Source organism: Myotis myotis, unplaced genomic scaffold, assembly GCF_014108235.1.
Source record: "Myotis myotis isolate mMyoMyo1 unplaced genomic scaffold, mMyoMyo1.p scaffold_m19_p_5, whole genome shotgun sequence".
Lineage (NCBI taxonomy): Eukaryota > Metazoa > Chordata > Mammalia > Chiroptera > Vespertilionidae > Myotis > Myotis myotis.
This window is the reverse complement of record NW_023416357.1, coordinates 58,411,145-58,483,233: the sequence shown is the minus strand read 5'-3', so window position 1 is coordinate 58,483,233 and position 72,089 is coordinate 58,411,145. Positions and strand designations below refer to the sequence as shown.

At 38.2% G+C, this 72,089-nt stretch overlaps 1 non-coding gene and 1 pseudogene across 1 annotated transcript; one reads left to right on the top strand and one right to left on the bottom strand.

Moving 5' to 3' along the window:
• The first annotated feature begins 29,382 nt into the window (after positions 1–29,382).
• On the top strand, positions 29,383–29,573 carry LOC118657252. The gene has a single exon (XR_004967959.1). It is a non-coding gene; the product is annotated as a U2 spliceosomal RNA (small nuclear RNA).
• Positions 29,574–33,477: 3,904 nt separating this feature from the next.
• On the bottom strand, positions 33,478–35,616 carry LOC118656039 (annotated as a pseudogene).
• Positions 35,617–72,089: the final 36,473 nt, after the last annotated feature.

The window sequence follows — 72,089 nt, the reverse complement described above, 5'->3', positions numbered from 1 at the left end:
TCTCTGAGCTAGAGGCCCAGTACATGAAAATTCATGCACTGGAGGGGGTGTCCCTCAGCCCGGCCTACCCCTCTCACAGTCCGGGAGCCCTCAGGGGTGGGAGGTGACCCGGCGATCAGGGAAAGGCAATGCCCCATCACACCTCTGCTGCTGCCACTGCCGACAGTGCAATCCTCAGCTGGCTCTTGTTACCTGAGCCTCGAGTGGCCCTTGGTGGCTGGGCAGCTGCCATCTGAGGCTTGCCTGTGCCTCAGGCTGGCCCTGGGGGGCTGGGGGGCTGAGGGGACTAGGGTCGCTGGAGGCAGGTGCACAGAGCGGCCAGGCCTGGGGGCGGGCCTTACTGCATGCCTGCCTCCCCAATGGGGCTGAGGGGACTGGGCACTGCCATCTTGTGGCTGTGGGCGCCGCCATATTTGAAGGTATGTCAGTCAATTAGCATTTCCCCTCCTTATTGGCTATAGGCGCTGCCATGTTTGAGGGCATGGCAGTCAATTAGCATATTCACTTCTTATTGGCTGTGAGCACTGCCACCTTTGAGGGCAGGGCAGTCAATTAGCATATCCCCTCCTTATTGGCTGTGGGCACTGCCATCTTTGCGATGGCATGAGGGTCAATTAGCATATTCCCTCTTTATTAGATAGGATTGTATAAACAATAAACATGAATTGATATATACTTTATACCAGAAAAATATTGTATTTTAACCATGATGCTATTAAAATAATTTGCTAATTTTTATTTATTATATTTGTTAATTGATTACTTGTTTAATCAAATATTCATATTTTTTATTATTTCATCACTTAATATATGTAAAGCAATACTTTCCTACTGAACCTCATCTTATATGTTGTATTCAAATTGATCTCTTTCTCATCTTAACTAATGCCTATACTTCTATGCCTTTATGTTTTACTTCTAACATTTCCTAGGATGAGTTTTAGGTTCTCATACATCTTTTGATTATATTCAAACTTTACACATAATTCAAGTTCCATGCTCTCCAAACAAGACTTATTTCATTGTTACTTATGGCATAACTTTATGTTCTACATCACTCAGCTACCTAAATATTCTCAAAAGTATTGTTGGCAATGGAAAGGTCTCTGTCTTTTTTCTGGAGCTACATTTATGCTTTCCTTTTGCTGATTCCCTGAGCCCTTTCTCAGTATCTTTCTTAAACTCTTTTCTATTTTTCTACATCACAGAAACTAGTCATTTTTTTTTCTACATTAGCTAACTACTCTCTCAGTTGATGTGTTGTCTTGCCTGAGAGAGGCAACAGTCTTTCCTAAAGACACAGCCATTCATATACCTCAAATACTTATGAAGCTCCAAAGTCACATGCTTGGGTTCTTACGTTTTTAGAGTTTATGCTAATATTTATAGGAAAATGAACAAGAAAAAAAGCTACATTTATTGTAGACTCTGAATATGTTAAAGATTTATTATAAGATCTAACGGAAATCCTCACAGTTGCAATCACAGTGTAGCATATATATTCCCATCCCTAAATCCTCCTGAAGCTCCAAGCTAAAAATAAAGCTGAATTTATCATCTTTAAACCAAAGTGAGCTGCCCGTCACAAAGTCACAAAGATTTAAATATTTATGTATTATATATATCCTATCTAATAAAAGGCAAAGATGCTAATTGACCATACCTTCGCTACACCCATCAGCCAACCAGAGCAATGCAAATTAACTGCCAACAAAGATGGTGGCTAATTTGCATACTGCAGGCAGGGCTGGCCAGCGCAAGCCGCCATCCAGGCCCCTGTGTGTGGCTCTGGGCAGCGGGGCTTAGGCGGTGCAATAGCGCCACCTAAGCCCCTACCCCAGCTGGGACCCCCGTGTGCCGCCTAAGCCCTGCCCCCAGCCAGGACCCCTGTGTGCTGCCTAAGCCCCGCGCCACCTAAGCCCCTCCTCCAGCCGGGACTCCCGTGGGCTGCCTAAGCCCCGCCGCCAGCCGGGACCCCATGGCGATCTGAGAGCAGGAAAGTGCAGCCTTCAGGCAGCACCCAGGAGGGCCTTCCCCTGGGTCACTGTGATGATCACAGAGCAGGAAAGTGCAGCGGGCAGTCAGCCCCCAGGTGGGCCTGCTCCTGGGTCTCCGCATCAATCCTGCAATCCATGAGCAGGAAAGCTTGGCCTGCAGGCAGCACTCCACCCTGGCCACAGCTCAAGGGAGAGAACAACATGCATTGGAGGCCAGGAGCCTGAGAGATCAACACAGAGGGGTGCCTGCTCCAAGTCTCCATGGTGTGGCTGGGGGCAGGCCCCCAGCAGAGACACACACACACACACACACACACACACACACACACACACACACGGGACGCCTGCTCTGAGCCTCTGCTGCCAGACTGTGGCCGTCAGTAGGATATCCACTGAGGGCTCCAGGACTGTGAGAGGGGCAGGCTGGGCTGAGGGAACCCCACCCCCCAGTGCATGAATTCCATGCACTGGGCCTCTAGTGTGTGTGTGTGTGTGTGTGTGTGTGTGTGTGTATACACACACATATATAGTATATAACTAATTGATCATAAAGCCTTTTATATTCTTTCGTAGTGTAATCTTTTGTCTAAAATGTCCTTTTTATCTACATCTAAACCACTGTGGGGCAGGACCTATCACTTCTATCCTAATCACAAAAGTGGTTTCTTCATTCATCCAAATGAATGAATGCATTCAGATTTAACCATAATAAAACATTACTTTTCTGTTACACACACACACACACACACACACACACACACACACACAGATACACCATCAATGCAACCCAATACTTTTATAGGAAAGTTTGTGATACTTTGCTTACTATTCAAGATCATTTTCACTCATTCTCATAATTTTCAAATTTTCTTTTCTTTGCCCTAATCTTTACTCTCCAATTATTACAATCAGTAAGGTCTATTTTTAGTTTTTAGTTTTTTATATGCAAAGTTCATTTTTACCTCTTACTACTTGCTCACGATGTGCCTCCAATCTGCAAGGATTCCTCTGATCTCCACTGATATATACAGGCAGTCCTTGGGTTATGTGGGACTCTACATATAGCGTTTCTTGGTTACATCACCATCTCATCTCCCATTTATTTAAAAAGAAGTTCTGTCATTTCGACGTATATACATATGTGCTTTAGGTTTTTTATTATTAATTTACCACAAGTAAAGGTCAGGAGTTGTTATCTTTCTTTTAAATTTTTTTACTGTTTCACTTCATTACTGTTGTGCATGTGCTCCATGTGAATGATGTACGTGCTTATGTAGGTGGGTTCCAACTTAGAGCGAAAATCGTGTTATGTCACACCACTGTAGGAAGGGATCTTCCACATAACCCAAGGACCTACTGTTTCCTACTCATTGCTCAGGACACAATTTACTTTCACCATCATCACACCTCACCCATGGCTTTCACCATGTTTTCTCTCTGCTATTTTATGTAACTTAATTTTTACAGGGGGATATTTAGTTGTAATTGTATGGATCTGTGTATAATCCCCCTTCACTAGACTGTATCTTCCTTTAAAGAAAGAATAGTATCTTCATTTTGTGCTCTCATGTATTTTTCTATTATATTTTCATTGACTTCCTAGCTATATCTGATCAAAAGCTATATTAACATCAGAAAATTGGTCTTGAATAACTGACCTTGGGAAAGATATTGACAAGTATTCTGAATAACTAAACTGTTTCAGGATTTTCCTTATTTGCTAAATATAAATATTGTTAAAGGAATCAAATATATGTTTGAATCAAATGTCAGCATTCAGTTAATGATAATAATTATCAGTCATTACTCTCACATGGTTAATAATTAATAACTAGCATTAAAATTATACTATGCATTAAAATATAAAATTTATATGTGTTTTAGATGAGATTTTAAAGTAATTTATTAAAATTACTCTTGATAGAAATATTTTGTATTATCAAGTGAGTAAAAATATCTCCTTGCAGTATTGATATATATACAGGGTGGGGCAAAAGTAGGTTTACAGGTATGAATATGTGAAACATAGAGTTTGTTTTTGTATTATTCTCTTTTTTTAAAATTAAATCTTTATTGTTCAGATTATTACAGTTGTTCCTCTTCCCCCCCCCATAGCTCTCCTCCACCCAGTTCCCACCCCACCCTCTGCCCTTACCCCTCCCACTGTCCTCATCCATAGGTGTACAATTTTTGTCCAGTCTCTTCCTGCACCCCCACACCCTTTTCCCCCAAGAATTGTCAGTCCACTCCCTTTCCATGCCCCTGGTTCTATTATATTCACCAGTTTACTTTGTTCATCAGATTTTTTATTCACTTGATTTTTAGATACACTTGTTGATAGATACCTATTTGCTGTTCATAATTTTTATCTTTACCTTTTTCTTCTTCCTATTCTTAAACAATACCTTTCAGCATTTTATATAATGCTGGTTTGATGATGATGAACTCCTTTAGCTTTTTCTTATCTGTGAAGCTCTTTATCTGACCTTCAATTCTGAATGATAGCTTTGCTGGATAAAATAATCTTGGTTGTAGGTTCTTGCTATACATCACTTTGAATATTTCTTGCCAGTCTCTTCTGGCCTGCATAGTTTCTGTTGAGAAATCAGCTGACAGTTGTATGGGTATTCCCTTGTAGGTAACTGGGTTTCTTTCTCTTGCTGCTTTTAAGATTCTCTCTTTGTCTTTTGCTCTTGGCATTTTAATTATGGTGTGTCTTGGTGTGGTCCTCTTTGGATTCCTTTTGTTTGGAGTTCTCCGTTCTTCCTGGAGTTGTAAGTCTATTTCTTTCACCAGGTAGGGGAAGTTTTCTGTCATTATTTCTTCAAATAGGTTTTCAATATCTTGCCCTCTCTCTTCTTCTGGCACCCCTATAATTCGGATGTTGGTACACTTGAAGTTGTCCCAGAGGCTCCTTACACTATCTTCATATTTTTGGATTGTTTTTTCTTTTTGCTTTTCCGGTTGGGTATTTTTTGTTTCTTCGTATTGCAAATCTTTGACTTGATACTTGCAATCCTCTTGTCTGCTGTTGGATCTCTGTATATTATTCTTTATTTCAGTCAGTGTAAGCTTAATTTCTAGTTGGTCTTTTTTCATATCCTCCAGGGTCTCACTAAATTTATCGGTGGTTTCCAGAAAATTCTTGAAAAACCTTAAAAGTGTGGTTTTGAACTCTATATCCAGTCATTTGCTTTCCTCCATTTCTGTCATTTATGACCGGTTTCTTTGTCTCCACATTTTTTATGCTTCCCTGTGTTGATAGAGTGTCTTTCTGTGCTAGGTGTCCTATAGGGCCCACTGGCTCAGCCTCCCCAATTGCCTGAGGAGGACAGTCTTGGTGCACCCCTTTGTAGGCTTTGTGCACAGTCTTGTTGTAGTTAAGCCTTGATTGTTGTTGTTACACTTGGAGGAATTGACCTCCAGGCCAATTGGCTGTGAGAATCAGCTGTGTCTAAAGTGGGATAACTTCTGTGCTGAAGACACCCTTCTGGGGCAAGACTTGCTTCAGTGGGGCTTTGGTGCTCACTGAGTCTGCCCCCTGAGTGTGTCCCTTATGGATCTGAGGATTTGTAATCTGGATGGTCCCACTCTGACCACTGGGTACACTGGCTCTTGGATCTAAGGAGGTGCTAATTTAGCCTCTACCTGAGGCTACCCATCAGGAGCTACAAAGAGATCTGCAGATTCCCCTTCCTTGTTTGGGGTTTGGAGGTGCCCAGATGAGGCTAGCTGTGAAGCAATGCAAGCTGCTGTGAGGCCTTGGGCGTTCTCTTGGCAGTTCTGGGTCTGTCTGGCCCAGCTGCAATTTGTTAGGTAATTTTCAGATTGCAAAGGGCCAGGGCATTCATATGCAAAAGCCTCTGCCACAGCCTGGGTGGGGCGGGGTCTCAGGGGATCAACAGGGCGGAGCAAGCAGCTATGGCTAATCCTCAGCCCTGCCATAAGGGGCCATGTGTCTCAGTGTCCTGGTAATTGTTGCAAGCACTTCTGAGGGAAAGCAGCCCTCGAGTTCCAAGTTCTGCCTGCTTCCAGACAGTCCAGTTTCTCCCCGTATGAGTCCTGGGTCCCCAGAGACTTCCCAGAACTGGAGCTCAGAGCAGTCGGGAGCTTGTGACTCCCTCCCGATTCAAAAAGACAGCCGCTTCCTCAGGGGGCGCACTCGAACCTCCGTTCCTGTGCACTTTACTTCTGCAGCTCCTCTGAGTCTCAGTGTGCTTTTCTCTTTCCTTCTTGTTGTAGAATTTCCACTCAGCCAGTCTTCCTGTAGTTCTGGATGATGTCCGTTTTGTCTTTTCATTGTATTTTTGATGTTGTTGTGGGAGGCAGCAATTTCCGGTGTTTACCTATGCCTCCAACTTGGTTTTCCATTTGTATTATTCTTTTTAAATTAATTATTGTATTACTTTCCATTCGCACAGCAGTATTTGTTCTACTAAAAGTCATCACATTTTTATTCATCATTACATATTTTTAAATAGCTACAGCTAGCTTTCTACATATACACCTACTCTCATGGAATTCTCTAGGATATTAATCAGGTTGGACAAATAATGAGCATCGAGTGGCTTTTATTCGTTACTCTGCACATAAGAAACCAGATGAGAACATCAGAATTTTTCAATGTAGTCTTGATGACCTTGAATGTGTGCATACAATTTTTATTAAGAATTAAGAATGATAAATTAAGTCTTAGAATGACTTCTTGGTGTGCACTTTGTAGTCTTTTTCTAACCACATGACCAGAGGTGACTTGACCTAGCATTTCTAGATAGGTCTGCCTCTAACACCCATTATCATCTAGCCCTTTTATCAATGCTCACCTCTGGGGATTCTTTTTAAGTTTCTGAATGTAAGTGTCTTAGTGGTGCCACATGGTTGTTTCCTTGAACTGTGTGAAAAGCAGTAATCATACAATATTCATGACGATCCCAACAATGAGAGCTACAAATAGGGGTAAATTTCCATAGATGCAATGTATCTATTTTATGTCCACTTGGTAACAGGTTCCTGAAGCTTAGCCTACTTACAAAAGCTTTTCTTTGTCATTGTCCTAATGCTCAACACACCTTTTTTCAGACAGCAGAAATAGACCAGTGAGTGTGTTATGCAATGGTATGACCTCCTGATTTTAGAATGGATAGTATATGACTAATAAATAACTCCCCCATCCCTGCTATCTAAGTGCAAAGTCCTTCAAGGGTACCACCATTTAATTGGAAGCCATCTATTGTGAGTATTCTCCAGACACCTGAATCTTATGGCTATTATTGTTCAAAAGAAAATGCTTTCTAAAATGTTAGCTCATTTATTTGGGTCAAAATTAAATGTTTTAGCAGTAATGGTCCAGAGGGTAAATGGTGGTTTAGGTTTTATCGGATCACATTTTCAAGGTCAAAATTTTGAAGAATTTTATCATTTGAAATTAAGATTGTTATATTTATTTTGAAATGCTTGCAGAATAAAGGAAGTTTCCTGGTAGTGTTTTTAGGCATTATTTAATCTGCTGATTTGAGAGTAGACATTCCAAGAACTGAAATGTTATTTCTGAGAGGTGGGGAGTTGAATTTTGAAATTTTGTCGAAGATAATGACAGAGACTTTTTACTTAATAAACATAATAACGTTCATTTAAAGAAAGATCCTACTTTTTGTGCTATTAAAGCAATAAAGAAAACATGTAAGAAATCTCAGTAGTAAAATTTCCCTCTTTATTTGACTTTTAGGATTCATTGAGATTCATAAAATGAACTCTTTACAAGTAGCTCTTGATAATAAGAGATACATTTGGTTTTTGTAAATTTTCATTTCACCATGTTTGAGGTAAATTATCATTTTATCTATTCAAAGACATTTTGTCATTCATTACTTTACCCTTTACCTTTCTCTATGATATGTAAAGTATTATAAGCTCACTGTAAATCAGCTCCCATAAACAGTAAGGAATTTATTTAGAGTGACATTTTATTAAATGTGCTCTTTACTTGATGATTCAATCAACGCAATCTTAATGGCTATATAAAGTGGAGTGCATGCGATTCAAACATCTATGTGTGAAGATGAATAGACCAAGTTTATTATATTAGTTAAGATCTGGCCTCAGAGAGCCCAGGTCTGAGTTTGACATTGTAACCTCTTGAGTCACAGTTCTAGCACATCACTTAATCTCTTAGAATTTTGGAATTCTTATCTATTAAATAGTTGCTATAAACAATTAAATAAGATTATGCCTGAAAAATTCTAAGCAATATATAAAGTGACTGTTTCAAAGTTTCTGTAGGTTTATTGGGTAAAATATTTGTGGTGCTGCAATCCATCTCTCAGGATTTGTGATGTGCAGGGAATTGTTTTCATTTTATCCATTTCCATTATTTTTAACTTCTACAAGGAGTAAGTGCTCAATAAGTATTTACTGAATGAATAAATTAGTAAATCAACTAAAATATACTCTCAAAGTATAAAATCAATATAAGAAAACATATAAATTGGAGGACAATATTGAATGTTTTGACACATGAGACAAACTTAAAAATGGAGGCTTTTGCCTAAGCACAATCATTCAATTAGGAAAAAAAATATAGATCCATAGACTTAATCAAAAGAGATGAACTTCTAAGGTATGTTTGCTTTATAATCTGACAGAAGTAGAGATCAGAAAGATGCATATTTTCTGCCACACATTTCTTTAACCTTAACAGTATAACTAATTAATATCAAACAGTAGTTTTATTTACTTCCTAGAGCAGGGGTCCTCAAACTTTTTAAACAGGGGGCCAGTTCACTGTCCCTCAGACCGTTGGAGGGCCGGACTATAGTTTAATAAAAAACTATGAACAAATTCCTGTGCACACTGCACATATCTTATTTTGAAGTAAAAAACAAAACAGGAACAAGTACAGTATTTGTATTTGCATGTGGCCCGTGGGCTGTAGTTTGAGGACCCCTGTCCTAGAATATGAGACTAAGTTTGCTCCTAAGCCAGCATCATAGAAGCAGCTCTAGGTTACCTTGTAAACCTGCAATCAATTCTGACTTGACCACAGCACCTACTTTTCCCCAGAAATCCCAATTCTTTAAGGACTTGATTACAAGTGAAATAATAGTAAGGATGATAGTACATTTACAGGAGAACAAATATATCAAGAATAAAGATGGTCTAATGATAACAAGAAGAGAATTATAGGGAAAATAGGGCAGTACAAAAGAGGATTTTTTTTTCAAGCGCATACAAAATACATGTAAAACAGAAGGATGCATATATTGTCTTTAAAGTCTTCGTATGAGCTGCATCTTCTGTCTGATGTTATTTTCCTTGGATATGATTCTTATTTTGGGAACTATATCCAGATCTCACTGGAAATTGTCATTTATCTATATAAAGCTGTATGTCAACTTCTACTCTTAGGACTTGCACTAACTACCTGTATTATCTTTATTCTAGGACCATGATCCATTCCACCCCTTCTTTTTAAAAAATCTTTATTGTTGAAAGTGTGAACATTTCACCCCTTCTTAACAAACAGTTCTGTAGTCCTAATTGTTCTTTTCTCCCAGAAGTAGGTTCAATCCAAATTTGGATTTGTAATCTGGAATATCTGATCTCAGAATAATGAAGTTAGCATTACTCCCATGGTCAGACTCATACCCTTGATAGATCTCATTAAAATAGTTGGTCTTGTGTCTGTAATCCAGAATAAGTTATATAGGAGAAAACATATTTTAAAAGGTTTAAAAATGAATACCTAGGTGTTAGTAAAGACTCTTTAGAATTTTACAGCTAATTGGACATGGGGACTGAAGTACCTGAACGTGTCAAATGTGATGTTTGGGATCATTGTGAACTAATTTGAAGGAAGGCACTATTAGAAGTAGAAAAAGCAGAAAACCCATATTCCTCTGAAATTATCAAATGTGATTTACATACATTTGTCACAAACAAGGATAACCAAGCAGGACCTACTATGTCTGAAGTCCTGTAGAAATGGGGAGAGCCAAATGTAGACCACTCTATCTTTAAGGGGAGATTTACCTGTTGCTGCAAACCTTGCCGTAGAAAGAAGAGGACCTTCACTCTGTTCCCAGGGTGCATTATTGAAATGATGACTCTTCCCCCCTCTGCATCCCTTCACTTGCTTCTTCCTATAAGATAAGCTAAAATTTTTCATGGGAGAAATGGATAAAAGACAGATATCCATTAGGCCATGGTAATCAATGACTCTAGGGTACCTTTCACATTTCTATTCATAAAATATTTGTAGATTTTTTTGATGTTTTTAAAAAGAATTTTTATTGATATTTAGAGAGAGAGGAAAGCAGAGGGAGAGAGAGAAACATCCATGTGATAGTGAAACAGTGATTTGGCTGCCTCCTGCATGCACCCTACTAGGGATTGGCAGTCTTTCGCTTCATAGGATGATGCTCAACCAACTGAGCCACACTGGCCAGAACTGGTGACAATTTTTAAACAAGTTTCAGTGGCATGTTTTAAGCAAGAGAACAATTTTTCTATTATGACCAATTTGTTTCAGGCAGATGTGTATGATTAGGTGGGTTTGATATGTTTTTTTTATTTTATCCCTTTTAACATTTAGTTTGTACTATTTCATCATTTTTTGAGATTTTTTTTTTTTTTTACTAATAAGCTGTAAGTTTGAATGTAGAGTCTGTTTTACTTTCCACTGTTCTCTGAAACCTTGATGCAGCACCAATTTTAATATGGTAGGAGTAAGAAGTATCGGACACATAAGTAGGTGCATTTGAATTTATATTAGTTGAGTAGAGAAAGCAGTGCATCATATTAGCTAAGGCCAGATCATTTTCTTAGTTCAGGTTCATTTGCTCTCTCGTTATTTCCTTTTTCTGAAGGGCCCTTTGCAAAAGGATAAGAGGAGTTGGCAAACCCCATCAGTCAAAAGACAAGCTTCATTGTCAAAAGGAAAGCTCTGCTTACTCACAGGAGCAAGCTATGTGAACCAGCAGTAGTAAACTCATCACCAACTCTGTAAGCTAGAAATACCTCTGTTCATTAACACATAAGGGAACTAGGGTCAGTGGCACAGGCATTTCCACAATTATATACTTCCTTATTCTGGAAGCTTTTCCAGTAAAGCCCATGATTTCTTATATTTGTTTATAGGAAATAAAATTCATTTGGTGACTAAATGCTCAATATATGGGATCACTCACATAGCGACTGGCAAATATTTTTTTTTTGTATTGGAAATAAATGACATGTATTCCATGCATAAAAAAAGTTTGTAATTACAGAAACTATGGGTGCTATACTCTATTCTATACACACATTCTGTTCAGACCAAATTGTCCATAGAGCAGTGCAGTGGGGCTGTGCTCTTTTCATCCTGACAAGTAGCAATTTGGTGCCATTGGAACTTCTTATTAAACAGTGGCGGGTTAGGAAGTCCAGGGCTAATAAAATTCTCCTAAATGATTGGCTGAGGCATTTGTGTTAGCTTAATTGTACATTTGCCCTTTGACTAAAATTAGAGATTAAGTTTCCTCCCTGGGAACTGCATCTTAAGTTAGTGAGAAGTTCAACTACACATCCTAATTAGATATTTTAATTTATTTATTTCATATGCCGTGAGGTTTTTACCTTGAAAACACACAGTTCCATTATGTTCTTTTTTAGAAAAGAGTTTCCCTTTATACTTTATGTGAGCTGTCTCTGTCTTATAGTAATATTAGCTCACCAATTGTGATTGTACAGTATAGCGGAGGTAGGCTAGCAATTGAGTTGTGGGCATCCTGCATAGCACATTTCACTTTCCCTTTTTTATCCTGTCAGCTTTAGCACAGCATGGCTTTGTTCTAATAAAGACAGCTTTCTGAGGATCTCAGTGCTGGACAGACGGCTCATCAATAACATGGCTCAATGCTTGATCCAGCTCTGTGTAATATTTTACATTTCTCAGCCTCACCTGAAAACATCTTTAATTATAGTATTGTTTTTTCAAATGACATCCTAGAATATAAATACCTGTTACCATAGAAGCTAAGAATATGATGCAACAACATTAAAAGAACCTAACTCAAAAATTTCAAAATAAAAATGCTCATGACATTTAAAACCACATAGAATATCATGTCTATATATATATATATATATATAATAGAATACTGGTTATTGCAGTTATTTGTGGGAACAGTACTCCTTTTTTCCCGTTGCAAGTATTTTATCTATGTTGTTCTTGTTGTTCTGGATCCTCTGTAACCTGTTCTCGGAAGAAGAATGAAAGCCATAATCTGCACTGAGTTATGATCTGCATGTTTACTAGCTTTTAAAATCCTTTGGCTGGTGCTTGCTTTCATGACTAAATAGTGAGTCACCTGTACATGTAACTAAGAAAATGATGCAATCTATTGAAAGTATGCTTCTTGAATAATGCTTAGGTAGAAAAAGGGGATTATTACCGTTCTCAGAAAATATATATTTTTTAATTTTCAACCTGTAAAACAGGGAGATGAGAAAACTAAGCTCTAAGATTACATCTGAAACAAAAATTCTGTGAATCCATGGTAAGTTATTTCCCTAAATTGAGAATATCACACTAAGGTTTCCTTCTAGGAAACAGGAAGGCACCAGACTGCAATAATAAAGGAAGGAAAAAGAAAATCTACAGTTTCTGCTTTATTATTAATTAAAACGAACACCTTTTTAAAAATTTAAATTAGACATTTTCTTAAATGCATGTATGTAGCATATGCCTCTTTTACTCGCCTATCCCTTTCTCTGGCAGTTTCTCCTCTGTGAGCTGGCAACGTGAAATGCCTCAGTGCCGACAAACCCTCTAAGCCTGTTCCCCAAATGTAGGGCTTATCTTCCAACCAGGTTATGGAATCATTTCCTCTTTGTATTATAATCATTTATATGGAAGTATTTTTTTTATCTCTTAGAGTTTTAATAACTTGAGTTTATGACTGATATTCCAGACTCTAAAATAGGATGCATTTTATGGTCTTCAGGCATTGTCATTATACAGCAAGATGAATAGCAATATCAAATACTTGTCATACATTAAAGTCAAACATAATCAAAAGTAATTGATACACTCAGAATTCATCAGAACTGAAGTTAGCACAACAGTGGAAGTGAAAATTGCATTCCTTCAAATTCTTATTTGTGATTTTAGGATGTCTATTTTTCCTGAGTTTCCCATCCAGTTTTATATTAAGTGCGTTTGCAATATATTGCTAATGTATCAATGAAGGTCTCAAGAATTTACAACTGGTAAAGTATTCATGTAATATATATAATAACAATCTTATACAATTTTATACAGTTTAATAGTTTCTAAGATTGCCATTAAGCCTTTCTCTCAGACATTATAGTCCTTTGCTGGATGTTGTCCAATGTCTGAAAGTGGCTCTTTCATATACTTTGTATAGCTTTCTCATTTCTACTTTAATGTTGGAGGGTAAATCTAGTCTGTTACTTCATCATTGTCATAGGGAGAGATGGAATTCGTTATTGTTAAAACATTTTTAAATTCTTTTAAATTTAATATGTGATGATTATTCTTTCATGTGAATGCATGTTTATTTATTTAATCACATTTAATACATAACTATTTGCCTGCATCTGAGTACTAAGATTTAATAATGAATTCAATATTGGTTGCTCTCTAGATTAGTTATGATTTTACAGAATTTTTAAGGATTCCACATGATATCACCTATTGAGAATAGATTAATAAGTGTCATGCTTTTGTGGGCATGTAACTATTTTCTGCTTATTTAAAAATTTTGTAGAACAATTTGGTGAAAACCATTTCAGCCTATTTCCATTTCTTAGCATTCTTGGATAGCCCATTGCTAAAAAACAGTTTATTAAAAAATTAGCTAAAGAGTGGATTAATAAAATAAATGAGTTTGTCAAGGAATGTTTAAAGTCTTAATGTATCTTATGTCACTAGCATCAATTTAGAGCATGAGAATAATGGGAAGTATTATGAAATATATTTTCTATTCTAATTCAGTTTACTTGACTAAGTATGTAACACACAGCTGTTAAAGGACAATTTACTACCATTTCCTGACACCATTACTTACGTAGTCTTTCTTTCTCCTGCCTGTAACTTGTGATGTCAGAAAGTAGGACAGAGCCAAGAAAAAAATATTATAAGGAGAGATTATTCGAAGAGCAATTAAAAGAAGGAGACCTAAGTTTACTCCCATCCTATTTTTTATGGCACCTCTTAATTACTTCCATATGCAAGTAATACTTTTTAAAAAGATCTGAACTTCTTGCTTGGAGTGTTTACTTCTGTTTCAGCTTTTGAGATGTGAGATGATATCACATTTAAAATTTGCTGTATATCAATTTTTAGGCATTTCTAAAAGCATTTCACATAAGTCCTCAGAGGCTAATATTGGAGAGATGAGCACATGATATAAATGAAGAAAATATTTCTCACATGTGCTATTTTATGTCCAACATGTTTAAACAGTTTTTCCAGTTTCTTATAGTGAATCAGTAGTAAGACCAAAGTAAAATCTGATAATATGGTCTCCAATGTTTCTATGGCTCAAAATAATTAGATACTACAAACTTTGTGTAAGTTTTAAAAGGGAAAGGATTACCAATAAATGAAGATAATAAACTGTAGTTTTCTAAGTATTTGATTAGAGCTTCCCTGCTTTTTAAAATGTAGAGAGCATAGTATTGATTTGAACATTACAGCTCAAGTTTCTTCTGTCAAAATACACCCATGCAAATGAACAACTTCAGAAAGATGTTTCATGCAAAACTGTTTTCCATTTACTTTAAGAAACTCAACTGAATTCATGAGGAAAGATAAGAGTTTTGACAAATGTAGTTGATAAAAGGTTCTGAGACACAGAAAGATCATCTCAGAATAAAATGCAGAGAACATATCCAAGAAACACTATCACTACACGGAGTCTAAGATTCAAGGCTATTAACTTAATTGGAACAAAAAGTCATGTATTCAAATGCAGTAATAATACTAAGGATGATTCTAAATAAATTCATTCTTGAAGTTATTTATGGTTGCAAAACAAAGTGACCTCAAACAGTTACTTAAAACAGGAACTGTCACTTACTTTGCTCATGAATCTGGAAATTGCCTAGGCTCAACTGGGCAATTCTCATTGGTTAACTCATACAGTTGCAGTCACATGTGCCTTTGGTCCTCTAGAGGGCTTCTTTTGTCACATGTCTTGCACTAGCTGAGTCAAACATCTGAGCACCAAAACAGCTGGAATTATTGGGTATCTCTCTTTCTCTCTCTCTTTCTCTATGTGGTGACTTCCTGTGGTCTATTGATACAATGGGCATATAGTCACTGGTCATCTTGTATTATAACTGAGGCTCCCAGAGGTACATGTTATATTCTAACATACCCTCAAAAGTTACTCAGAATCATTTCCACAACATATGATTTGAGTAGGCAGTCATTAAAACTCATTCAAATTCAGGGGAATGGACATGGTCTAAATGTCTTTATGGGAAAGGGTCAAGGGATTTATGGATAGGCTTTAAATTCACTGATTTCATATTGAGATTGTCTGGTGTCATGGTGATAGAAAATAAACCCTAAATAAATGCATTGTATCAGTATGTTTTCTGATAGTCACAAAATAATAGTATTTTGATAAATAAAAATAACAATGCACAGAAAAATATGTAAATAATCGTCTATATATATAAAAGTGTCCCCTCTGGAGTTTGGGAGACTGGGAGTTGGACTGCTGTCTATGATGGGCACTGACCACTAAGGGGGTGGCATGGAATGAAGGAAGTCCCTGGCCAGCAGCCGGCAGCTGGGGAAGGAAGGCCCAGATCAGCCCTGATCACTGGCCAGGCCTAGGGACACTACCCATGCATGAATTTCATGTACCGGGCCTCTAGTAGGATATAATTATGTATATCTATTTTTCTTATGAAATGTTAAATATGGGATGGTGATGAAAACATTATTTTCCTATTCATTGACTTTTTTGTAGTTTAGATTTCAACCTCATCCAAATGTTTATTTTGAGCTAATTTTAGATTTATAGAACTTTATAAAAAAAAATACAGAGAATCCCTATAAACCCTTTATCCAAATATCCCCTAATATTAACATCTCACATAAACACAAGATCATTATCTAAACAAAGAAATTAATCCTGGTAACATACTATTAGCTAAAGTAAAGAATTTATTCAAATGTTACCAGTTTTTCCTCTCATTTCATTTTCTGTTCTAAATAAATCTATGCATGACTCCACAGTATATTTAGTTGTCATGCCTCCTTTGTCTTTCCCATCTATGAAATAGTTTTCCTTATCTTTCATGACCTGGCCCCTTCTGAAAAATTTGGGTCAGTTATTTTATAGACTACTTTGTTTTTCCGCCCTTTTTTTATTATCAGATATAATTATAAATTAAAAGTGTGCCCTGTCAGCCCATCATATCTTAATTTTAGATGTGTGTTACTGGTAATGTTAACTTGAACATTCCATTTAGGCAGAGTTAGCAATGATTCTCCCTTGATACTATTTCCCCTTCATAATTACTTTATAAATATTTGGGGGAAGGTATTTGAGGCTATGCAAATATTCTTATTCTGCTTAAACTCCTACCCACTAATTTTAGCATTCTCCAATAGACAGTGCTTGTAGAAATTACTAAAGTGGGATTTTCATAGTGATTTTCTATTTATGTCAATTATTCTATAATAGATAATTGTTTCTTTCCCCTCATTATTTATATTCCAATATTTATTTGTATTAAGATTCTCAAGATTTCTTTTTCAAAAATATTTTTATTTTAGTTCTTTGCTTTCTAACATGATTTTGAAAATACTATTATTGAAATCTCCAAAAAAGCCTGATTGAGTTTTGATTGAGATTTCATTTAATCCATGGATTATTTGGGGAAGAATTAACTGTCATTTTTACAGTATTGAGTCTTTCAATCTATGATCATAGTTATTTCTTCATGTATTCAAATCTTCAATTTCTTCCACCAGAGGGTTTTGGGTTTTTTTTGTTTGTTTAGTTTTCATTTACAGATTCTGCACATTTTTTTAGATTTATAATATTCAGGTTTGTGCAGTTTCAGACAAAAAAATCTGCTATAATTGATATATATTTTACCTAGATGTTATATGGTTTTTTGTTTCTCTGCCTCTATGATATTTATCTAACATTTCCAGCAGTTTGAACATGATATGCCAATTATTTTTTAATTACAGTGGTTTACACTGATTGTTTTCTGGGATTTATGGATTTGCGGTTTGATGTTTGTCATTAATTCTTGAAAAATCTCTTCCATTGTTTTTATCATCTTTTCTAACCATGAGATGCAATAAAATGTCTCCAGTGCCCTAAAGACGGGGATATATTTTGCCCACCTCTGCTACAGAGTAAGGTCTTTGTTCCATAGTGGATATAGAGGTGAAGGCTCCAGGAGAAGTTTCCTGCACATCTTAAATAACTGCTCCCTCCTCCATTGCACTGCAAGGAAAACTTTCTTAGGGATCATTCTGACCTTTTCTGTGAGAAACTAGTAAGATTTATTGATACGTGCCTTTTACAGTGTGGGAAGTACTCCAGTATGTGTGACCTCCAAAGGCATCACCATATTCCATGAGTCCAAATGCAGCCTTCGACAATTTGTCGGTTGGTTATTCATGCCAAACTCCTGTTGCATGAAAGTACCCATTTGCATTTACATCAAGTAAGCCAGTGCTCACTTCTCTCACCTGCAGTTTGCTATCTCTTACTAGATTTTGGAACTCTTGCTCTGTGATCTTAGCTCTATAACAGGTTAAAAACAGCCGTAATTTGTTTTGTTTGTTGTTGGTTTCATTGTAAATGCCAGAGTGAAGAACCTCAAGCTCTCTACCCACACGAGATGAAGACAAGGCTCATTTATTTACTTTTGCCTGGTTTATATTTTTAACAATAGTGTCTATTGCATTTATTTACATAAAATAACATATAATACAACATTGTTAATTATAATTACCATGGTGTACATCAGATCTGCAGAATGATTCATTTTCTGGAAGTTTGTACTCTTTGACCAACACCTCCCCATTTCCTTTACCGCCTCCCACTCCTCAGCCCCTAGTAATCACCATTATTCTCTTTCACTATGAGTTCCACTTTTTAGATTCCACATATACTTGTTATCATGTAACATTTGTGTCTTCTGTCCTATAAGTCTATTGTTTGTTAGTTCAATTTTCAGTACTTTTGAGCAATGCCCACCACTTTTCTAGTCTGACTTTTGAATTATACAAAGCAGAGACAAACACCTTGTGTAGGTCCTTCAGGTATCCACCCAGACAGATCAAAACAGACTTTTACAGTAACCTGTGAATAAGGTCAGTTCTGCTCTGTCTGGAACTGGAGACCAAGGTCATACCCTGGGAACATGGGTTGCTGCCACTTCAATTCTGCTGCTGCACTAAGAAGGTGGTATGGTATAGAGACTCTTTATGGTATAGAGATTCTGAGGGTTGAATGGCCAGAGGAGTGAAAATCTACATGATCTTAATATGATCTGGGTAGCTTTGAGAAGAAACAAGGCTTTAGCAGAGCCTTGAAGGTCAATAGCATAGACAGATGATAGAGAGTGGGATGGATTATAATTTAAGACCCTGTGTTGTTGGCAATATCCATAGAACTCTATGGAAATAATGAACAGATTGGGCTGCCTAAAGCAGGATATTTATTTATGGAAAAAGATAATAAAATAAGTAAATCTAATGCATATATAACCTGTGTTTCAGCAACACAGATTTCATAACCCCCAGGCTTTTACAGCTACCTCATTTCGCCTATATCTCCTAAGCAGGAGGATAAAATAACATCCATTGGGGTTAAGGAAATCTGTAAGGTTACAGACTTTGGAATTTAGGTGATTTAATGATGCTATGCTTCTATGATTTCCCCTTTTCTGTCTAACTAGTGCTGCTATCATCTTCAATCTTATAATTTGTATGTTATTTGCCTTTAAATTCCTCATTTTGCCTTGCTGTATAAAAAAGAACTTAAAATGCCGTTTACTCATAAATATTCAAAATTTCAGAAGAAAAGAAAGATGGTATTTTTATAGTATAAACAAGTCAAATTATGAATTTTAGAAATAATAATTTTATAGTGTTCCACAGATGTTATAAAGTCACTTTTCATAAGACATTCACTGTGAGAAAGTACATATAGAACTAGAAAATAATACCAAAAAAGAATCATAGCTTGCAAATATAAAGACTGAAATGTTCAGTAACTTATAATCTGAATATTGGAAATGAAGGCGAAAAAATGTTCAAATCTTGCACAATTGCTCCATATTTTATGTATATGTTTCCTCAACAAACATTTAGCTAGTGCAAAGTTTAATTTTATGTCAATATTGGGCCTAGTATTGCGTTCTAGTTGACAGTAACATTTTAACAGATTAAAGTCAAGGAAAGAAATGGCTTTTGGGTAGAAATGCATATTACCAAAATGGTAACTATCTTTCTACTTGACTTATTTAAAAATCTTATTTTTGCTATCTATATTAGTTTTCTAGGGCTGCTACAACAAAATATTACTGCAGACTGGTTGGCATAAACAACAGAATTTTATTTCTCACAATTTTGGATGCTAGATGTCTTAGATCAAGCTGTCAACCATGTTGATTTCTTCTGCGACCACTATTTCCAGCTTGTAGATGGGGTCTTCTCCCTGTATATGTACATGGTCTTCCCTTTGAACATCTCTATGTCCGAATTTACTTTTCTTATGAGAACACCAGTCAGTCATATTAGATTAAGGCCCACTTTAATCATCTCATTTTAACTGTATCATCCCTTTGAGACTATCTCAAAATAGAGTCACATTGTGAGATACTACAAGTAAAGACTCTAAAACAAAATTGTGGGGGAGGAGGCAGGGAACATAATTCAGGCCATAACATAACCTTTCTGTCAAACATATACTTTTAATTTATTTTAGTAAGAATTGTAAAAATATGATTCATGATACATAATTTATTTCAAATTTATGTAATTATTTTGGTTGAGTTCAGGGTTAGCCTTATCCTACTGATAAGACAGAAATAGTTCAGGATGTATATGATGTTTAGCTTCTAGACCAGCCGTGGGCAAACTACGGCCCGCGGGCCGGATCCAGCCCGTTTGAAATGAATAAAACTAAAAAAAAAAAAAAAAGACCGTACCCTTTTATGTAATGATGTTTACTTTGAATTTATATTAGTTCACATAAACACTCCATCCATGCTTTTGTTCTGGCCCTCCGGTCCAGTTTAAGAACCCATTGTGGCCCTCGAGTCAAAAAGTTTGCCCACCCCTGATCTAGACCCACTTACTCACAATAACAATCACCTACATAATAACAATTTTTAAATATTTTCATGATTTGTTATATCATTACCATTTTGAATTACAACAAATACCTTTGCAGCCTCTCTTCTAAAAGTATGAAAATCTTGAAACACTACATTATATTAAGATCTTGGTTTATAAATATGCTAGTGCTACTATATTTTTCAGCAGTTTATTCTTGTTTTTCAGTATGAGTTCAGAACATTAATACAAATGTTTAGATGAATAATTTATAAAACCAGTCACTATTATGAGCTATATATATAAATATATATATATACCCCTAATACGCAAATAGACTGAACGGCGGAACAACCAAACAACCAGTTGCTATGACATGCGCTGACCACCAGGGGGTGTGCACAAAACATGGAAGTAAACGCCAGCAGGCGGCAGAGCATGGAACATGGTGGAATTAGGCCATGGTGGGTTGGTGGAGCAGGTGAGTGGGGGTGCCAGACCAAGGCAGGGCTTTGGTCACTGTCATCGGGGCGAGCCTCTGGTGGTTACTGAAAATTCTTTGCTCCCATGTGCCCCAGTCTCGCCTGGTGTTTGCACCCGCTGCTGGTGCTAGCCCCACTCACACCCGTGCCTGCACCCAGCACCAGCCCCGATCGCTTGGTGCTGTCACCAGGTGCAACTGGTAGCTGCCGACCCCAATCACCCCTGAGGACTTCTCCACCTCCCTCTACCCACCTGCTCCCGAGGGGAGATCGGGGCAGAAGCTGCTGCTTGCATCAACTGATGACGCTGGCCCCACACGTACGTGCTGCTGGCACCGGCCCCAATAGCTCCCTGCCATCAGCAGGTGCGAGCGGGACTGGAGCTGTCAGTGCATGAGAGCTGCAGTGGCAGGAACAGGGCTGCTGGCAGATGGGGGACCTGAGGCTGCGGCAGGAGGGACCAGGCAGGGGTGCGGAAGATGGGCCAAGACCTGTCTCTGTGCCCACCACAGCCTCCTGGCCCACAGTTACTTTCAAGGTGCACAAATTCGTGCACTGGGCCCCTAGTACTTATAGAAAAGACTTTGGGAGAAAATGTCACTGCACTTCACTGACTTCTGTTGAAAGAGTATGAAGAACATGGGTAATTTTGAGTTATGGTAGCTTATTAATATAATGCAACTCAATGGTTTATTCATTCAGCAGTGAAAGAAATTTGAATTCATCTCTTGAGTAGCCTCCACTATCTTGGCATTACTATTCCCCATAAACAGATATTTTTAAATTGCTTAGAATCCTATCTAATAATAGATAAACATGGTAATTAACTGTACCTCTGACATGCTTCCCATTGGCTAATCAGGGAGATATGCAAATTAACTGCCAACCAAGATGGCAGCCGGCAGCCAGGCAGCTGAAGCAAACAGGAGGCTTGCTTGCTCCAGTGATGGAGGAAGCCAAGGTTCCCTGCCTGCCACCGCCCAGCTCTGAGCTGCACTTAAAGCAACTATGTTGCAATTATAGAAGCTAAACAATCCCCAGAAAACTGATTTCAGCCAGCCAGGCCTCAGAGCTAGAGTTGCAACAGTGTTTCAATTATAGAAGCTAAACAAAGCCCAGATACCTGCTTTCAGCAGCCGAGGTCTCAGAGCTGGAGCCGAGCCTCAGAGCTAAAGCCAGCTCTCAGCTCCAGTGACAGCCATAGAAGGTAAATAAATCCCAGAATAAAAAAAACAAGAAAAAAAGGAGAGGTTGGGAGCTTCAGTCATCCGCCAGCCTGAAAACGGCCCTCAGCCCCTCACCCAGACTGGCCAGGCACCCCAGTGGGGACCCCAACCCTGAAGGGGGTGTGACCAGCTGCAAACAGCCATCATCCCCTCATCCAGGCTGGCCAGGCACCCAAGCAGGACCCCCACCCTGATCCGGGACACCCTTCAGGGCAAACCAGCCGGTCCCCACCCGTGTACCAGGCCTCTATCCTATATAGTAAAAGGGTAATATGCAAACTGACCCTAACAGCAGAAGGACTGGGAAAGACTGGTCGCTATGACACACACTGACCACAAGGGGGCAGACGCTCAATGCAGGAGCTGCCCTCTGGTGGTCAGGGCGCTCTCACATGGGAGGAGCTCTGCTCAGCCACAAGCCAGGCTGATGGCTGCCAGTACAGCAGTGGTGGTGGGAGCCTCTCCTGCCTCCTCAGCAGTGCTAAGGATGTCCGACTGCGGCTTAGGTCTGCTCCCCGCTGGCAAGTGGACATCCCCTGAGGGCTGCTGGGCTGCCAGAGGGATGTCTGATTGCCATCTTAGGCCCAATCCCCTGGGGAGTGGGCCTAAGCCAGCAGGTGATCATCCCTCGAGAGGTCCCAGACTGCGAAAGGGCACAGGCCTGGCTGAGGGGCCTTCCCTCCCCCCGAGTGCACAAATTTTTGTGCACCGGGCCTCTAGTGTATATATAATTATTTAACATCATTGGCTAATTAACTATGTAAATTTGCCAGGACTGGTATTAATTCTCTTTTTTCTTAATAACTATTTAAGGTTAGGGTAATAAAATATTACTAATTTGTTTATTTTCAAAATGTCCTCTAGAGATAAAGAAATAAAACTTATTTTTTTTAAATATGTAGTATTTCTGTTTTGAAGAGTTAGGGAAGCAAAAACTAGTAAACATCAAATTAATATATGTTAAATCCTGAAATCTAATATTGGGTCCCTGGTAGTATTTTTGAGGAGCCAGCTAAAAAAGTAGCAACTTCTGTTCTTTAATGACTTTTGGTCATGTGAGGATAAACAAACACTTGTTTAAGCCATTGTCAATCAGGTTCTCTGTTTTAGACAGTGGAATATTTTCCTAACAAATGGAACATCTTCTTCTGCACGTTAGCAAGAACAAAGTTTAAAAAAGGAGCACAATATATTTTTCTTACATGGTTGTTGGTAAGAGGTTACTGGTGTCTATAGCACCAACGTGTCTGTGACTAGTTTGGCCTTCCCCCATGACTACAAGATGTCTGCTGCAGCCTCAGTCACTATAGAATCATCAGTGTTAGAGAAAAATAAATAACAGGGAGTGATGCTAGTGTGTCTTCCCTATTTTCTAAGGGAAGTGAATGATTTTCTTGATGACTACTACTATCATTTGTTCTCTTTGGGCGAAACCATACCTCAAGTCCACCTTCTGTATGGGGAAACTGAGAAGCCAGGGTGTGACAACTATGATTGGTTTGCATTTGTTTTGCCACTATAAAACTAAATCAAGATTCTATTTTCAAGGATGAACTAGGGATGGATATTGTTAAGATAGATAGATAAAAGTGTCTATAAAAAACATTTAATAAATAAAAGGCAACCTTAAGTCACTTTTACTTTCTTTATAACATTTGACAACTAGTAAATAAACAACTGTCAAGTCTACTCTAATATCCTAAGACAGGCATTGTAAGTAATATGAATCAGAGAAAAGAAAGGGGAAGCAGAATAATACTTAAGCACATCAACAAGATATTAAAAAAAATAGAACAAAGTATAAATATAGTGTGTATATAATCTCAATTCAATGCATTTTCAAAGGAATTAGTAACTAAAATCTCCTTTCCTTTGACAAAGTAATAGAGAATAAGTTCAAGTATTTAATGTATTTTAATTATTTCTTACTTTATAGTAATTTCTAACTTGCTAGTAAAAATAAAAAGTCACTGTGTAAATAGATATTTTCAAGCATGTTAAATAAGAAAAAATACCCAATAAGATAAATAATATTTTCTTAATTGTTGGGATCATTAGCTCTGATATAATCAGTTTTATTCAGCAAAAGAGTAGGACAGGAAATACAAACAAATAACAAGTCTTCTAATTCATTTTAACTTTTGAGCATATTCTCTGATTGATATAAAAAGTGTCAGACTTTAATTATGTTAATTAACTTCAACCAAAATTATTAAGTACTGATATCAACATCAAAATTATATATTATATAAATATCTTACATTTGTTATGCTTCTTAATAATTTATTATATATTTAATATTCATTTTGGTATAAAAGTTATCTTTATTTTACATGTGATGAAACTAAATTCAAAGATATCCAATAATTCATCCATAGGTCACAGGTATCAGGAACATAGATGAAAAAATTCACTATCAACACTAAATTTGTTTTGAAACTTTAGCAACTTATAGTCCAGGGACCAGAGATTTTGGACTCTTTCAATATAAGTAATTATTTGGAAGGAGGGAGTGTTTTTACTCACTATTATACAGATGTTATAACATAAATGAAATCTCTTTATGGCTCAGGAACAAGAAAATAAATAAATTATTTAACTAAAGGAAAAAAACTATCTCTTCTCATCTTAAAATTTAGAATTTCACAGCCAAAAAAATATTTATGAAAGCTGTAATTTAATGAGGATATGTTCTGTGCCAAAGATACAGAATTTAGATTTTGTTTATTCTTTGTGAATTACTTGACTTTGTTTTAACAAAGAGTTTTTTTATCTTTATAACTTCTACTAGAGGCCCAGTGCCTCTAGAAATTCAGCATGGGGGAGAGTGTCCCTCAGCCCAGCCTTCATACTCTCCAGTCTGGGACCCCTTGGGGGATGTCCGACTGCCAGTTTAGGCCCAATCCCTGTGGGCTGTTGGACATCCATCTCATAATCCAGGACTGCTATCTCCCAACTGCTTGCCTGCCCACCAGCCTGATTAACACCTAAACTCTCCCCTGCCAGCCCGATCACCCCCAACTGTCCTCCCCTGCCAGCCTGATCACCCCCAACTGCCCTCACCTGCTGGCCAATTTGCCCTGGTCCCCCCAATTGCCCTCCCCTGCAGGCTCGGTCACCCCTAACTACCCTCCCCTGCTGGCCTGGTCACCCCTAACAGCTCTCCCCTGCTGGCCTGATTGCCCACAACTGCCCTCTCCTGCTGGCCATCTTTTGGCTGTAGGTGCTGCCGTCTTTGAGGGTGTGGCAGTCAATTAGCATATTCCCTCCTTATTGGCTGTGGGTGCTGCCATCTTTGTGTCAGCATGAGGGTCAATTAGCATATTCCCTTTTTATTAGGTAGGATTAGACATTAGGTGAGTATGAGACTCAATGGATTAATAAAGAGTTTGGAATAAAAAAAAAAACTTCTGAATTTAATATATTTGATTTGTCTAAAGAATTTGAGAAAATTTGAATATACCACTTTATACCTGTTAATGAACTATTTGATTCATCATAAGAAAATATTTGGGAAAATTTGGTAAATTTCAAGCACTTATCTTTGTGTCCTAAAAATATAAATGTACAATGCATTTTCATACTCTAAAGATTAAGTCAAAATAGTTACTATAACACAAGAAATATAAAATTTTAGGAGAGCTAGATACTGCAAAAATTACTGAAACACCTTTACTTTATAGTGTGAAACTCTGGCCCAGTCCAAGATCATGGCACCGGTACGGTCGTGTTCCGGTGAGGACCCTCTTCCTGGTTCATGGCAGTTGCCTCCTTGCTATGACCTCACATGGTGGAAAGGACTAGGGATCATTGTGCAATCTCTTTCATAAGAACACTGATTACATTCATAACCAAAGCACATCCTAAAGATATATATATAGTCTGCATCAGGGAAATTTACAAAGGATAATGAATAGAAATAAGCTAATAGTTAGAAGACTATGTAAATTGAAAATAAAGATATTTGCAGCTATATTAAGCAAAATGTCACGAACATAAAATTATTTATATCAACTTGTAATCAGTCATTTAAAAGGCAGTTAAAATTATTTGGTTAACTATTTAAATAAGTAAAAATGTATGAGCACAACATAAGATGTTACGAAATTCAAATATAATACCATGACGAGAATCTATTTCTGAGGGAAGTAGGTAAACTAAGATCCTATCTTAGTAAGTTTTAGCATAATATTTCATCTAATTTTAATGTTTTATATTCAAATTATATCTTGAAAGTATATTTTAAATATTTAGGACAGTAATATAAAAAAAGTATAGAATTATTCTGTATGTTCCAAAGGCAAATATTTAAATAAAGTATTTGAATGAAGATCAGATTCTGATTCTAGTGGAGTACATTTATTTATTAAAGCTGCTAAAAATTTTACAAAAGCGAGCTAAAGCCCTGAAATTGAAACATGGACCATAGGGGATCAACTCTAGCACAATTAAACCAAGAAATTGTTTAAATGAGTTTGCCAGATAATTAAAATTTATGCATATATTTTCAAAAACATAAGTAGAAAATCTGAATAATCCATAATCCATTAAGAGGTGACAGAGTAAATTAGGTATAACAAAAAAACCACAGTATGACATATCCAAATAAACTTTTAGGCAATGCTAATTAATGGAAATACAATAAAAGTAATAATTACAGTGAGTTAGGCTTAAATGTAGCAACATATTAAAAGGGGCACATTTGTAAACAGAATGTCCAAGATTAGAATAACCAGGATGGTGAGGGACTAGAAATAATTTGTTTGAGAAGTTGTATTAATTGGGACAGATACCTTGGAAAAGAAGGCATTATGAAATATTTATCAGCTAATAATTAAAATATTTGTTAGTTTGTCACTTAAATGGTAGGATTTTTGTGTGTGACATTATGGATAAACAAAACCTAGAACCAAAAGATGATAACTACAAATAACTTTGTCTCACTAAAGTAATAATTATGTAATAATTCCAACAGTGGAATATGATCTTTTTGAAATAGCATTTCCACATCACTCGAAATGTTCACTGAGGCTTATGGTCTTTAGTCAATGTTGGCGAAATGGGGGTTTAGTTTGAACAGATCATATCCTATATAATCTCTAATGCCCATGTTCTTCTATCATTCATTTTCATTATAAAAAAATCAAGGACATAATAACCTTGTTTTTGTTCTAGAGTGGAAAATTGGGTTTTCATGACAAATGCAATGTATATATCTTCTATACATCAACTTAAATCCTAGTGTTATATATAAAATAACTAACATTTTGGAATGCAAATTGGTCAAACATTTAAATGTAAAATCATGCAAAATCTAAAAAAACACATATATGGAACAAAAGTGGAGAAATCTTTTATTACTATGATGGAACCCAAGTTAATAATAGAAAACATAAATAAATTTACTACAATAACATGAACTGTGTGAAAAAAATAATACCATGGGCAAAAAAGAAAGTGTGTAAACATTGGGAAAATACAATAACAAAAGGCCAATATAATTAATATATAAAGATCTCCAAACAGTGAGATGCAAAACCAATATAACACAATAGAAAAGAATCAGGGAAAAACAGATAAATCAATAACTCAAAGTAAATGCAAATTGTTCTGTAATTATTTAAAGATGCTCAATATTGCTCATTATAAGAGAAATGTAAAGTGACTCTATATAGTTGGGAGGAAACTTTTTAGACAAAAAGATGTCCTATATATAATTCAGATGTTGCTTATGTGGGTGTATACATTTTTAAGTATACACTTCCAACTTCTGCACTCTGTAATTAAACCTCAATTAAAAACAAACAAAACAAAATAAAACAAAAAGCAAAGACATTTGGTGCAGGATTTTTTCATAGTTTGAGAAAAAACAGTACTGGATTGCCAAACCAGAATTGCATGAATCATAAATATCAACCAATAACAAACTTCATTAGTATTTCAAAATATACAGGCCATCTTTAGGCCTGAAAAGCATTCTTTTCTTGGGAAAGAAGTCCAAGTCTGTCAGCAAAACACTCTAAAGATTATTTCTGTTCTGCATTCGGGTGCGTTCTGGATCAGACTTAGTATGCATTATTGAAGTAATACATGCAGAATCTGCCTTCACAGAGAGAGATGTTTTAATGATGGCACATCTCCCTGCAGTTGTCTTCTCAAGTGGATTGCATGAGGTAACAAATGGAATATTGTTTTAAGTGGACACATTGGTTGGAATTTTAGCAGGAAAAAAGTACTTTTTGACTCCTGGAAATTTTCAAGACGTGCCAGGAGCTAAGGTCCTTGACATCCACATTGTTGTGTTGCAGTGATTAAAGCTATGCCTTCTTTACATTTCACAGAATATTTAAGATAGTTTGCTTAAAGTTAAATGATTTCATTATAGAAGTTATATCCAACTGATAATCTAAATAAATTAAATACATAAGTGTTTAACTCATGTTGTCCATGTAATAAATACCAAAAAATTCCACACGATAATACTTTGCCCTGCATAATTTTTTTATATTTATTTTAGTTATAGTTGATGTATAATATTATATTAGTTTCTGATGTATAAGATCATTATTAGGCATTTATACAACTTGCAAAGTGATCACCCTGATAAATCAGTACCCAACTGATGTCTTACATAATTATTACAATATTACTGACTGTATTTCCTATGCTGTACTTAACATTCCCATGACTGTTTTTATAATTGGTAATTTGTACTTCTTAATTCCATTTGTCCTTTAACCCATCCCCCAAGGTCATCTCCCACCTGGCAACTATCATTTTTCTCTCTGTAGTAATGAATTGATTTCTATTTTATTTGTTTGTTATTTAGATTTTACACACAAATGCAATCATATGGTGTTTGTCTTCCTTCATCTGACTTATTTCACTTAATATAATTCCCTCTAGTCCTAGCTGTGTTGTTGTAAATAGCAAGATTTCATTCTTTTTCATGGATGAGTAAGACTCCATTGCATATATGTACCACATATTCTGTTTCCACTTGTTTATCAATGGACACTTAGGTTATTTCCACTTCTTGGATATTGTAAGTTATGTTGCAGTGAATACAGAGGTGCATATAGTGTTTTCAAATTAGTGTTTTGTTTCTTAGGATAAATACCCAAAAGTGTAATTGCTGGACTGCAGTCATATGGCAGTTCTCTTTTTCATTTTTTGAGGAATCTGCATACTGCTGTCTATTGTGACTAGACCTATTTACAATTCCACCCTTTCTCCACAGGCAATATTTTTTATGGTGGCATTCTATAAATTTGTGCACTGGATCCTCAGAGAATCCTGTTGGGTTGCATAACACAAATATAACGATTCCTATATTTAAAATAAGGATCCCCATCGCTTCTCGGCCTTTTGGCTAAGATCAAGTGTAGTATCTGTTCTTATCAGTTTAATAAAATAAGGATCCTTGGACTCCAACTGCCTTAAGCAGTTCTGCATGAACTATCACTGGATAAAAATTCCAATCTGCCTGATTCTGTTCAACATGTTCTTGATTACATTATATTCAGAGTAACAGCAAGCTTCTTACTGTTCCACAATTGCTCATACTTCCAGCATTATTTAGAAACCTCCCCTGTATGCACTTTGCTCTTTTACCACTGTGCCTTTTTCTTACTTATGAAGGATGTAATACAGATTTGTTTTGCCCTGCTTCAGAATTCAGTTTACAGTACAACATTAGTGCAATGATTTAACATTCCTGAAAATGTATATTCTTCAGAAATACTTTATCAATTTATGTTAACAGAGTACAGAGAAACTACACATTTGATTTGCTACATTTAAATGATAGAATAGAGAGTGCTAATTATTAAGGAGAGCTTGAGTTTTTCATTTTGATCATATTTAAATAAGATACACCTTTTTAAATAGTAATACTATGAGAATTACAATTAATAAAATTAGATTTGCATTTATCCTGGGACTGAAGGACTAAGTTGGCTGTAAACATCATTTTAATGCTCTGTTAAAAAAACTTTCATTATAACTTTGCTATTCAATACTAGCACTCTCTGAGACAATGCTAACCCCAAGTTAATTGCATTGTCTCTAGAATTGTAGAGAAAAATACTGTAAAACAAGGACAGTATCTCTCTATCTTACTCATTGTTGATTTTGTGTTCTCTATGTTAGTATTTGGTATATCAGATGAAACATACAAATTTTGATTAGTAAATAACAGCAACTGTATTTTATAAGAGATTTTTAAATGGTAAATAACGTTAAGGTATGGAGGAGATCAATAAATATCAGTCAAAAACACAGAGTTGAAATCAAATTATTGTTCTATCATAGTTTATATCCCGAGCATTTTTCCCTCAATTATATCAGAATTATGACCAAGGCCCAATGTTGAGTGAAAAAGTGCTCAGCAGCTAAAGTCAGCATTTGGAGAGACTCTAATTTTGGGGCTCAGCCACTTACAAAGTGGGTCTCTTTGAAAGGTGCTAGAATCAGTCCCATCATCATCACAGTTCTTGTTCTTCAATCAATAAAATGAAACAGCTAGAAGAAAGGGGGTCTGATTTAGCAGAGAGATTTCCGTTTGTATAGAACTGAGGTGGGCCTACAGAGACGAGTTCCAGCAGGATCTTCTACATCAATAACTGCAGAGTGGAGTCCCACATAGGGTCCTCCAAAGGACTCACAAATACGCCTGCAAGTAGAAATGCACTTTTGGCTGAATTAAATAATAGTTTTTGAATACTGGAAGAACATTTTCTTTAAAGTTTGTGATATCTACAACGCAAAAGTTATAGACATGACACTCATGAAGTTTAATCTGCTTTAAAGTCTGGACAACCCAACAACACAAAAAATTAAGCCCTGATTTGCACCATTTGTTACTTTTTGTGATGTGGATATTCTACCACGGCAGATTTCAAGCTGTTTGACAGGACATCAATTACTATGGCATTCAAAGATAAGTGCAGTAGCAGACCCTTTTAACATAACAGTTCCACCAAACAGATACAATAGATGTAAATAAACTAAAGGCTCCAAATAATAGTAAAATGTAGTAATATAATGAGGAGTTGTAGAGCCTATAAGTTGTTGTCAGACACTTTCTCAATGATATGTGTTCATTTGCTCTGTTTGACATTTTTCTGTCTTTATGATGAGAGAGAATGTCATATTGTGACATTTTTCTCCATATGGTACATATCGTAGAGAAAATATTCGGAAGTTCTGATTTTTTGGCAAGTATCTGATTACACTTCTGGTCAGGTGATGGACGACCTTATTTGGAGTCTAGAGGGGTGTCTAAAAAGGGCCCTGGGGGATGTCAAGCCTGGTCACCCAAGAGAATGTCCTGAGCCAGAGCCCAAGCAGCAGATGGAATGCCCCAAATGGAGTCCAGAGAGACACTGATCTTCAGTGTGGGCCTCTAGGTGCAGGCCTTGGTTTCCTTTCACAAAGTAATTGTTTTTCCCCAACCTTCTACTTCAGTAAACTTCTGATTTCCCACGAAAAAATAAAGAAGAAAGTGTGCAGTACAGTCTGTCCAAGAACATGATGAGCACCTTGAAAATTGACTCACTATAACCATATTTTCTCCCAAGAAGACAGCCTTGTTTTCCTTTAGAATGATATTGAAGTTTGGGAGCTACAACAAAGACTATTTTTTTTAGGACCAAGTACATTTATAAAATTGTTTTAGTCTACAAAATACATTAGCAGCAATTTGTCAGCTGAGCCAATATGACTAGGCATACATTTTTATGACCATTACCTTCCTTTCCCAAATAAACAGAATAATTAGAGAAGTCAGTGAAGTCACAATCTGTTTAAATCTCATCAAACTTTCCTGTTGATGCAGGTTTAGAACTGGCAACTGAAGTAACTATTCTTTTTGCTCTTAGAGTAATTGTGGTTTCACTGTGATTTTGGAGCAGAACAACCTTAGTAATTAACCACCTTGTTTTTGGAACACCTTTTTATCAGTGTGTGTCTTTGAAGCAGAACTAAAAGGAAATAAAATAATTTTCAACATACTGTTACTTCTTTTCTGAAATAGTTGTCCCAATTAATTTGCTGAATATAGGACATCTAATGAGCCGGAGTGTTCATGCTATCTGAATGCACTAAGAACACGGGTTTGTTTGCTGTACTTTATATTCCTTTCAGCAAAAAGAGAATTATTTCTGTTGACCATTTTCAAAAAACCTGTGCTTTTCGACTTTATAAATGGAGGTTTTTATTATATTTTCATTTTTATTAGCCTTGAAAATTAGGCTAATATGATATCCCCATTTTATTGAGTGGTTCAAAATCTATATGTCTCCTCTGAAAACAACTAAATACTATGTTTTGGTAATCACTCGGATGACAGTGAATGAATAGACCAAACTAAATGAGACAAAGCCAATGTTATATCTCTGGTATATCTGCATCAGAGTTGTTTCTAGCACAATGGATTTCTCTCCAACTGCTTTATGTTAGGAGTGTTGTCTAAGGGTACAATTCTGAATCTAAGTTCCCAAAGTTAATGACTTTGACTTCATAGGAACTAACAAAATATACTATGTTAATGATTAAAATAATTATTTAGGGCAACTTTAAAAATTAAAGATTGAAAGAAATTCCCTTCCTCTTGCTATTATACATTAACTAGGGGCCCAGTGCACAAATATGTGCACCTTGAAAGGAACTATGGGCTATGAGGCTACGGTGGGCATAGGGATGGGTCTTCACTCATCCTCCGCACTCCCACCATGGCCCCAGGTCCCCTGTCTGCCGGAAGCCCCGCTCCCTCCGCCACAACTCCCATGCACTGACAGCGCCAGCTGCGCTTACACCTGCTGATGGTGCAGAGCAATTGGGGCCGGCACTGTTAGTGGGTGCAAGTGGCAGCTGCTGCCCCTATTGCCCATCAGGAGCAAGGGGAGGTGGAGCAGCCCTGAAGGGTGATCAGGGCCAGCAGCTGCTGCTTGCACCCACTGACAGCACCAAGCGATTGGGGCCAGCACTGGGTGCTGGCAGTGGGTGTGAGTGGGGCCGGTGCCGGCAGCAGCAGGTATAAGTGCTGTGCGGGACCGCGGCACGCAGGACCAAAGAATTTTCAGTAACCACCAGAGGTTCGCCTCAGTGACAGCAACTGGTGCCCTGCCTTGGTCTGGTCCCCCTGCTCACCTGCTCCACCATCCTGCTGTGCCAGATGCCCGCCATGTTCCACACGCGCACCCTGGTGGTCAGCGCATATCATAGCAACTGTTTGTTCAGTTGTTCCGCTGTTCAGTCTATTTGCATATTGGCCTTTTATTATATAGGATTGGTAAGTATTTTTTAAACAAGTCAGTAAATAAAATGTTTGGATCTCCTAGAGAGAAGAAATACTCAAAGAAGTTTATTTTATTTTATTTCATTTCATTTCATTTTGTGACTGAGAAAATCACTATTTTGTTGGGGTCGGGGGCAGGTATCCAGCCTCAGAACTTCTGGAACTGCTTCTTGGTGCCAGGGGCCTTGGTGACCTTGAGCATGTTGAGACGCACAGTCTTGCTCTGGGGCGGCACTCACCCAGGGTGACAATGTCGCCCGATCTGGACATCTCTGAAGCAGGGGACAGGTGCACTGACCTGTCCTTGTGGTGCTTCTCAAAGCGGTTGTACTTCCGTATGTAGTGGAGGTGGTCTTGGTGGATGACAATGGTCATCTGCCTCTTCATCTTGGTCACCACGCCGGAGAAGATGAGCCCTCAGATGGAGACATTACCAGTAAAGGGGCATTTCTTGTCAATGTAGGTGCCCTCAATGGTCTCCTTGAATCCCAGGCTGATGTCCTTATAGTATCGAGGTAGCTTCTCCTTGCCAGTTTCTCTAAGCAGGACCCTCTTCATATTTTGAATGATGGTGGGCTGCTTTTGGTAGGCTCACTCCGTCTGAATGTCTGCCTACTTCACAGCCTACTTCACTTGAAAAAAAAGTCAAAGAAGCTTCCTAATTCTATAAAGTTAATGCTTATTATTAATTTATTATTTAATTACTTTTCTTTCAAAATGCCATGTTATCTATCCCTTTGAGCATTACTTTTTGAGACTATTCACTGGTGAATTTTTATAGGAAAAATAATTTAACAGTCCATTAAAAATATAAACTTTCAAAAACCATTTTTTTTACTTCAAAGTGATCTGACCATAGCAATATTCAATTTCTTAAGTTTAGTAGATATAAAGCAAGTTTCATATCTCACCTGAATAGGTATTCCAGCTCTCTGCTAATGAGGTCACTGCCTTTCAACAGTTATAAAAATTTAAGCAGGGATTCAAAAATTTCTACTGCCTTCCACTCACAGCATTGGTTTAGAACAGTCCAATTTGATTACACCTTTTCTTCTCTGTCTGTGAGGAAACTCGTCTCCCTCTTTTATATGTTAGGCAATTGTCAGTAATGACCAGTAGATACAACCTCTCTTTCACCTTTGGAGTTTGAAATGCAGGCATCCTCTGTTCCCAACAGAGATATTACAAAGCAGACTTTGAATAGGCTCGCTCAGTAATGGTTGACAAGTTCAGATATGCAAAGACAGTGTAAGCAGTGCCACTGAGAAAATGAACAATTTCTTGGCCTATCAAACAGTTATACCAAGGGCTCTATGACCCAGGGAACCAAATATGTAATCCATGGGATTTACAACATCCCTTTATCTCAACTCACAAATTCTTTTTTCTCCTTCCAAATATATAAGATTTTCACTGTCCAATGTCTAGAAAATCTATGTTACAGACTGTGTTCTCACAAAAATCTCAACACTTCATCCCACCCCTGTCAACTTGAGTCATCCACACCTCCTATGTCAAGAATTTCTAGCTTATCTTTCCTTGCTCAACTTTTCTCTACAGAATATACCAGCACATTTTATTAATACTCTTCCTCTCATTACCTCTCAATTCTGCATCACAAAAAGCCAAAACTCTGGTTGCAAAGTTTAAAACAGAAGCAATTGAGTAGAAAATTTAGAAAAAGGGAAAATGAAATTGTTAATATATTTGTTTCCTATTAAGGTTATTTTGTGGAGGGGTGTTGGTTGTATGTAATATACTTTACATTTGGTGACTTGTAGCCACATGAAGAATACTGGAAATAGCAACTTTGAAGTTTACAGTAGGTATGAATAATCTTCACACTGCTAAGGAAAAAGTGCCAGGGTAACTGTCCTATGTCATTAGGCAAAATCAGAATTCCATTTCTAATTTCTGTGAACATTTACTGAACTTTGGAAATATTTTTCTCAGTAATGCAAAATAAAACATATAAAACAGATTATCAGTTAAATCTGCCACTTTGTACCATACAACCCAATTTTTCTTTAACACATTTCATAGGTCAAAAGCTCTCACTTGAGCTAATCAGAAATTTCTAAGCAGGTGATCACATGAACACTCAAAGTCAATCGAGCAGTGCAATATGAAATTAAACTCCATATTTACACACATATCCTTTATTAGACATGTATTTACTCAAATTATAGAGTATATTGAAATGCATGCTATCTCTTTTTAAAGTAAAGAATACCTTCATGAATTTCTGTGGTAAAAGTGCTGTTTTTCTGAGCTCAAGCAAATTCATATTTTCATCACCAAAGTGAGCATCATTGTTTCCAATTAAAGTTGCTTATCTTGTCAGGGAGGCAAATTTTAAACTTATGCCCAGAAGTAGTTAAGAATGTTGAAAATACAGTGATGTCAGTTGTGTTAAGTAGAATTTAGAGACAGAAAGTTTCATGAATGTCCCCAAATTTTTTTATTTTTGGGGATTTTCTTTCATGCATATAAGATTAAAATGACACCATGTACTTCTCTAGCATGAGCTGGAGTTATTTATCTAAGTGTATATAAAATACTGCTTAAATAATCATGCAGAATACATATGGATATATTTCTAAATTATTTTCCATTACATATGTTTATTTGTCCATTTGTTTATTAATGATACACTATTTTGATTATTGTAGCTTTATAGAGGTCTTGGAGTCATATAGTGTGAGACCTATTTTTTTAACCAGATTTTTTTGTTAATATATAATCTTTAAATAATGAAATTAAGAGAAAAGCAAAATTATATTTTTCAGACATTTGTTTATATTCTTGTTTTGAGAATTAAATATAGAGTTAAAATATTTATCCATGGACTTGTGCATTTAGATAAATATTTCTGAAATGCATAGATAAATAGAAGCATGTTTGCTTCCTATTCCATTATTAGGAGACCATATTAAAAATTAAGTGCTTCAACATATGGATGAAACAAAAAAATTAATTAATTAATTTAATTCAGATATGGTGTTGGATTATAGTACATTAACCTTTACACAGCTCTTCCTAAATGTTCTGTGACTCCTTTAGTAGGAAATGAAAATCCAGGGGCACCTGTAATGTTACCATTTCTAGTGCACTGTTTTCCTCTATGTCTCAGCAATCAAGTTGAGATTCTTAGATACTGAACTACCAAACTAATATTTAATCTCAGGTGCTGTTCTATGTTTTTGTTACAAGCAATTGTGAAGAGCTACACAACTCAAAATATCGGGTCTATAAACCTTTAGGAATAATGTTTGGGAACCAGAGCAACTTTAAGATAGTAATAGTTGATACAGCTGAATTAAAATTGAATAAGTCGTAAAGCAGCATTAATTCAGTCTTCTAGTAGGAAACTAAAACCACAGGAAAGGCTGGTTAATATTGAGATTTACTGCATGTATTTAACAAATTTTAATTATCAGTTGAGTTCTATAAACATCTTAGATTAACATTTATTAAACTATTTATGACAATAAAAATTGCCCAAATACTTTAGCAGATCACATTGCAGATAAATAAAGCACAGTATGTTTATTAATAAATATGATTGCATTGAAAAATTATATGTCTTCAAATATCTTATAATTTATAGCCGTTAGAGTAAAGGATTAATTTTACATCCTGCTTTTAGTGATATTTTACTGTATTGCCTACCTACACTTTATAACATTGAATATATTTTTATTGCCAACTGACAGTAACCATTAACTCATTCATATTCATTTGTATAATGTATACATTTAAAAATTATTTTATTTTATTTATTTATTTTTTTAAAATATATTTTATTGATTTTTTTTACAGAGAGGAAGGGAGAGAGATAGAGAGTTAGAAACATTGATGAGAGAGAATCATCGATCAGCTGCCTCCTGCACATCTCCTACTGGGGATATGCCCGCAACCCAGGTACATGCCCTTGACCGGAATCGAACCTGGGACCTCTCAGTCCGCAGGCCGACGCTCTATCCACTGAGCCAAACCGGTTTCGGCTAAAAATTATTTTAAAAGAAGAAAATAATTCATCATGCAACACAAAGCAATTTTTTACTATTGATTTAGTATATGTCCGAGGAATTATATTAATAGAGAAAACTCTATCTGAGTATATAGTAGGTGATGATTATTTAAAAGGAAGGCCTTTATAGATTACTCTGCAATGTATTAACCTATTGTTAGGAACAGATTAATCATTCAATATTAATTTGTGAAAATTAATTTGAATAATTCTCTTGCTAATTTATTCACAAAACAGGAAGATGTTGAGTTCTCCTCAGTGTTTTTCATTTCATTCAATACTTTGATGTGCTTAAAAGGTAACTATGAAATAGGCATTTATTCAAGTTTTTGATCTTTATAATAGAGACATTTTCATATCATTTAAAAAATTTTAGGAAAAAAAACCTGTGACCGTGTTATACTTAGATTATCCTATATAATAAAATGGTTATATGCTAATCAAATGGCGGAACGACCGGTAGCTATGACATGTACTGACCACCAGGAGGCAGACGCTCAGCACAGGAACTGCTCCCTGGTGGTCAGTGTGCTCCCACAGGGGAGGCGCCACTCAGCCACAAGCCAGACTGAGGGCTGGCAAGTGCAGTGGCGGTGGGGTGGTGGGAGCCTCTCCAGCCTCCCCAGCAGCACTAGGGATTTCTTATATAACCAGGCTGAGGGGACCCCTTCACCCCCGAGTGCATGAATGTCATGTACTGGGCCTCTAGTTATAACATAAAATAAATTTAAAATAATATCTACACCAATAAAAGAGAAACATGCAAATTGACCATCCCTCCGCTATGCCCACCAGTCAATCAGAGTGATATGCAAATTAACCCAACAAAGATGGTAGTTAATTTGCACGGAGTGAAGACTGAAGACAGCGTAGAAGGAAGCCAAGCGCTGCAGAAGGGAGCAAAGCGGAGGCAGCGGAGACAGGAGTGGTGGTGAGGCAGCGGAGACAGGAGTGGCGCTGAGGCAGCAGACATGGGAGGGGGTGAGGCAGCAGAGACTGGAGGGAGCCAAGTGGCGGAGAAGTGAGGGAGCAAGGCAGTGGCCACGGGAGGGAGCGAAGCGGTGGACACGGGAGGAAGTGAGGCAGCGGAGATGAGAGGGAGCCGAGGCAGCAGAAAAGGGAGGGAGAGAAGCGGCAGAGAAGGGAGGGAGAGAAGCGGCAGATATGGGAGGGAGCTGACACAACAGAGACAGGAGGGAGCCAAGGAAGCAGAGACAGGAGGGAGCAGGCGGTGGAGAAGGGAGGGAGCCGAGGCAGCGGGCATGGAAGGAAACGAGGCAGCGGACACGAGAGGAAGCGAAGCGGTGGAGAAGGGAGGTTGCCGAGGCTGCAGAGATGGGAGGGAGCGAGGCGGCTAAGACGGGAGGGAGCGAGGCAGCAGAGACGCTTCGCTCTGGCCTCAGGAAGCCCTATTCTTGCAGGAATAGGTCCAAGGAAGCCCTATTGCAGGAATCTTCCTGCAACAGGCCTCTAGGGTAACTATAAAAAGCCATAAAGATTTCCCCTGCAAGATGAAACAAAACTATGATTAAGACTTAAAAAAATGGTTAGAGCCCTAACCGGTTTGGCTCAGTGGGTAGAGCATTGGCTTGCAGACTGAAGGGTCCTGGGTTCGATTCCGGTCAAGGGCATGTACCTTGGTTGCAGGCACATCCCCAGGAGGGGTTGTGCAGGAGGCAGCTGATCGATGTTTCTCATCGATGTTTCTAGCTCTCTATCCCTCTCCCTCTCTGTGAAAAATTAATAAAATATATTTTAAAAAATGGTTAGAAATGTTGCAAGTGTGTATTAGGGTGACCCTGTAAATTGCAAAGTAAATCAGAAGTAACAAATCATCAGATAGGCGAAGATTATTCATGGTCCATGGGCATGCTGCTTCTATAGAATCCAATATTTCAAACTCAGCAATTTGATGATAGAAGAGTTTTCTTTTGCTCATGTTAATTCAACATCTACAAACAAATCTGGCAATACAATTTATTATGTAACTGGATAATTATAAAGGCATTAGGGGTATCTTTATTCTTTATTAATCTAACTAGAGGCCCGGTGCATGAAAATTCATGCACTGGAGGGGGGGGCGGGTCCCTCAGTCTGGCCTGCCCCCTCTCACAGTCCGGGAGCCCTCAGGGGCAGGAGGTGACCCGACGATCAGAGGAAAGCGACGCTCCATAACACCTCTGCTGCTGCCACTTCTGGTAGCACAAGCCTCGGCTAGCCCTGGTTACCTGACCTTGGGCGGCCCTGGGCAGCTGGGTGGCTGAGGGGCCCAGGGGGTCTGGAGGCAGGCCCAGCCTTGCCATGTACCTCCCACCCTGGCAGGGCTGAGGGGACTGGGCACCGCCATCTTGTGGCTGTGGGTGCCGCTATCTTTGAGGGTGGAGCAGTCAATTAGCATATTCCCTTATTGGCTGTGGGTGCTGCCATCTTTGCAATGGTGTGAGGGTCAATTAGCATATTCCTTCTTTATTAGATAGGATAGTTAATATGAATAAGCCTCTTCTGCCATACTCCACAAATTTTTATAAAAATTTTTTATATACTACTAATAAGTAGGCAGTGCCCTCAGCATAAATATGTTACTTTCTTAGCTGTCCTCAAAATAAATTTAGACCCTGGTAAGATAATCCTCAAAGGAATGACTTTTTTCTGTTTGGCCCTGTCTGTGGTGCAGACAGGGACCAAACAGAAAGAAGTCATTCCTTTGAGGATTTTCTTACCAGGCATGTGGTGCATGCCTCAGTTTTTTTGAGCTCTACATATCTCATCACTCACTCAAATGAATGCCATGGTAGTTTAGGCAGGCCTTCTAGGGGTTTGCCAGTTCCCTTTCAAGGGGAATGGACAATAAGCAAACTAAAACCAGCAGGTCCAATCTGGCCTGCTTCCTGTTTTTGTAAATAAAGTTTTATTAGAACACAGCCACATCCTTCTGTTTCTATATGGCCTAAGGCTGCTTTTATGCTACCACAAAACAGCTGACTAATTATAAGAGAACCTGTCTGGCTACAAGTATAAAAATTTAATATCTGGACCTTTATAGAAGAGAAGTACTGACCTTTGCTATACAGCATTGAGGATGAACTAATTATTATTCTACCAACAACATGAATTACTTTAAAAAACATTATTGACGCCTATATCCATATGCATATATTTTAGGACTCCAAAAAGAAAACGAGTTTGGGCTTTATAGAGTCAAATATTATAAGCTTGGAAAGGACAGCTTTAGTGGAAATATAATTAAACTGTTCCCTTGAGGTAAATGGACAAAGTAGATTTATTTTTCCTTGAGAACTGATGGAGGATATATTATTTAATTTTACTTGCTGTTGTTAGCTATTTTAAAGAAATATTGCCCTATTTTAGTGTTCAACAGTCTGCAAAGTTTTCAAGGTTGGGGAATAATAATTTTCTCAACCATATTTAGTTTCTCAATATAATTTGGCCAAATGCCAACATTATAGCATTCAGGTACACTTTATGGGCAAATTGTTTTGATATATCTTTGTAATCTATTAGAAGAAACGCAGTGTTGCTTATGAATAGAGGGACAAAGTGGATTGCTCCTTCTTTCTTCACTATAGAACTTTATCAGCTGATAAATACTTGGAACTTTACCCAGCGTGTAACAAAGAGTCTGATGTAAATAAATAAGATGAGTCAAACACATAGTAGATTTTGGAGGGAGATTTTTAAAAGTAACATTCAGTAAGTCTAGATGAATTAGCGATTTCCACCCCAAAAATGGGTTGTATATTAGAGATTATAAAAATTATGAAATACTAGCAACCTTGAGCTAATTCTAAATTGATGACAGCTTTGGTCCCTTGGCTAATGGATCTCAACTCTGTATAAAATTTAGAGCTTTTGGAATATATGGATACCTGGTTTCACTCCACAACAACAATTTCAGGGGTTAGGGCCAATCATAGATAATGCTAAAAGATTCACATTTAGTTCTAATATGCAACCATATTGTAGAACTCTTGGAAGTTCTGAGGGCTTTTGAAGCATCAATTATAATTCCCAAGGTAGAATAAAGTGAGGTAAGATAAGGTCTGGATGCTGTAATAGTTAGATCTAAATTTTTCTAATTATTATTTCTCATCTGCAAAATATAGTACCTGACCAAAATCAGCTGTCTGGCTGGTGTGGTACCTTCCTACTAAAGATTTGTTGGAGCTATTTTATATGTTCTCACATCATCAAACGGCATTAAGGATTCTGAAGGATACTAGCCAAAGGGTTTTGAAAAATAGCTCCTTGATCTAATTTTTTCAAAGGTAATCTGATGTTATTAGCAATAATGTCTGCTATCTTATACACAGGTGGAGATGAAGGTAATAAGAATACACATGGTTGGTTCTCCTGGCAACCATCCTGCAAATTTATGGTGCTTTCCAGTCACTAATTAACATAACAAAAGACACCTTTAGTGCTCTTATTGCTTAGGAAACCCCAGAGCTTTTAGGGGCTCTGTGCCAGAAACAGGGAGGAAGACCAAAAAAGGTCAATTTCTTATCATAAATTATAATATCACAGAAGTGAGAGTCAGATGTTGGAGGAATTTAAATTCTGGTCCCAATGATTTATGAAACCTGCCATGTACCTCTCCTGTGTTATTGTTGTTTTGGTAGAAGTTGGTCAGTTACATAAGATATACTAGTATTTTTTTAAATAAAATACTTTTGGTCTGTTTTTTGCCTAAGTTCATTTCAGTTAGATTGTTGTTCAAAATTAAGACTTTTGATTAAATCAGTTTTATTTATAACAGCAACAATGGTGAAATTCCAGCAGTACCATATTAAGTAAATTATGGTACTTTCATATAATGAAATTTTATGCAGCTATGAAAAATCACATTTAAAAAATAGTGGTGAAGGGAATGGCTTACATTATAATATTACATGCTATTTGAGGATACAAACAATATGATTCTATGAATTAATGCTAAAATATTAAAACCTATAAAAAGAAAATACACTGATGTATTAATAGTGGCTACCACCAGATAATGGGATTATGTTTGATTTCCTTTTTTCAGCAATGTACAAGTATTACTTTTAAAATAAGAAAAATAATTGACTTTTTAAAAAATGTTTCTTTGATTAAAACATAATTTAATTTTACACAAGAAACAGATAATTCACTTGTTAGTAAAAATAACAGTCAAAAGAGTACATTGGATTATATTACCATACAGCTTTCAGAAAAAGTGTCAAAAAGTCAGTGTTGCCATAGACAGTTTGGTTCAGTGGATAGAGCGTTGGTACGAAGACTGAAGGGTTCAGGGTTTTATTCTGGTCAGGGGCATGTGCCTTGGTTTCAGCTCAATCATGTGGGAGGGAACTAGTCCATGTGTCTTTCTCACATGGATTGATGTTGCTCTTAGTCTCTGCCCCTCCCTTGCACTCTCTAAAAATCAATGGAAAAATATCCTCAGGTGAGAATTAACAACAACAAAAGCCACTATAAAATATCCAAATTTAAGACAATTTTGTATAGAGTAAATTTCCTCTTTTGTCTCTATGTAGTATTCTTCTAGTTCCCAAGTGCCCCCTCAAGTTTAAACAGCAAAATTGTTTGGTTATTTAAGAAACCATACAACTATCATGAATTTGTGGTTATGTCAGCTATATTTTGTCATGTTTTGTTCTAATAGATTTAACTAATTTTAGTTCATAAGTTTATCACATGCATATGATAAGCACTTCAAATAAAGCTTAGGTGATAACAGAAAAGTCAGCCAGTCTCTTTTCTCTGTACGGAGGCAGCAGAGGCATTTCAGTGTGAACCAGTGATGTTTATATAGTCAAACCGCAGCATTTGTTTAGCTTCTGTATGCCACTAATATGCCATACGTAATGGGAGGATAAATGAGATACGCGTGACAGTTTCCAATAGTTGTTTTAGCTAGCATCTATAGAGTTCCTTTAGTAGATGCCAAGAATTACACTAAGTGATTTACATAACTTTGAGTGAGTGTTGTCATTTTAGAGATTGGGTAATTTGGATCTGGGCTGGGAAATTGCAAAGCTTGCTGGAGGTGACGTGAATAGATAGAACTGGCTTTGGTCTGTTGGACTTCAACTCTTGTGCATTTAGTGCCTAATGCCTTTATGAAATATATATCCCACTCTTTTGGCCTATAGCTTTCACTGTGTAATGTGTTCCATTCTACTTCTAGCGCTAGTCTGCCTTACTTACAAATTGGTAATAGATATAGGCTGGAAACAATATATAGAAAGACTTGGGAATTGCAGCTCTAGCTCCAGAATTGTTATTTCTTCCAGTAAATTAGAGAAAAGCCATTTCCGATTGTTTTGGAGGATGACACCAAAGGTACTGGGGAAAAGAACAAATAGACAATTTTGACTTCATCAAAATGTAAAACTTTTATGCATCAAAGGATGTTATCAACAAAGTAAAATGCAAATTACAGAATGGGAGAAAATATTTGCAAAGCACACATCTGGTAAGAGATTAAGGCCCCAAATATATACTAGTAAAGAGCTTTTAAAATTCAACAATAATAAAATAGCCTATTTTAAAAATGGACAAAGATTTAAGTAGCCATTTTCCAAAGAGAATATATAAATGGCCAATAAGCATGAAAAATGCTTAATATCACTAATCATTAAGGAAATGAAAATCAAAACCATAGTGAGATACCACTTTACAAGACAAACCAACAAACAAAAAAATAGAAACCAAGTGTTGGCAAGAATGTGGAGAAATTGGAACCCTTGTGCATTGCTGGTGGGAATATAAAATGGTGTGGCTGCTATGGAAAATAGTATGGTGGGTCCTTAAAAATATATACATAGCATTATCATTTCATAGAGCAGTTCCACTTCTAAGTAACAAAAGAAGTTAAATGAGGGACTCAGACATGCATGTTCATAATAGTATTATTCACAATAACCAAAAGGTAGAAACAATCCAAATGTCCATTGAGGGATGAATGGATACATAAAATGTAGTCTATACATACAATAGAATATTATTCAGCCTGTGAAAGAATGAAATTCAAATACATGCTACAACATGGGTGAAACTTTGAAGATCTTATACCAAAGGAAATAAGCCAAACATGAACGGATGAATAATGTATGACTCTACTTATATGAGGTATCTAGAATAGCAAAATACGTAGAAACAGAAAGTAAAACTGTTCATCAGAGGATAGGGGAGGAGAGAATGGGAGTTAAAATGGTAATCCAAATCCAATACCTCCCTACTTATATACATGTAAGCATATATGCTTATATAGCAATATATATACAGAAATATATTACTACATAAATTTCATTAGTGTGCTAGAAGGAAATAAGTGTGTAAGAACAAATACAGTAAGATAATGGGGATTAATATAACAAAAATGGCTGAGGAAATTTCATGGAGAAGATGACATTTCAACCAAGACTTGTGCTAATGTAGTGTCATTTTGGAAAGTTGATGGTGAAGCATCTGAACTATGTAAGGTTTTAGAGTAAAAGTTATATATCTGGGTCTTATTCAAGTATATATAAGATTTCAGAAGTAAAATAAAAAAGGAGGATATTCTAGGTAGGATGAATTGCTTCAGAGAAGTACTAGATTATTTTAAGAAGAAACTGAGAAAACTGGTTTTCTAGAAGCAAGGAATTTACTTGGAAGTTGGTCAGAATGAGCCCAGATTTTGAATTAGTTACTTAAAGTTGCAAATGAGTTTTAATAACCTAAATGCCATTACAGTAGAATAAATGAATGGTGTTATAGACATACAAATGAGTACCCTTCAGCAATGAGAATAAATAAATAGGATTTCACTTCTCAAATATATTTTTGTTGTTTTGTTTTAATCCTGGTAATATTCTTTATGAGAGAGGGTTTCATAATAAAGAAAAAAAAACCAATAATTTTAAAATTTCAAAATGTTTGCTAACTTATCCTAAAATAATTATGTATTGAAGCATACAATGTAAATATGTGTATTTAAATTATCTTATAATGAGTGTTCACTCAAGACAGGTGCAAAAGTAAGGATTTCATATATATTAACTATTTAAATTATAAAAATAATTCAAAGAAATAGGTAACTAGTTGTTGTATCTATATTACAAATGGAAGACCAAAGCATAGATCAAATAATGTCCTCTAATTCATAAATGTAAAAAGTGACAGATAAGGATTTATTATCACACCTTGAAGGTGGAGTCAAGAAGAGATGTGTACATGAAACTCTTGTGAGGCCAGTGTGAGCAAGCTCTAGAACATATATTATGGAACTGCTAATTCAAAGAAGTGCATATTTAATTATAATAAATGACAAACTGTTTGCTAAAGTAGTTGTCCATTTTAATATTTTCACCAGTAATTTATCAGAGCTAATGGCCTGGTGCATGAAATTTGTGCACAGGGTGGGTGTCCCTCAGCCCAGCCTGCACCCTCTCCAATCTGGGACCCCTTGAGGGATGTCTGACTGCTGGCAGTTACTCATATTTGGTCAATATTTGGTGTTGATTACGTTTTATATATTAAAACAATTGGTAAAATTATTACCTGTGACAAGTATTACCTCTCCCAATCTGGAACCACTGTCACCTAACCCCTCACTTGACTGCCTGCCTGATCACCCCTAACCACTCTGCTTGCCGGCCTGCTCGCCCCCAACTGCCTCCCACTGCCAGCCTGCTTGCCCCCAACTGCCCCCCACCGGCCTGATCACCCTCAACTGTTCCCCCCGCCAGTCTGCTCACCCCCAACTACCCTCCCCCCCGCTGGCCTGCTCGACCCCAACTGTCCCCCCACAAGCCTGATCACCCCCTTCTGGCCTAATCGCCCCTAACAGCCTCTGCCTCAGCCCCGCCACCATGACTTTGTCTGGAAGGTCTCCCGGAAAGTCTCCCGGTCTAATTAGCATATTACCCTTTTATTAGTATAGATTTTACTGTCACTTAGTAGTGTTAGACTTTTTGAATTTTAGCCATTATAGTGTATATTATTTTCTCATTGTGATTTCTGTTTGTCTTTGCCTGATGACTAATGACTGTGAACATCTTTTAATTGCCTGTTAACCATTTGTGTATCATCTTTAGTTAAATGTCTATTTTGTGCTCATTTTTTATGCAAGTTTTTTTGTATTTTACTTATTGAGTTATAAGAATTCATGTGGGACAGTTCTAAACCCTAACCTTCAACACTAAGCCAAGTCCAATCAATACATAGTCTAAAGCATGGAATCCCAGCTGATCTCAGTCTTGATTAACTGACCTGCAAGTCTTCTGCAGACCAGTAAGTAAAATAAAAATACTTGTTTTATCATTATGATACCTAATGCTTTCATTGCACAGACTATTTTTGCAGCAGCAAATTCCTAAAGTGGGATTTTGCACCTAGAAATGAAGTAGTTCAATAACAGCAAAATATTAGCCTTGGGACTAGGAGGTAACAAGGAAACTATTATAAGAGACTACAAAATTGTTACTCATATTTGGTCAATATTTGGTGTTGATTACGTTTTATATATTAAAACAATTGGTAAAATTATTACCTGTGACAACTTAGAAGGAATAAAAATGCATTTAGTAAACTTGTACTAATGGGCAAGTAAGTTTTGAGACAAAATAATGGTTTGAGTTCACTTTTATTATCTGATTGTGTTGAGTATTAAAAGAAAACATGAGCTCTGTTTGCAAAGATCTAGTGATGGCGAACCTTTTGAGCTCTGCGTGTCAGCATTTTGAAAAACCCTAACTTAACTCTGGTGCCGTATCACATATAGAAATTTTTTGATATTTGCAATCATAGTAAAACAAAGATTTATATTTTTGATATTTATTTTATATATTTAAATGCCATTTAACAAAGTAAAATCAACCAAAAAAATGAGTTTGCGTGTCACCTCTGACACACGTGTCATAGGTTCGCCATCACTGATCTATATAATCCTATCTAATAATAGAGAAACATGGTAATTAGCGTACGTCCGCTACCCTTTTCATTGGCTAATCAGGGTGATATGCAAATTAACCACCAGCCAAGATGGCGGCTAATTTGCATACTGCAGGCAGGGTGGGGCAGTGCCAACGCCAGCTCACCTCTATCAGGGGCTGGCAGCAGAGGTCCCCGCCCTCATCCGGGCCTCCCACGGGGACCCGGGGTTGGCGGGTGGGATCACGGTGATCAGGCACCCGCCCGCCCTCATCCAGGCTTCCTGCGAGGGACCCAGAGCTGGCGGGTGGGACCCGGTGATCAGGCACCTGCCCCGCCCTCATCAGGCCCTCCCACAGGGGACCTGGGGGTTGGCTGGTGGGACCCCAGTGATCGGGTACCCGCCCCGGTACCCCCTGTGTGAAGGGACACAGGGCGGCAGCAGTGATCGGCCGGCCAGCGCATCCTATGTGCCACCCAACCCGGGGTGGGTAGGTCGCCTGCAGCCTCAGTCAGTGCCTCAAGCCCCAGCAGCAGCAGCAGCGGCAGCGGCAGCGGCAGCGGCAGCGGAGTTGGGACTGGGGAGTGGTGAACGAGCAGAACATGGCCCTGATTGGGCCAGTAGCTATGACACCCACTGTAGCCAGCACATGCCTGATCAGGTGGTGGGGCCAGCAGCCAACTTCGCAGCCCCTCCCCGCTGCAGGCCTTCCCCTGATCAGACGCTCCCATCTACATCAAGAGCAGGGCACTCAGAGCCTGGACCCTTCCTGGCAGCCCTGAGTCCCTGGGGTTGAGAATTCTGATGGCCCTGCCCAGAAAGTAGAGGTGCCTGAGGGGCAGGGGCACGGACAGGGACCACAGGCCTCCAGGGAGCACCAATGAGTTGGCAATGAGAGGAGAGGGCCTGTGAAGGGGGAGAAGGCGAAGCCAGTGGACATCAGCCCAGAATCCAGCACTTCCCATCCAGAGGCAGCAGGACCTAAACCCAGAACCCCAGCCCAAATTTGAAGAGCCTGAGGGAGCTTCAGGAAGCTCTATGCAAAGCTGCACATTGAGAACGAGAGACTTCGTGAGGCCCTGATCCAGACCATGCTGTGGCTGGCGCAGCTCAAGGTAGAGCTGGAGCGCACCATGCAGAGGCAAGAGCGCTTTGCAGAGAGGCCGGACATCCTGGAGCTGGAGAGATTTGAGTGCAGGGCCCTGGAGTGCAAGGCCGCTGAACTGGAAGAGGAGCTAAAGGGCCTGTCCAGTCTCCGAGCTGACAACCAGTGCCTCAAGGATGAGAATGTGGCCCTGATCTGTGTCATCAGCAAACTGTCCAAGTGACCCCAGAGGACTTGCCCCTGCACTCGCATTTATACAGCTGCTTTTGCCACATGCACCCCTTCCCTGTGTGAACATGAGTGACAGGGCTGTCGAGGAGTCTCTGAGAAGCCATAACCTTCCTTGAGATCTCCAGGTTAGGAGGGGAGGACAGAGCCCCCAGGAGCCAAGGGGGCCATCTGAGTCCAGGATGGAGACAGGAGGCTGATCCAGGTAGGGGGACCAGGACTGCAGGAGGGACCAGAAAGGAACTGGGGACCAGGAAGTGCCAAGACCAGTAGCCAGGACCAGAGTGGTCACCCAGAGGTCCCCTCTCACGTGTGCTGCCACCAGTCACCCCTCCAGCCCCTGAGCAGGGATCCTAGAATGTGCCAAGCATCCTGCCGGCCTGGGCCAGGTGAGCCTGTATATAGGGCCCGTGTGCAATATGAAGGGATGTCTTCTATTTTTTGCTGCCCCCTTCCCATCGTTGTCCCGGGCAGGGGGAGAAGGTATTTTTCAGACATAGCACAGGCACCACAAGTAAAAGTTGTGAAGTTGCCAAAAAAAAGAGCAGGCCGGCTGGCCAAATACCCCCTCTCTTCCCACCACCACCCCCCCCCCCGCCAGCCCCGCCCTTGATCAACCTGCCCCACCACAATAGGCCCATAGCCCCTCCCCGTGGCTGTCTGCCCCTGATTGCACCGCCCCCCACCCCAAGAGGGGGCAGGGCTGGGCGGCCAACGTCCTGCAGCCCCTCCCCAGGCCAGTCCCACCCCTGATCCACCCACCCCAAGAGGGGGCAGGGCTGGCCAGCCAATCTCCTGCAGCCTCTCCCCTTGCCCAGCCTGACCCCAAATTGCCCCCCCACCACCACAATCAGGGGCAGGGCTGGCTGGCCAACCACCCATGGCTCCTCCCCCAGGCCACTGGCCCCAATCGCCACCCCCCAACCCATTTGAGGGGGTGGCTGCCCAGCCCACCAACCACAGCCCCTCCCCATGGCCAGCCCCTCCTCCAATCGGCCCCCCAACCCCAATCAGGCTGGCGAGGGGGGGCAGTTGGGAGCAATTAGGCCGGTGACAGGGGGTAGTTGGGGGCAAACAGGCTGGCAGGGGAGGCAGTTGGGGGGGATCAGGGCGGCAGTTGGGGGTGGTCAGGTTGGCAAACAGAGTGGTTAGGGGCAATCAGGCAGGCAGGCAGGCAGGTGAGTGGTTAAGAGCCAGTGGTCCTGAATTGCAAGAGGGATGTCTGACTACTGGTGCAGGATCGGGCCTAAACTGGCAGTCTGACATCCCCCAAGGAGTCCCAGATTGGAGAGGGTGCAGGCCAGGCTGAGGGACCCCCTTCCCCCCAGTGCACGAATTTCATGCACCGGGCCTCTAGTCTATATAATAAGAGCCTAAGTGACCCTTACAATGGAATCACCAGAACGACCAGTTGCTATGATGCATACTGACAACCAGGGGCAGTTGCTCAATGCAGGAGTTGCCCCCTGGTGGTCAGTGCACTCCAACAGGGGAAAATAATATATTCATTAATAAATAAAATACAAGAATCAACTCTTTCTTGTATTTATAACTGTGAACCTACTTTTGACCCACCCTGAATATATCAAATGGCATTTAAAGCTCAACAATAAGAAAACAAACTACTCACTTAAAAAATTGGTGAAGCATTTTAAGTCTATCCTCACCAACAAGATATACAGCTAGTAAATAATCATATGAAAAGATGCTAAACATATTCATTTTTAGAAAATTACAACTTAAAACAATAGTGAGATTGTACACACCTATTAGAATGACTAAAAGTTAAAAAAAAAGAAAGAAAAGAAAACTGACAATGCTAACTTCTGGTGAGGATACAGAACAACCTTTCTTGTCACTAAAATTAATGGATAATAAAATTACTTTCATTTTGCACACCACTTTCCCCCCCTCAGGCCAATGAATGTTGTCATTTTATAAAAGCAAAGGATTTAGTGGGGTAATCTTATATAAGTCTTACTATCTTATTTAAGTCTAAATATTATTATATTTAAAAACTCTACATAACCTAGTAATTGAATTCAGAAGCGTCTATCTTTCTATTTCTACTTGGAGGAATATATTTTCATGACCCAATAAAGGGGGGGGGGCGGAATCAATGCTTGTTAGACAACTGTTTTTGAAATTATATATGGAATGGAGAGGGTTGTTATTTTCTTCTCCCTCCAATAGTCAATAATCAATAATATAAAAAACTATTCACAGACATCATTTTCAATTTCTCTTTTAACTTTTCAGATATCATATGGCTACTCTTTAATAAGATACTTCTGTGTATCTCCACAAGTGAATTGCTGATCATTTCTTTTAAAAATGTATCTCTGAGTCAAATAAAAATAGGGATAAGTTTGTATAAGGTCTATAGGAAATTCTGTTCCTAAAGACCTAAAGAACTCTGGAAACAAATATATAAAATTGATTTAATGAGAGTTATTAAACTAAGAAGTCAGTACAATGTATACTGGAGTAGAAATTACAAGGTCACATTAGAATATAAGAGTTGAATAACTTTAGATTACATGATATGATTCCTAATGCTAAAGATTAAGTTATTGAGAAATTGAAAGGGCTTGGTCAGAGGAAGAAACATAAGAGAGGATGAGTCAGTGCTTCTAGCACTAGAGAGGCTGTGCACAGTCCTTCGCAGCAAATAAGACTAATGGAAGACATGTGGTTGTTGTAGCTTGGTGTCACTCTACATTAAGATCACCCCACTAAATCCTTTGGTTCCAATTCTATGCTCACCACACTGCCAGTTGCAAATAGAAAAAAATTTAATTCAAACTATTTGGGGTTTAAAAAAGGGAAGGGCTACACGTGTAGGAGAACAGAAAATCTGAGGTAGGCTTTAGGATCAGCTAGATCCAGCTAACTATTGTAGAATTGGCTCCATTCTTCCAACCTCCTACTATGTGGCAGCAAGAACACCAGCTTATATTCTGTTGTATAAACTCTGAATGGAGTGGATGAGGTCATTCATTTAACCATATTTCCGCCAGAAATCTCAGGCTCATCTGATTTGCCTAGCTTGAATCCGATGCTAGGCAAACCCTATGGCTAGGATTGAGGGGAAAGTGGAAAAAAATACCTGTGTATTGTAATACACTGTGATCATTATTATTATGAGCACCCATTTATGATCATAAGAGAAGCCAGTCTGATGATATGATTAATGTATAAAAGAGAGAAAATTGAAATAATTGGGGGGGGGGGACACAGAAGTTCTGATTGAAACTGCCTCAAATTTTATACTGTCAGCATTATTCAAGGTGCCAAAAAAAAAAAAAATTTATACTGTCAGGCTTTGTGTCACACGTCAGTAAATTGACGTATTATTTGAGACCATTGAAATGTTATGAAATTCATTTCAAGCTATCTCTGCTGAGGAACTTCCATCGCTTTACCATAACTTTCTCATCCATTTATTTAAACTATTTTGTACTTATTCGTACATTCCAGTGCATGAGAACTTGTAAGGATGTTTCTTTCAAATAATGGCTCACAGAATGCTTTTAATGGGAATTGCCATAATTTCCTTAAGAAACTCTTTACTCCCCCTCCATGTAATTCAAAAGACTTTATTATTACTAGATATGCATATGTTTTTTATCACGCCTCCCTTATTTTTGTGAGAAGATGTTCTATTTGAATCTATTTTGTTACCTGGCATATGGTTTTTGAAACCATGTTTTTTATGAATTCCAGTTTGAATCACCTACTTATATGTTTATTTGATTATATCAATCAATCAGCTCATGACACCTTTTAACTATAGCAGTCTCTCCTTCTGGTTCTGTTTTTACAAGATTCATACAATTTTATCCAGTACATGCATTTCAAATACATTTTGTGGTAGATTGTTTTCAAAGATGCTCAATAAAGGTCCTCCCACGATCCTTTACAATGTGACTTTTATACTTCAATCAAGAAGTGAAGTCTACCTAACCCCCTTTGTAATCTGAAATGGTCTTCTGACTTGCTATGGCAGAAGGGAAGTCATACTTTCTGGGCCTTGGCCCTAAGATAGCTTGTAGCTCCTGTACTTGATCTCTTGGAATGCTGCACTGAGGGTGCTGTGTAAGAACACTGGCCACATGGAGCTGAACCAAGCCTCACCAACTGATAACCAGCGACAACTGCCAGACAAGTGAATGAGGCCCCCAGAAAACTTCCAGCACAGCTGACCCTCTAATACATGTAGGGAAGACAGCAGAGGAATCATCCAACTAGTCCTCAGAAAGATGAGAAATAATAAATTACTGTTATCTTAAGCCACTGATTTTAATGGTTTTATTATGTAGCTGTTGATACCTGAAACAGAAACATTAAACACAAATATCACACTAAGCCAAAGGAAGCAAAGACATTTGTGAACCTAATGGACTTACATATGCATTTACATATGGGCATTTGGTTAGGTGTGAAGGAATAAAAAATTTGAGCTAAATAAAATCTTTTGAATCCTATTTTTTATCTATTTACCTATATCTATCTATACCTAAAGATAACTAAATATAGATAGATATAGATATGGATATAGATATTTAATTTATTGTACATTTAACTCAGAAAAAAAATAAGTGAAGAATTGATAAATAATAGATAATTGGGTCTATTTTACATTTTTAAAATAAAGTTTTATAATTCAACTTTTTACTAAAGCTTATCCTAGTTACAGAAAAGAGTATAGCTCAAGGACTTAATACGTATTGTAGCTATTTTTAATGATGCTAATTAATCATTTGTTCTCAAGAGACCATAAGCTATGCATAAACCCTATTTATCCTTGCTTATTCTTTTTCTAGCAAAAATGTTGGTTTAATTTGTTCAATATACTACAGTCACTTTTTCTATAACCCTGTATATGTATTCCTAAATATTACTGGCTCTGAAAAACTCAGTAGCAAAATACTCTGGTTTTATGGGGATGAGAAGATAAGAACTTAATAAAAATGATTTCATATATGTTATTAAATCATTAAGAACTACATAAATACGGCAGTAAATATGTCACTGATTTGAAAAACCCTGAAGTTTAATTGTAGAATTGGACATCAGCAGGGATGAAGGTCCTGAGTTCTTATGAAGTGACTAGAGGCCCGGTGCACGAAATTCTTGTGTGGGTAGGTCCCTAGGCCTGGCCGCGATCAGGGCCGATTTGTGGGGCGACCAGCAAGGAGATCAAGGGGCCCCCTCTGGCACCCGCCTTGGCTGGCCTGGCACCACCTGCTCGCTGGCCCCACCCCCAATCGCCCCGCTGCAGGAGGCCACCAGTGGGGCAATCAGGAGGTGGCACCAGCCCACTCACTGGCTGGTCCTGCCCCCCCACCACTGCCACCAGTCGCCTCCCTTTGCAGGGCAACTTGTGGGGTGATCGGGGGGCCCCAGCTGGCACCTGTCTTGGCTGTCCTGGGGCCTGCAGGCTAGGGGCAGCTCCTGCATTGAGTGTGTGCCCCCTGGTGGTCAGTGAGTGTCATAGCGACCTGTTGTTCTGCAGTTAGGTCGATTTGCATATTAGGCTTTTATTATATAGGATGGAAGGATGTTTATCTGAAATTGAACTAAGAGTTGTAATACCAGATGTGGTTAAGTGGGGGGTCATAACATGTGGGAAACTGAAGTAGCTGGTAGATGCGTGTATTTTTGTGTATTACTGTGCTTTTGGGTTCACTGTGTTGTAGTTTTTCATGTTCATCTCTCTTTCTCATGAAGAAAATTACACATAAGCTAACATAAAAGTTGTTCTATTAAATTGTTCCTAATATATCCGTTCCCATTGGAATAAGTTCCATTTTCAAAATAAGTGTTATAGCAGAACGAACTGTACCTTGAGTTACTCATCTTTTGAAACCCATTCTATTAACTCATTCATTGAGCTTGGATTAAAACCTTTATTTCTTATTTCTTTGGTGCTTTTACAATATTTTATTATTTTCAATGTTAAGCTTAAAAATGCATGTCAGAATCTATTGTAAATCCAATATGAATCCCTTCTTTAAATTAATAGTTACCTAAAGAGACCTGTCCTGTTATTTATGACATAAAGTTATCTTTTCTCCTCTAGGGAGCAAATCTTGGAAATGGACAATACAAACGAAGATTTACTTAATAAGAGGTTATTGTTAGAACTCTAAGTCTAGTGCTCTCTTACTCCTTGTGCAAATAAGAAACACAGACTCTTAAAAGTATCCTTTGCTAACCTGCTTTAATGAATTTTCCTCCAAATAGCCACCTTACTAATTGTTCCAAGCTTCTTATTTTCTGAAGGGCAGATTGTGGTGTTTGAAACTTTGTGCATAAAATAGAGTCCTCCATGCTAAAAATAAGCAGATGTCAATTTGTCACTATCAAATGGTTGGAGGGAAGAAATAAAAGGATGTCTTGACCATTTACTCCATCCATTTTATACTTGTCTATTATTCTTTAAAAGGTGAGTAATAAACCAATTATTTTTGTCAATTCATTTTAACAAGTAAATAAATGGTGTTGAACAACAACCAGAGATATCCACATGCAAAACAGTGAAATAGGACAGCGTTCTATGGACTCAATTCCTTCTATTCACAACTGTCACTTCTTGCCAGAATTTAAAGGTAGATTATAAATATATACTGTCGGTGACCTTCATTGTTCATAACAACTGAATTCAGGGAAAACTAAGCTCTTCATGATAGCTGCTTTGGAATGACAATCTAGTTACAGAAAGGCAAATAAGACATCAAACATCATCAATGTTTTATATCTATAATAATAAAAACGTAATATGCTAATTAGACCAGACAGCTGAACGACCTTCTGGATATCATTGCTGATATCCTTCTGGATGAACTGTGGCAGCAGGGGCCGAGGCAGAGGTGGTTATGGGTGATCAGGCAGGCAGTCAGAGTGGTTAGGCGCAATCAGGCAGGCAGGGGAGCAGTTAGGAGCAAGCAGGCAGGCAGGCAGGTGAATGGTTAGGGGTGATCAGGCAGGCAGGCAAAGTGGTTAGGGGCATCTGGCGGGCAGGTGAGTGATTAGGGACAATTAGGCAGGGCAGCGGTTAGGAGCCAGAGGTCCCAGGTTGCGAGAGGGATGTCCAGCTGCCGGTTTGGCAGTCGGACATCCCCTGAGGGGTCCCAGTTTGAGAGAAGGTGCAGGTCGGGCTGAGGGACCCCCCCCCCCATGCACGAATTTTGTGTACCAGGCCTCTAGTATATTATAAATGCTTTATTTTGGGGCCATGGGCAAAATCTCTGTAAGGTTTTGGCACTTTTACTTTTTCATGCAACAATCTAGTGTAAACAGCTATAATTTGGTGTTTATTATTTACACAAAGATTATGGATTAAATTCTCTCAAATATGGAAATTTAAATCATATCAAATCCAGTATTTCCTTCCTATATAGGTTAGATGGAATTTCAAATAGAAAGCTGCTATAGATTGCATGTTAGTGTCGCTCCTCTCCCCTTCCCCCCCCCGCCCAATTCATGGCCGCCATGTAGGTGATCTCCAGAAGCCTGGCAAACATCAGATAAACAAGCACAAGTCCATGTGCAGATGGATGGCCACCTGCTGGTGGGGCTCCACCTTCTCTTGCTCCTGGTTGTCCTCTTCAAGATGCCCAGCAACATGCTGGCTCAGCAACTCCTTGTCCTGGCCCCTGACTGAATGTCCCGCAGGGCATTGTGGGCATCCTTCAATTCAGCCTAAATCTCACCCAAGTACTTTCAGAGAAGCCTTCCGCATCCCACAGTCCTTTCATATTGGGAACTTTTCCTTTAGAAACATATATGATACCAAATATAAGAGAGCGACAGTAGTTCTCTTTTGTTCATTGCTTCATACCTGACCCTAAATAGTATCTGGAACAGTAACTACTTGTTGAATTAATTGAACTACCAGCGAGGCACGCCCAGATTTCTCAGTGATGCCAGTCATTCTAGGATGCATGTTAGGTTAGTACTCTATGGATTGAACTGAGTCTGCAAAATTCACAGGTAACTCCCCTCTTCCCTGTGTGACTATATGAGAGATGGGGCTTTTAAAGAGGTTATGAAGGTTAAATGAGGTCCTAAGGGTGGAGCTCTCATCGGATACAATAGGCATTCTTATAAGAAGAGACATCAGAGAGTTTGTTACGTTCCTCTCTCCTGGCACATGTACAGAGAGAGTCCATGTGAGCAAACTAGAGATGGCAGCCATCTGTAAGCCAGGAACAGAAATCTCACCAGAACCCAACCATGCTGGTGCCCTGATCTCAGACTTCCAGCCTTCGGAACTGTGAGAAAATAAGGGTGTGTTGTTTAAGCCACTCAGTCTATGGCTTTTGTTATGGCAGCCCCAACTGACCAAGACATTACCTATCTCCATGTAAATCCTCTATGCTTTGAAACAGCATTTTGATGATTATATTGGACCACTAACTTGTAGAGATTTTTATCTTTAGGAAAGTAGGTTAAGCCTCCTCACCTGTCAAATGATTTATAGAATAATTATAAAGAAAAATACCACACAATTTGCCAGGTGCTACTGCAATGAATATAAAAGAGCTTAAAGCTTAATGATCTGCATTCCACAGCCACAAGAATTAGGTAAAAATCATTAATTTAATGGGAGATGCTAGTTCATAACCACCTAGTTATCCTTTTTTCTCAAGATTAAAAGTGAAGTTTTCATGTATATTTTCTCATTTTAGATATAGAATAATGTTGAATCTTAAAGCTTACATTTGTTAGCTATGAATATTTTTTAAAGGTAGTCAACATAGGAAATGTCAGATGTAATATTTTGTAGTTTCAAGTAAGATAACCTAAATATACATGATATTGGATATGGGATTTTATTTTTGAATAATTTTCCAAACTTAAAATTAAGCAACATGTTCAATGTTTAAATTCTAATGAATTCAGTCTGTTCTGATCAAGTTACATTAGTCCTCATTTTCTTAAGTGTACCCAGATAATGAAAAGAAATTATAGCTAATGTTATTCAAAAGAACATGGCATCACACAATTAATAAAATTAAATACATTCTCAGTTATTTGCTTCTTAAGGTACATTTATAAGAAAAGCTTGAGAAGGCAAGAATATGTTACCATCTATGTGTAGAGATAGTTTATTGTAGTAATACGTTTAGCTTTAAGCACATTAAATTATTTTGGTGTCCATCAAGCAATTTATTAATGCTGCATTAGCCAAAGATGATGTTACTAATCCATTACCACCTAGAAAAAGGTTCAGAGAGCTATATTCAGTGGTAATATCTAATTTGTTCTGGCTATCCTGACCTTGATTAATTGTTGACCAAATTGAAAAGTTAATAAATACCTATAAAAGTGTAGGTGTTTTATATGTTTGTTTGTTTTTGTGTAGTTTTTATGTTTATATGTATGCAGCATTATTGTATTACTATACCAACATGATTGCCCTAATCCATTATTTTAACTGAATACAGTTAACAATTGAACAATGTAAGAAGAGTACATTCTACTGTAAAAGAAAGAAAAAAGTGTATCTTGAAAGGATACCCAGAAAGCAATATTCTAGTAATATTCCTTTACTGTATAACCAGCCATCTACTGTGGCTGTTATTACCAGTGTTACACCTACTTCTATTGCCTAATTGATTAAAAATTCGGATCTCATGAAGACCCAATAAACACAAGGTGAATCTGAAGAGACTTTGCATTAGAATTTAATGCAGTAGGGAAAAACCTATTTTTTTTTTTAAGTGGCATGATACTAGCAGCAATTTTCACTATTTGAGTTATTTTTCTAAACTGGTTGTTTTAATACATGGTCTATGCCCCATAATTCTTTCTCACTTCTTTAACTGTTTGATTTTCACCACTTCATATACAAGGTGGTACAAAAGCAAGTTTCACTTTTTCATATAATACAATACAATACTACAATAAATACCTATATAATAAAAGGGTAATATGCAAATTAACCCTAACAGCAGAACCACTGGGAATGATTGGTCACTATGACACACACTGACCACCAGGGGGCAGATGCTCAATTCAGGAGCTGCCCCCTGGTGGTCAGTGCGTTCCCACAGGGGACCTCTGCTCAGCCACAAGCCAAGCTGACGGCTACCAGTACAGCGGTGGTGGCGGGAGCCTCTCCCGCCTCCTCAGCAGTGCTAAGGATGTCTGTCTGCAGCTTAGGCCTGCTCCCCGCTGGCAAATGGACATCGTCCGAGGGCTCCCGGGCTGTGAGAGGGTTGTCTGACTGCCAGTTTAGGCCCGCTCTAATCCTATCTGATAATAGAGAAACATGGTAATTAACCATAACTTCACTACCCTTCCCATAGGCTAATCAGCGAGATATGCAAATGAACTGCCAACAAAGATGGCGTCCGGCAGCCACACAACTGAAGCGAACAGGAGGCTTGCTTGCTCCAGTGATGGAGGAAGCCAAGGTTCCCCACCTGCCACAGCCCAGCTCTGAGCTCCAGTCTAAGCAACAATGTTGCAATTATAGAAGCTAAACAAACCCAGGTACCTGCTTTCAGCCAGCCACGGCCTCAGAGCTGGAGCCAGCTCTCAGCTCCAGTGACAGCTATAGAAGGTAAATAAATCCAAGAATAAAAAAAAAAGAAAAAAAGAAGAAGCTGGGAGCTTCAGTTGCCCGCCAGCCTGAAAATGGCCCTTAGCCCCTCACCCAGGCTGGCCAGGCACCCCAGTGGGGACCCCCCACCCTGAAGGGGGTGTGACCAGCTGCAAACAGCCATCATCCCCTCATCCAGGCTGGCCAGGCACCCCAGTGGGGACCCCCACCCTGAAGGGGGTGTGACCAGCTGCAAACAGCCATCAGCCCATCATTCAGGCTGGCCAGGCACCCAAGAGGGACCCCCATCCTGATCCGGGACACCCTTCAGAGCAAACCAGCTGGCCCCCTCCCGTGCACCAGGCCTCTATCCTATATAGTAAAAGGGTAATATGAAAACTGACCCTAACAAAAGAAAGACTGGGAATGACTGGTCACTATGACACACACTGACCACCAGGGGGCAGATGCTCAATTCAGGAGCTGTCCTCTGGTGGTCAGTGAGCTCCCACAGGGGGGATCTCTGCTCAGCCACAAGCCAGGCTGATGGCTGCCAGTACAACAGTGGTGGTGGGAGCCTCTCCTGCCTCCTCAGCAGTGCTAAGGATGTCTGACTGCAGCTTAGGTCTGCTCCCTGCTGGCAAGTGGACATCCCCCGAGGGCTGCTGGTATGCCAGAGGGATGTCTGATTGCCATTTTAGGCCCAATTCCCCGGGAGCCGACCTAAGCCAGCAAGTGGTCACCCCTGAGGGGTCCCAGACTGCGAAAGGGCACAGGCCGGGCTGAGGGACTCCCTACCCCCAAGTGCACAAATTTTTGTGCACCGGGCCTCTAGTTAATACAATAATTAATCAAAATAATATGAAAATAAACTATCTTTTTTGCATACTCACAACTGTAAACCAAGTTTTGCCCCACCCTATATATGATAAGACAGATAGAAATAGAAATAGAAACATATCTTTTTTTATTTAGCAATGCTCAGATTTTTCTTTCCAGCTATCAGATGCCTCCCTTACACACCTCAGGTTACCTTTTAGTTTTTATTCCCTTCAATTACCCTTCATATATCTCTTTTTCCACTGTGCTCTGGCCAAGCTTCTTAAAAGACTTTTGAAGAAAGCTATTTAAATATATAGCTCTGGAGTAAGACTACTTGCTATCTAAAGCTACCTTCACCATAGTTGGCTTACATCATAGAAGAAGGTATTTTATATTTTAAATTATTTTATTATTTTTTTAATCTTCACCCGAGGATATGTTTCCATTGATTTTTAGAGAGAGGGAAAGACAGAGAGAAATATTGATGTGACAGAAACACATTGATTGGTTGCCTCCTGCACGAGCCCTGACCAGTGTGTGGGCCAGAAAGGGACCTGCAACCAAGGTACATGCCCTTGACTGTAGTCAAACCCCAGGACCCTTAGGTCTGGTCTGCAGGTCAGTGCTCTATCCACTGAGCCAAACCGGCTAGGGAGAAGAAGGTATTTTAAAAGCCACTGGATAAATCAGAGTTGTGCGTTTATAATAATTCTTTTCTTTTTTTCTGATTTAGTTTTATATCCATTTTGACTTTCTCTTTAAGGATTTTCCACACCGAGCGCTTGTTAGGGCCTCTATTGTCATCATGTTGTCTACTTGGCCCACCCTTTACATCAGTGGCCCTCAAAAGTTCAAATTTGCCATACATTTTCCCTGTGACACTTGTTAAAATTCTCATTCAAGACAAATTCTTAGCAATTCTGATCCTATAATTCCTATATAACTGAGTCTGTTCTGACTAATGCTTAACAATTTTATTTCAATCAGTTCAACTTGGTCCTTTGAATTTGAAATAGAGAGGGATCCTGTGGACGTTATCTAACTTCAGGGGAAGATGTGCTTATGTGAAAGACAAAAGAGACATTCAGACACAGTATATTTTATTTCTTTGAATCCAAAATAGGTATACAATTATAGACACTTAACAAGCATATTTTCTTAAGAAATAATGGGTAGATGAATAAAAAATGAAGTCATATATCTGGATGAATGAAAAATCATAAATCTAATCTGAAATAGACAAAGATTTCATAAAATAGAATACATTATAATGAGCATGGAACAATGCTATATCCATACACCAGGTTTTTCTTAATATTCAAATACATTTATAGCATATTCCAATAATAAAAATGTTGAATGTTATTCAGATATCAGAAATAAATGTAGAATAGTCGATGAAATCGGTTGTATAAAGCAGTTGAGATATTAGAAAGTTAAAATAGCTGTCATGCACAGGAATACAATATCTGCATCTTCTTTCCTACTTGTGAGTAGGACAAACTTCTATAAAATATTTCTTTTCCTATGAGAGTTTAGTTAGTCCTGTGTGTTTTTTTCTGCATAGCCTTCTATTGCTCCATTATGCCCCTGACAATGTCCATTTACTTTGATGAACATGTTTTTTGTTCATTGCAAAATAGCTGAAATAACCTAAAATGCCTAATTCTCTTGATGTGCTTTGAATTAACAGAAGCTTCCAAAGAAATAATGGATGAAGCCAGGGGTATTCTGCAGAATTGAAGCTGTCAAAATACAGGCTTGGAGGCTATTTGACTATTTCAATAAAGGAAGGGAGTATTGCAATTGAAAAGTGTAATACATTCTTATAAATAGATCTGTCCCTTTTTGGAGACCTTAGTGGGCATGAAAATTGAAGCACTACAATAGCTGTGAAACAGTGAAATGTAGTTTTAAAATTAATTCAATAACAGATGGTGAAGAGAAAGATTATTGAACCCAATATGAAAAACAGTATTTATTATAATATTTAAAATATACCAGGTAGAAAGAAAATGGCATAGTCTATTTTAAACTGCATTATTTATAGAAGAGGAAATTTCTTTGTCATTTAAAAGAAATAACAGGGGGGGGGGATTACAGTGTATAAAATGAGAGCTCTAGCAGGTATTCATTCAATTGCAACAAATATTTATTAAGCACCCACTATGAGTTAGCCACTGAAGGAGGCACTGAGGATGAAAAATGAATGATGCAGTTCCATTTCTCACAGAATTAAAATTGGTTAGGAAGAACAGGAAAGGGAAAAGGCAGCTATAGATAGTTGGCAGACAGATAGATAGATACACATATCTTGTCAAAAGAAGAAATGGAATAGACTCTTCCATTCAGACAGAGGCATGAGGCTCAGAATAGCTTTCCCAGGTGATTCTGGAGCTAAATATTGAAGGATAAATAGGTAGATACCATATGAGGACCATGCACTTGATGAGGCAAGTACAAAAACAGAAAAATGTGAAAAGCATGAAGCACTAGTAAATGAATAGTTAACATGGCTAGCATATAGAGTGCACATGGCAATAAAATAATCCTTGGCTCTTAACCTATCTCTAACCTTGAAAAACATTACTTAGCTTTATTTGGCATACTCATGTCCTTTCCTGGAAAATGAGGATAAATAAATCCTTTACTTTCTTTCAGCTCCAATTTATCATGATCTTATGCATTTCAGAATATCCGCAAAAAATTCTATCACAGACTAAAAAAATTTAATGCCTTTAATTCTTACAAAAATATGTAATGCATTTTATAATTATCCTATATAATCCTATATAATAAAAGGGTAATATACAAATCGACTGAACGGCAAAATGACTGGTCACTATGATGCGCACTGACCACTGGGGGCAGACTCTCACTGCAGGAGCTGCCCGCCAACCTCTTGGTCCCTTTCCCCAGCCGGTAGGCAGGCTCTTTTCGTCAGAGGTAGAACAGGGAATGGGGGTGGGTGGCGACAGACGTGGGCAGTGCCAAGCCAAGGCCGCTGCCCCACCGCCCCACTGGTTGCCCCACACACAGAGGGTGACCTGTGGCGGGGCACAGGGCGGTGAGTGGGCGGGAATAGTCAACCTCTTGGTCCCTCCTCAACCCCTCCTCCCCCTCCGCCACTGCCAGCAGTGGCAAACAGGGAACCAGGGGTGGGTGGTGGTGGGGAGTGGGGCCAGCGAGCAGGCAGAAACTGCCAACCTCTGGCAAGGACACATTTCTTCACTATGGAGTCCTGTGACAGCTTATAAAAGAGATCAACTCAGCTCTGGAGAAAAGAGAAGTTTCTCTTTTATGCATGTCTGAGTTCATTTCATTGGAACTGCAATCCCACTATAATTTTTGAATCTATATTTTGAATGTTCATTGAAGATTCACAAATGTATTTTGCAAAAATATGCCTATACTTATGATATTTAAGATTTCAAATCTTAAATCTTTTTTTTTTTTAAATATATTTTATTGATTTTTTACAGAGAGGGAGGGAGAGGGATAGAGAGTCAGAAACATCGATGAGAGAGAAACATTGACCAGCCGCCTCCTGCACACCCACCACTGGGGATGTGCCTGCAACCAAGGTACATGCCCTTGACCGGAATAGAACCCATTACCTTTCAGTCCACAGGCCTCGCTCTATCCACTGAGCCAAACCGGTTACGGCGTCAAATCTTTAATCTTATTTAAGATTTTGTGGTTCATTACATCATTACTATGTTGTAATTACGCAACTTAAAGATTAAAGTATGGCTTTAGTTAAATATATTTGCTCCATATTACATAAATGAGGAACCAAAGGCTAAGGACATTTATTGATCTGAAAAGGATAAACAGGATATTAGGAACTGCATATTAGCATAGAAATAAAGACTCCCTATCTCTTGTAATGAACTGAAGGGAATACACAGAAGAATATAATAGCCCATAACACACAGAAATAAAAATATTGAAAAGGGTTTCTTGTAAACTACTAATCCGTTTTTAAGCTCTTTAATGGAAGAAGAAAAGAAGGGAGTAGTCTTCTATTTCTTGTATAAGTTAAAATACTAATTTCCTGATCATTTGGAAATATGAACATTGTCATCTACACAGTCTGCCTTTTAAAATATCGGTCTTTCTCCCTGTCTTTCATGCCTTCTACCTAATTTGTGGACCATCATTGTTTGCATTGTTGTTTTAAGTTTGTTTTGGAATAAGGCAAAAATGTATAGGGTAAGCAGAATAACTTGTGTACATACAATCTCATAGTACAGCTACTTTCTACCTTTTTCTTCTCATGGCACACATAAGCTAATTACTGAAATTCTGTGGCACACCAAGAAAATATGTTTTGCCTATCTGTCCAAAAAAATAGGTATAATTTTGATTCACTCACACAGGGCTTTTATTATTGTATTGGCTGTTGTCATTTTTTAACTTGACAATCTAAGGAAAAAGAGGTAAGTGCCACTGACTAAAGAGTCATGCACTGCATGTTTTAAAAGTTCTTGTGGCACACCAGTTGAAAATCACCGTCATAGTACACTCACTTAAGTCCTAAACTCCTAGCGCCTTCCATTTTCCGTTTTTGCTGTTATTGATTGTTAATAAAAGAGTGATGAGTTTCAGAGATATCCGAACTGTTGCACGTTATTGTTTGAAGAAAAAAGTACGTGTATAAGGAGGAAGGAGAATTGACTTTTAAAAGGACTCTCAGACTTCAGATAATGAGGGGAAAAAGGATTGGACTAAAGGAACAGTTTTCTTCTTTGACCCCTCAAATATCTAAGAGCCCCTCTTTGGGTTTGTGATACTTCATCTTCCCCGTGCTTACTCTTCTCACTTCCGTGTGTATGTGGAACTTTCATTAACTTGAGGAATGCTACAAAGATGAATTTATTTACCATTCTAAAGTTCTTAGGATGCACAGTATTTCATAATCTCTAGATTCAGACTGTAAAGAAGAACAATCAACAAAACTGCTGAACTTAAAAAAAGCTAATTAGCAAACAGTTTGTGAATAGTTTTATTTATTTTAGGACCCTTGATTTCTTCCTGTTGTTCTCTAGCTTCTTTACACTGATTTCTATATCCATCATATTTCATTTCTTTGAAATCAGTTTATGCACTTAATGGTCCAGGCTGGGCAATCAATGTTGATTGAAATCAACTTCAAATGGATGCAAAAGGTCCACGGCTGCTGCAAGTACCAGCTGTGTAAATCTAGGAGAAAGATAACTGTCAGCTTTTTCCTTAATTATGTATTTCTACATTCTCTTAAGCTTCCTGCTGTTATAATGACCCAGTAGGCACATGTAGCTGGAAAAGGAATCACTGGGTAAATGCCAAAGGTTCTATCTCCCAATCCCACCACCCTGACATGATGTTTGACAAAAGAATTTATCACTTGTGTGTTAGCCTCTTATGAATGGTTTGATTTCTTAAGTACAAGGACAGGGTACATGTCATTGAGGTGCTTATTGAGAAGATGCTGCTCTCAAGGTGAACTCAGCTGAGACAATGCCTTTTGTCTTGCTATGGAAAAAGGGCCATATTCTCAAAATCTTCCAACCCAGTATCCTTCTAATTTCAACCTGATGTTGGTTTTACAGAAAGAAGGCTTACAGCAGTGAGACCAGATTGTTTTATTTCTCTCACAACGGGGTTTCTGTGTTTGGCTCTCAGAGTTGAAACTAAGAAAGGTGCATTATAACTCTTTTGCTTTGTCATCCTGAGCTGAGCATAAACCATCATCAGTTTCCAAGAGAGGTCTTCATTTGCTCTGCATGGGTTCTCCTCCTCTTCCACTCTTAGCCTGCGTGAAATCCCTTACTACTTCTTGCTATTTGCCCCCCACTCCAAAAAAAAGTGACCCAAAACTCAAAATAAACCATGATAGTTATTTGTCTCTATAGTTTTAGTTCAAATTCATTGTCTTGGATTTAGTAGTATATTTTAAAATAAAGTTTGTATTTTACAAAAGTTTTGAGTTCACAACATAATTGGGCACAAGGTATAGAGAATTTCCATAATATCTTTGCTCTCACATATGCATAGTCTCTCCCGCTATGAACGTCCCCATCAAAGTGGTACACTTCTTGTAATAGATCAACCTACATTAACACATCACTCTCACCCAAATACAGGATGTCCCAAAAAATGTATCTACACTTTAATAGCTGATAGCTCAATCTTGAAAATGAAATGTATTTTAATAAAAATTGCCTTTATAATTATGCAAAGTGTGTGTGTACATTTCTTGGAACACTGTATACATTAGCTTACATTAGAGTTCTCTCTTTGTGTTGTGTAATCTATGAGTTTTGACAAATGTATAATAACATGTATCTACCATTGTAGTATTATGCTGAATAATTCCACTGCAAATAAATGTTCCATGCTCTACCCATTTACCCCTCCTTTCTCCCCAAAACCTGGCAACCACTGATCCTTGACTGCCTCAATAGTTTTGCAGGATGTCATACATTTGAAATTATACACAAACCTTTTTAGATTATCTTCTTTCACTTAGAAATATGCATTTAAGGTTTATCCATCTCTTATCACACACATCTCCTGTTGTTGCTATCACAAATTACATCTTTATACATTATCATAGATTTCTAACTATTGGTTTATGTATGTGTCTTTCTTAATTTATAAAAATTATTTTTACTTTTTATTCTTTATTGTTGAAAGTATTACATATGTCCCCTTTTTCCCCCTCATTGACTTCTTCCAGCCCACCTCCACCCCCTGCCCCGGGCCTTCACTATCCTATTGTCTGTGTCCATCAATGCATATATGCATACAAGTTCTTTGGTTGATCTCTTACCACCCACTCACCTTCCCTTACCTTCCCTCTGAGGTTCAGCAGTCTGTTCCATACTCCTATGTGGCTGGATCTATTTTGTTTATCAGTTTATTTTGTTCATTATATTCCACAATTGAGTGAGATAATGTGATACTTGTTTTTCTCTGACTGGCCTATTTTGCTTAGTGTAATTACTCCTGGTCCCTCCATGCTGTCTCAAAGGGTAAGAGATCCTTCTTTTTTACTGCTGCATAGTATCCCATGGTGTAAATGTACCACAGCTTTGTTATCTACTCGTCTGCTGATGGGCACTTGGGCTGTTTCCAGATCTTAGCTATTGTAAATTGTGCTGCTATGAACTTAGGGATACATATAGTTTTCTGATTGGTGTTTCAGGCTTCTTAGGATATATTTCTTAGGATAAATGCCATTTTAGTTAATAGTGGTCAATGTAGCAAATAAAAGTCATCTTAACTAACTGTATTTTAACACTGTTTCTCAAAAGGTAAATGGTCTCATATTCTCACCAAAACTAACTCAATGTTACCTTTTTTTTTTTAATCCACTTTTAATACAGGAGCTCCCCTTTTCTGTGGTTTCACTTTCTGTGGTTTCAGTACCTGTGGTCAGAAAATATTAAATGGAAAATTTCAGAAATAAATAATTCATAAGTTTAAATTGCTCACCATTTTGAGAAGTGTGATTAATTTTTGAGCCTTCTAGCTCTATCCTGCCTGGGAAGTGAATCACCACTTGTCCAGTGTATCCAGGCTGTGTACACTTCCCACCAATTAGTCACTTAATAGACATCTTGATTATCCAATCTATTGTCATTGTATCTTAGTACTTGTTCAAGTAATTTTTTTTCTTTTTTAATTATTGTTTCAAGTATTACATATGTCTCCTTTTTCTCTCATCAACCCCTCCCCAGCCACTCCCACCCCCCAGGACAAGCCCCCACTGCCCCAGTGTCCATATTCATTGGTTATGCTAATGTGCATGCATACAAGTCCTTTAGTTGATCTCTTACTCCCACCCGGCGTCCCTCCCCTGCCTTCCCTCTGAGGTTTGACGATCTGTTTGATGCTTCTCTGTCTCTGTATCTGTTTTTTGTTCATCAGTTTATGTTGTTCTTATAGTCCACAAATGAGTGAGATCACGTGATATTTATCTTTCTCCAACTGGCCTATTTCACTTAGCATAATGCTCTCCAGGTCCATCCATGCTGTTGCAAACCATCAAAAAACTACTAGATGTAATAAATGAATTCAGCAATGTAGCAGGATATAAAATTAAAAACCAGAAATCTATGGGTTTTTTATACACCAATAATGAACTCACAGAAAGAGAAACTAAAAAAAACAATCCCATTTACCATTGCACGAAAAAAATTAAAATACCTAGGAATAAACTTAACTAAGAAGGTAAAAGACCTGTACTCTGAAAACTATAGGACATTGAAAAAAGAGATCAAGTAAGTTTTATAGTATCCTAAAGCTACATCATAATGCCTACCTCATTCACCTCACTTTATCTTATCACACAGGCTTTGTATCATCTCACATCATTACCAGAGGTGTGAGTTCAGTACAATAGATATTTTGATAGAAAGATATATCTCACTTACATAACTTAATTGCTCTCTTTGATTGTTAGTTATTGTATTAATTTATCACTGTGCCTAATTTATAAATTAAGCTTTATCTTAGGTATCTATGTATAGAAAAAAAAAGCATAGTATAGGTAGGGTTTGGTATTAAGAGCTGTTTCAAGCATATTCTTGGGATCTTGAAATACATTCCCTGCAGAGGAGGGTTGGGGCTACTTCTATACAAGGTCAGTGTCATTTGTGGCAGAAATTTTTTCTGAGTGCATAAGTACTTATAAATATATATAAAATAGAAATGAATAAAAAGTAAATGTGGTTACAGCTGATTCTTGAATAATGACCTTTTTTGTTCAACATCGCTCTGTTATAACATCGAAGGAAAAACTCAGTTCCAGGGCCATGGTCTGTGCACAGTTTCTACATTCTCCCCATGAGTGCATTGGTTTTCTCTGAGTACTACAGTTTCCTCCCACATCCCAAAGACATGCATGTTAGATGCCTCGGCATGTCCAAGTTGTCCCAGTCTGAGTGAGTGTGGGATGGGGTGTGAGTGCTCCCCAAGATGCAAGGACATCCTGTCTGTGGTTGGTTCCCAAGTGGTGCCCTGAAGCTGCTGAGATTGACGTTAGCCACATGCGACCCTGAACAGGAATAATTGGGTTGGAAAATACTTGTTTATGTCAATTAGATTTGTTGTACATCGTTTCTCTTAAAGTCAAAGTTATCAAGAACCTATTGATGATGTCAAATGAGAACTTACTGTATGTTGAATACACACCATTTGATTATATTGCTTATCAACCAGAACCAATTTGAATATTTCAGTAACATTTTCTTTACAATTATTTTACTGTTTTAAAATTACAGTAATCGAAATAGTGAATTGCTGAATATCATAAAGCAAAAATTCAAAATAAGTTGCCTTCAGATAAGTTAAAGCAGGTTATTTTGAAAAGGCAAATATATTTATAATAGATAGCAGTTACATTGAGACATTTAAAAACAGGGATCAGACTCAGCCAGTTGTTTTCTGCGCGTGTTTGGCACTAAGATAAGTAAACTCAGGAGTGGTGAAATGGCAGAGTTTTGCTAAGATCACCAAGAAGCAGGAGAAACCAATGTGTGAAAAAATAACGTGTAGAAAGGAAAAAGCCAAAAAAAAAAAAAGCAGAGAGAAAGTACATCTGATATTTCTGATTACTTTTCTTCTAAATTCAGTCCATCTTGAGCAATGATTTATCCCTAGCCTTGCGTTCCAGACAGTAACTTTGTCCATCTAATAACTCCTATGGTTTTTGTTTAAATATGCTTCAGTATGTTTCTCTAATATGTAACCAAAAGACTCTTAAAAAAGACACAGTACCTTTCAAAGTAATACATTATGACTGGCCTGGCAAACTTGCTTATCTGTGTGCTCTATGATTTGGCCCTGGTATTTCTAGGGCACTCTCTATCTTCCAGGAAGATTGAGCTACTTTGAATGATCAACAGAAAGATAACCTCAAATTTATTCCAAAAACTAAAAAAAAAGTTCTGATCTAAAATAAAATAATAGCAGGACAATAGGCATTTTGAGTAGCTATAGAATTGCTGATGCAGGCTCAAAGGCTATTTCATTTTTCCCATTAAATTCAGTAATAAAATGATGAGCCAAGGAAAAAGGAGAGCTAAGGAAATACACTCCAAGTGCAGTTTTGTTATTACTCTCCCATTGGCTTTATCTCATTAGTAAATCAAGAAGAGTATTGTATTAGCGCCACATCTAAAGGATACATTCCTGTATATAATGTTTTTATTGCTAATATTCTTGAGTTTTCTATGCCATTTCATAGGGTTACAAGATGACCAAGTAAGTGGCAGAAAATTTCATACTGTTACTGATCACAGTATGAAAGAAAACAATAAAAACACCAAGAATACATGGTACTGGATGACATCTTTATAGCATGGCTAATAAAGTTGATTTGAAACAGCCATTGACTTTGTCTATGTCCAGAACCTAGAGTAAATATATAATTTAATCTTATTCTCTGAGTTAAAGGGATTTTTTTTTTAAGTGTCGTGACATTGTGTTGTTAAAGATAAGGCCTTCCCCAGCTTTCAGATTTTAAAGCTCAGTTATTAAATTTGGCTTCATGGTGAAATGTGGTGAGGTAAATGGAAGTGATTGAGAGATTGGGGATGAAAGTTGGATCTCTGGTTACCGAACTGAAGAAAGAAATCAAAGTCTGGAGCAAGATAAAGTTGTGGCATCATGCACTATTCAGTAAACATGACCTTCAAATTGTAACCCCAACTGTCTGTCCCTGAATATATTTTGTGAGATCCTTTGACTTTATATTAGCACTCAGGTGGAATGATTACCTGGGATTCATATGGAATTTTCAACAGATAAAATAATATATTCAATTTTGTTCATCAGCTATTTATTAAATATTTAATACCTATCCAATATAGATTTTTTTATGACAGGAAACCATAAATGTCCAGTCCATAAAGAAAACAAACCGATCTGCTATATAGAAGCACATTTTTGCCTAGTGAATAAATTCTATTCTTAAAGGTACCATAAAAAAGAATATTTTACAGAAAATTTTATTCAGTGTTTTAGGGTATTTAAAGAAACAAAAGCATCATAGCTGGAGGATTTCTCTTAATGAAATACAATTTTTGTATATTCTATAAAAATAATTCATCATATTTTACTACCGCTAATATTTATGGTCATATTATATAACGTACCTTGAACCAACCTAAAGCATAATAATAAATAAACTCTGTATGAATACAGGACATATTTGTCACCGAAACATGCGACAAAGCTTAAGCACTATAAATTGCTTTGAGAACAATTGACTGAGAGGAGAAAAGTGATAGAGGTGATGGACATTTGAAGGCAAAGTATCTTTGTTTTAGTTTGTCTGGTTTGGAGGAGGGACTAAATGATAGACGATATCCCTCCTGGGTGGGTGGAGGTGCACTCCAACATGGAAGCTCTCTGAACCCCATCCTCTCGGGGTTTTTATGCAGGCTTCATCATGTAGGCATGATTGATCATTTATGCCATTTTCAGCCCCTCTCCTTTCTTTAGAGAGGTGGGGATGGTGGGGACTGGACATTCCAAGCTTCTAATGATGGCTTGGTCTTTCTGATGACCAGCCCCATTCAGGAGCCATCGAGGAGCCCAACCAGAGTCACTTCCTTAAAACAAAAGGTGCTTCTAGTGCTCTTATCACTTAGAAATTTACAAGTGGGAGATGGGAGTGGGGTGGGGGAAAGAGGACAGAGACATCCTATATAGTAAAAGGCTAATATGCAAATAGACCAAACGGCAGAGCAACCGAACAACCAAACAACCGGTTGCTATGATGTGAGCTGACCACCAGGGGACGTGTGCAGAACATGGTAGCATTGGCCGCGTTGGATGGTGGAGCAGATGAGCGGAGGCACCGGACCAAGGCCAGAGCCGTCGCTCGCACCACTGCCAGTGCCCGGAACCAGTCCCGACCACTTGGCGCCATCAGCGGGTGAGAGCGACAGCTGCCTGCCCTGATCTCCCTTGAGAGCCTCTCCACCTCCCCTTGTTCCTGGGGGGTGATCAGGGCAGCAGCCGCTGCTTGCACCTGCTGACAGCGCCGGTCCCGCTCACACCCACTGCTGGCGCCGGCCTCAATCACTCCATGCCATCAGTGG